Genomic DNA, 72089 nt, shown 5'->3' on the forward strand with positions numbered 1-72089 from the left:
CATCCATTTTATCTGAAAGATTCCAAGAAGCAAACAGCCGTGCCATCATTGTGTATTTTGAAATGGGGATCGTGCTCTTGATGACCCAGTGATGGAGTACATTTAGCCCCAAAAGGGTCATCCTACTATCTTTTGTTCCTGACCTCAAAGGAGAACATCAAAACACCCAAATGATGAGCACACAGAACACTGTCCTTTGTTGGAAGCATTGTTTCTCCAGTCACTCACCCAGAAAAGGTTTTCTCTACCTACTAGTCAGAGGGCTTGTGGTAGGCAAATGTGTGAGACAAAAAAAAAAAAAAAAGAAAAAAAAGAAAAAAAAAAGTCATAGGAAGGATTTAATTACCACCGTTGGTGGTATAATTCATAGTCTTCTTTACTTTGTTAACCACCATGTCCTGTTAACCACCATGACATAATGCCAGGCAGAAATGCCCTGTCTTTTGTAAGCAAACTGAGGGGGTTTTGTGTGCCTCTAAAGTTATGAATTGGTGGGTTCTCTTAGGACAGGACTTCTATGCCCCTTTGGGCAGGAGCGTAGCTGTGTCCTCCCTTTGCTCAGTAGGGGTTCCCTATGAGGTTAATGCCAGTAATCACCAAACAAGGTGATTACTAGCAGTTCCTAGACATATATCCCCCCCTTTGACCTTGCTTTTGGTATGGATTATGAGAAAGTAATGTTTTGGGGATGGGGAATAGGCAGAACACACTTCACAACTGAAATAGAGTCTGCACTAATTGCCCTAAATAATGCCAGATGGAAGGGAAATATTTCAGGTGGTAGTTAATTAATCATTTGTTCAGAGAAACAGAACACATAGAATCTTGTTTTTTTTTTTTTTTAAGAATCATGTTTGTATTGATTTTCCTTGTGAGTTGAATTAGTTATTCACCAATAGCACAAGATTCCATTTCTACCTGTTAGATCCAGTTTTTCTCCCAGAGAAATGTCTGCTTCTCTGTTCAGCAGGTCCTTCAACCTGGAAGCTCAGCCTCCTTCATATATTTCAGGCAAGACATTAACTTCAGCAAAATGGATTTCGAGAACCAACCAATCTCTGTGTTGATAACTGGCCTCTTGCCTTGATCTTGAGAATTGGTCATCACTTACCTTCCCAATTCCAGCTGCAAGTGTTTCCCCTGTGCTCCGGGCCAGGTCATCCATGTCTTGAATACTGGTAGCTATTCTAATCTTTCTTGACTAGGACCCACAATGCTCACCAGAGCTCTTCCTCCATGTGCAGTTCTGGCTGAGTCCTCATTGCCACATGTTGGCTCTGTCCCCCATCATAGTTTTTCCCCAGGCTGCCCATTTTTCTGAGTATTTTACTCCAGTACTCCTGATCTTGTGTGCATTCCACCTGTCAAACAATCCTGCCTTTGAGGACACCCCTTTTCCTCTAACAGGCTTGATAATATTGCTTGCAGCTGGGGCCAGCTTCTGGTATCCATTCAGGTGCTCCCCTCTGCCTGCACAGGACATTTCCTTCCTGTATCTGTGCTTTGGGTTCAGCTTTAAGACCCACCAGCCCTCACACAGAGTGATCACCTCTCTTGCCTGCCCTTTCCGTACTAGTTACCCAAGCTCCAGGCTAAGAGTCTTGTCTGCCTTACCTGTGTAATGATTATAGCCAGCTCCATGGGGGGTTGCATCGCCAAGACAGGAACAGCAACAGAAAACTTCAAGAGGGGCCTTCCCAGTGACGCAGCTGTTGAGCGCTGGGCTGCGAAGCTTCCCCCAGCCTCTGTGGTGCCAGTTCAATCCCTGGCCGCAGGCAAGGGTCCCACATGGCACGCAGACCCCTCCTGCCGTGTCCACTGCTTCCCTCAGCTGTGTACGTCCTTCAGTCTGCCTGTTCTGTTCCCCTCTCTGGTTCTGGTGAATTCTCTCACCCTCCTGCACTTCTGACTGTACCCAGTGCTTGTATAAATAAATAAATAAATAAATATTTTTTAAAGAGAAAACTTCAAGAGGGTGACATCCATGATGATTCAGAGACAGATAAGAGAGGCAGGAGAGAGCAGATCCACTCTCCCCAGCCAGGACCCCCAGTACTGAGAGAGGAAAATGGCAGAGTGCTCCCCTAAGAAGGAACCAGCAGGTGCCTCCATGTTAGCAGATCTCAGGGTGTCCTGAGCATGTGTTTATAAATACAGGTGAAGAGTCTCCTTTTCCCCAGGAGACTACGTACTCAACTCAAAAGACAAACTGAGCAAAGACATCAGAGAGAATGTTGAGTATTAGCCTATGAAATGATGCCCATTGCACATAAAATAAACTATTTCCAGCATCTTATTATTACTTAATGAATAATAAGTCCCTGAATAAATGAAAAGTCCCTGAATAAAATCACTTAAGTCAGACTTAAAAATAATTAGTAATTTCATATTTATTTTATGCTTTATCTATTTATTTAATTTCCATAAAACTCTTAAAGGTAGATATGGAGATGAAAATTAGAAACAAAACAACAAACCTCTTTCCCAGGGTCCCACTGCTGGGGGAGTGAAAATTTGGGAATTGACCTGAGGCCTATCTACTCAAATACCTTGCAAAATTGACACAGCAAGACATGATACTAGAACCTTTTGTTTTTCCTTCAAGATTTTATAACAAAATTTTAGCCTAGTATTTTTTTTTTTTTTTGAGATACTGATGGAAGTTGTCAAGCAAAATACTTTGGCAGATTTGCTTCTGGATGGATGACATATAAAGAAAGGAAGTGAGCACAGTCCCCTCCCTGGCCAGCATAAAGAGTATCAGAAATCATACATAGGAAAAGGAAAAAATAGTGGAAACAAACTTCTAAAGAGCTTTTAATTATCTATTACTGCCAAAAAGTAGGTGCAGGGTTAATTTTCTGCTAGAGCAAAAATAATATTTGCGTCATGTTTCCTGTATACAATTGTTCTAAATGTAGTGTTCTCAGCTTTTCTATACTGTCTTTTGTTCTTTTGACATTATTTTTGTATATAAATAAAACCCCTGTTTACATTACTGTTTGAGAGTCTTTGGGGTAGAAAAAGGAATAATTTTCTTAAATTGGTCCACCCTCAAATCATGCATAGTTAAAACAATACAATGGAGAGAGCAGGGTGGCCCACTCTATCCTGCACATTTTTGACAATAACTGAAATAAAAAGTATGTGGGTGGAAGTCAAGATTGTCACAAAAACCCTCATAGGAAAATTCTTGGTTTTAGTTAAAACAGCATCTGTGGGAGAAGAGATGTGTGGCTCCAGAGCACAGAGGTGGCAGCCGAGGTAAAGCTGTCATTTCTGGGACACAAGCAGCCATTTTAGCCCAACCAAAAGCCATAGTGAGAAGTCTGCTTTGGGCCCCGTGGGAAGTGTGAGCAGGGCCCTCAGGGAGGTCCTGATTAGCCCAGGGTCACAGAGTCAGAGAAAGAAAATGAAATAGCAACATGGAGTCAGACTGTGTAGACCAGGAAAAAGGGCAGGGGGTGGTTTTCTGGGAGGAAGAGCTCTGCCTGGGTCTGGGAGGTTGGGTGACAATGTGTCAGGAATTATCCAGCGAGTGCATGGCCCAGACTCCAGAAGTGTCTTGCTTGCCTCCCTTCCTATAAGAATCCAAGCTCCATGAGGGGAACACAAATTGTACCCATTTTAGAGATGAAAATAGAGGTTTTGAGAAAGAAACTTGCCAGAGATCATGAATTCAGTAAATCACAAAGGGACACATGTCACACTGAATTCTCACTTGCCGTTTTAGATGCTCTCTGGCACTTCCCTTTCAGAGAGATGGGGCAAAGGGGGATGGAAAGCACATACCTTCAGAAATATCACTGTGGACTGAATCTTACTATGACCCTACTATTCTCCTGGATCATTCTGTGTGGCTGTCTTTGTAGGTATTTTGTAGTATCTTTGTAGTATCTTTGTAGGTATTTTTTAAATTTCTGTATGCATGTATAAGTATGTTTTGCTATATATGTATATGTGTGTGTGTATATACACACACATCGAGGTATGTATATATATGTATGCATGTGTGTATGTGAATGTGTGTGTGTGTGTGTATATATATATACACATCAAGGTAGATTAGTTTACAACACCATGTGTGATTCAGAGCCATAGGACCACATCTCCTCAGATGCATGTGTACATCTTGCCCAGAGGTTAATTTCACAATGCCATCAAAGCACCCACAGTCCTCCACAGTAGTCCATTGTGCCTCTTCCCCACCTTGTTTTCCTCCCTCCTCTGCTTCCTCCTCATCTTGTAGCCTCAGTTTCAGTCATATTTTTACAGTTTGTTGTTGTTTTGATTTTTCTGACTTTTTTCCCTCTACATTCTTTACAAAGGGAAACCACTCAGTATTTTCTTTCTCATTCTTTCTTACTTTGCTTAGTATCATTCCTTTCAGTTCCATCTCATCTATGTTGTCACAAATGGCAAAATGTCATTTATTTTATAGCTGAATAGTATTTCACTGTGTATACATATCACATTTTCCCAATTCACTCATATGTCTTTGGCCACTTAGATTGTTTCCATAACTTTACTATTGTAAATATAACTGCCAAGCATGAGTGCTCATATTCCTTCAAATTAATGGTTTTGTGTTCTTCAGGTAGATATCAAGGAGGGGAATCACTGAATCAAATAGCAGATCTATTTTAAATATTTTTAGAAGCTTCCATCCTGTTTTCCACAGGGCCTGGACCAGTCCACATTCCCTCAGCAGAGTATGAGGGGTCCATCTTCTTCTCCACATCCCTGCTAGCTATTGTTGTTTCTGGTCTTTTGCAGTGTATTTGGAGAAAAGGTTTTTTCCTTCCTCTTCTTATCCTCCACTTCTTTCTTACCTCTGTTCTCTTTTAACATTTCATCTCTTCCTCTTACCTTGATTCTTCCTTGCTTCATTCCTTTGACGCATTTTGCTGAATTGATAGTCAGAGCCCAGCGCTCTGCTGTGTGAGGAAACTACAGTCATGAGAAAGCCCTTGGGAGCCCAGGAGCTCTGGAAGAAGTGTTCACTTAAGACTTCAAAGGGGGCCTCCCCGGTGGCGCAGCAGTAGAGCGCTGGGTTGCGAAGCTGCCCTCGGCCTCTGCGGTGCTGGTTTGCTCCCCAGCCACCAGACGAGAGTCCCAGAAGTCTGTGCACCCGCCGCTCCCCTCAGCAGTGTACTTCGGTCCTTCTGCCTGCTCTGCTCCCCGCTCTGGCTCTGGTGAATTCTCTCACCCTCCGGCGCTTCTGACTGTACCCAGTGCTTGTATAAACAAAACAAACAAACAAACAAACAAACAAATAAATAAAAAAATGCCTCTATTAAAAAAAAAAGACTTCAAAGGCTATTGATTTTTTCTTCTTCATGCCTACCTCATAAAATTAAGGACCTCATTGGGAAGAAGGGCTATGAGGGTAAATATTCAGCAGAAATCCAACAACAAGTTTTCCTGTTTAATCTCAAAAGGAACACACCATTTTCATGGCTCTCAGGGGAGGGCTTTTGTCCATCTGTTTAAGAGAGTGTAAAGGGTTTTGTTGGGAGTGGGCTCCAGACCTTGATTACAAAAACCCTGACCACTAGCCGCTGTTGTGTCCTTGATCAAACATGAAACCAGCCAGAAGGGCCCAGTTGGGTAAGAACACTTCCATTTGCAAGAGCCACTAGCAAGGTAAAATTGACACTAATATTTATTAATACACAACAAACTTATACTTGATACATGAGAACTAGCTTATTGTTCAAAATCCATCTTCCCATGGGTGTATCATCCTATTTTAAGCCACTGTGGAAGATTCTGCACTCAGAATGTTGCTCACTGGTGCTGTGTATGTCAGGAATTGAGCCCATGTCTGCATTGCCCTGACCCCCTCCCAAAATCAGGCCTGTTCTTAGCCAACATTTCTTATATAAGGACTTGACCTTGAAGTTAGGGATGAAAATCAGGTAGAGAAATACCTCATTCCTAGGATCTTAAGTTTGCCCTTTCTATAAAGACTGATCACTAATGGTTTCTATCTATTTCAAAGGAATTGAGGAAGTATAGATATTTAAAACAAGCATCTGTCTTTATATATTGTAATCAAATTGCTATCAAATGGAATTCTTCCTTTCGAGAAATCATTATTCTCCATTTATTCTTCCATTCCTGTTGTTTGTCTCATTTATGTGTGTGTGTGTGTACATTTTTAGAATTACACTCCCATGAACACTCACAATTACAATCTGCAAACTAACAGGATCCAGGAATTTCCCCTGGAAGCTCAGTCTAACGGACCTGCAGCATGGTTGGTCCATCTAAGGACTGGCATTCTGTTCAGGGATCCCAGGGGGACGTCAGCTCTGTTTTTGTGACTCTGACACAGTCTGTGCAGAATTTAACAGCTGATAAGCCAGAGCTTCTTTGCAGGCTCTGTCATCTAATTAGACTTTTCTTTCTGATAACACTGAAAATGATACAGTCCAATCACAAGAGTTCCAGATCTTAGGAGTCAGTGATATTGTGATGTGTGCTATTAAAAAGGGCTTAAGGGCTCTGGTGGGGATGGAAGCCAGAGCCTCAAAGGTCATGTCACAACCAATATCTTTAAGGTGAAGGGGGGGTGGGATGGGAGCAGGCTTCACCAGCTCCAGAGAGGGCTGCACTAGGTAATGATGCTGCTCCCCCAGAGTCCATGGTGTCCGCCTTCCTAATCATCAGACAGAGTAAAGTTAGTGACAATCCTTAGAGATTAAGGAGGCCTTGTTGTTATGTTTGAAATATAGATAAATAAATTCAAAATATAATTATGGAAAAAAATATTATTTGACTTTTAGGTGATTGATAGTATAGAAATTACTCCAGATTGATTCACTAAAATTCAACAGCTTATATTACTACTTGAGAGTTTAAAAATCCAAATACTGATCTTGAAAAGGAATTTGCATCCTAAAAAATGACAAAATAGTAGAAAATCAATATATTTAACTACATGAAATTAAAATATTTTGCATGACAAAAATACCCTTATATACAGTTAGACTGTAAATGCAAGCTGAGAAAAAATATTGGCAACAAATATGGCAAGAACTGAACTATCTAATACACAGAGATATTTTTAGTAAATGATATAAAAATCTACTAAAACTGAATAATGGATATGAACAAACAACATTCCAAACAAAAAATGCAAATGTTTTACAAACAGGCAGTAACATCAAGTCCATTATTAGTGACAAATGAAACAACATTGAGATTTCCCCCACAAAACTATTTAGACTAAAAAAAAAAGTACTTTTAATGCTAGCAAGAGGGTCTTGCAATCATCATTTTCATATCTAGTTGGTGGGAATTTAGTTCCTTACGAATTTTGGAGGGCATTTTGACAATATGAAATGTATAAATAAAAATTTAAAAAGATCTATCTTTTGACTCAGTTATTTCTTATATTCTTTCTCAGTAGCCTTTAAAATAAATAGCACAGGGCCTCCCCGGAGGCACAGCGGTTGAACGCTGGGTTGCGAAGCTGCCCGCAGCCTCTGCAAGGCTGGTTCTATCCCCGGCTGCTCCCCGGCCACCAGAGGAGGGTCCCACGTGGTGTGCTGACCTCTCCTGCCGCCTGCTGCTCCCCTCAGCAGTGTACCTCGGTCCTTCTGCCTGCTCTGCTCCCTGCTCTGGCTCCTGTGAATTCTCTCACCCTCCCGTGCTTCTGACTGTACCCAGTGCTTGTATAAATAAATAAAGCTTAAAAAATAAATAAATAAACAAAATAAATAGCACAGGTTAGTTTTACATGCAAAGGTATTCATTAAAAATTATTTATAATATTAAAATTTAAATCAACTTTAAAGTCAACATAAAGAAAATACTTAATTAAATAATGATGTATCTTAAGATGACAGATGAATCACCCATTACAGCTGGAATTTTTTTAAAGATTCATTTATGCATACAAGATCTGGGGTACAGGCTAGAGGTGCGGGGATGGGGGGGTGATAGGATTCACCAGAGACAGAGTGGGAAGCAGAGCAGGCAGAGCTACTAAAATACACTGCTAAGGGGAGCAGTGGGTGAGACAGGATAAGTCTGCTACACTATGTGGGTAGCTACCTGGCCGGCGGGGAATTGAACTCATGCTGCAGAAGTGGCAGATAGCTTCATAATGCTGTGTGTAGCCCCTTGCACTACCAGGGAGTCCCCTAAAGCTGGAATTTTTGAAGGACATTCATTAAGATCAAAATCAAACCTCACGATGTTAATAGATATACATATAATGTATTTCATTTTCTAAAAGATACACAGTCCAAATTTTATTAAAAATAACATTCTGTAAAGTAAAAGATGACAAGGATTACACAATATATTACTGCATTCATTACTCTGGATTTGGTAACCAACATTTCTTTAGTGACCCAACAGACTGAGGAAGAATGCAAATTATTGCACTAAGGTAACTGCTGTGACTAAATAAATAAATAAATAAACAAATAAATAAATAAAGGCTGCCAGATAGAATTTGTTCCTGCAGAATTTCCTAGGATAAATCTGAAGCCCTTAATAGTACGTATGTGTGTGTGTGCACACAACCGTGTGCACAGAGGGTGTGGGTCATGTAGTTGTAGGTGATTCTACCAACTGTCCATTTATAATTAGTATACATAGAGATAGCCTCATTCTTAATGTGCCTAGAGCAAAGTCAGTGGAAAAAATAGGGGCATCTCCTGGTCCCCTGTCTACATCCTCTCTAGCTTCATTCTGAAGAGAATGAGAGAAAATTAGTCACTCAGTATCTGTGTTGAATACCATTTTCAGGGTATTGCAGGACGTGTGAGCAAAGAAACTTAAGGGTTTCCCTCCTCCCCGTACAATACACAAATAATTCACACCATCCTTTTGCTTTTATCCAAAACATTTGACTACAAATCTATCTAATCCACAATGGAATATTATTCAGCAATCAAAAATGATAAACTCATGCCATCCGCAGCAACATGGATGGAGCTAGAAGGAATTATGCTCAGTGAAATAAGCCAGAAGGAAAAAGAAAGATAACGGATGGTTTCACTTATAGGAGGAATATAGGGGTACCAAATCGGACATCAGTGGAAAAACATAAAAAAATAATAACAGTACACAACACAACAAAGCAAAAAAACAGACAATTATAAATCAGAGACAACGTCCTGCAGGGGAGGAGGAGGGAGAGGGATCAGAGGGAGGGAGGGAGGGGCACAGGGGACTGAGGTGATGGTGCACAGGTGCACTGGTGAAGGAAATTCTATGGGGACTACACCTGAGGGGGTGGGGAAAGCAAATATTGTTTAAAAATGAACAATGATGTAAAAAAATAAAAAAAAAAGAATAGAAAAAAGAATCTTTAAATAAATAAATAAATGCTGAGAAATGGGGGAAAAATCTATCTAAATGTACAATTCCAATACAAATTGCCCTATAGTTGTCTTTTATGTCCAGAGGCAACTGCTCCCATTGTCTTCTACTGAAGAGTATAAAATGACAAGAAAAATAAATGTGTGATTGATTATTTGAGGTAGAACAATACACTTGTTAAGATTGTGGAAACTGGAGTCACATTCCATAGATGAATCTCAGGTCCACTGCTTATTTACCTTGGACAAGTTACTTAATTACTCAAAGCCTCAAATTTCTTATAAATGAAGATGGTAATCTACCTAATAGGGCTGTTGTGAAGATTTAATGTGGTGATGTACATAAATCATTTAACACATGGTTAGAATTCAGTAAATATTAGCTCTTATTGTTTTGAATGTTATAAAAATTGGATAATATAAAATATTTATTTGAGCACTTACTATTTTCTAGGAACTATGCCATGTCCCAGAGATACAAAGATACATCCGTTTATTCAACAGATGTTTATTGTGCACTTACTCTGTGCCAGACGCTGTTCTGTGCACTTGGAATATATCAATGAATGAAATAAAGACCCCTGTCCTTGCAAAGGAGAAAAACCATAAACACTAAACATAAGATATAATAAAATTATACAAGATTGTCTTGCCTAAGTATTATAAGGCAAGAAAGTGAAAGATGGGGCTGATTAAATGGTGGTTTCAGGTGAGGCTTCTAAAGCATGAAGTTTGACTTCATGCCCTAATAAACTGACAGAGAGCACAGAAATGAAATGGGGTATAGCAAAGGGTGGGAGGACTTGCATGGGGAAAGTGGAGGGAGATTTCAAGAGCTGGTATTGATGGCTGGATAGGAAGTACCAACTGGATAGATGAAACAAGGAAAGGGATTCCAAGAAGAGTGAGTAGCATAAGCAAAAGCACATTGATGAAAGATCACAAACAACTGGAACATTGCAAGCCATCAAGATGGTGAGATAAGAGGCTGTAAGTGCACGAGGAGTGAGTTGAGAGGGTATTTTGGTGGGTGAAGCTAAGAGTATAGAATGGGTTATGTGGCTAGTTGGGAGTTATTAAAGAAAGTCTTTAGTTTAAGTATAGTATCATCAGACATTGGTTTCAGAAAGTATGTTCTAGTCTGGGATCTAGGTTTTGTCAGTGAAATCTTTTAAGTGGTAATGAAATAAATAACAGCAGAGAGACCTAGCGAGAGACAATCAAGAGATATTTAGAAAGTAAACTTGACAATAGCAATTATCCATTGATTAATGATGACCGAGACAGAGGCAACAAGGATGACTTCCAGGCACTTGATTTTGATGACCAAATATACAATAAATTAGAATATGTGGACAAGAGCATGGATACTTAGGGAGTAGGGTAAGAAGGTAGAACAATAATGAGTCTTGTAAGTGACATTAGATTTAACAACACCTCTTGTAGAACAAAGCCACGGGTAACACAATTTCATAAATCAATTGAGACTATATAATCAATGTATTAACACAAAAAGAGAAGAGAGACACTGGATAGAACGTAGGGGGGAAAAAGCATGATTTTCATGTGCTCATGTTATACACATCTCAGAGAGACAACAGGAAATCATCAATTATTTAGATAATTTAAATATTTAAATCATCATTTAAATAAATACTCCCTAATGCAAAGTGTATTCAGCCTCCATGTGGGCAAATGGGAAAGCAACTCTCTCCAGAGGGCCCCAAACTCCATGACCAGTAACAAACCCCTGTGCCCAGGACTGCCAATGCTGAGAACACTTATCACTGCCACTAATGACTTCTGGTTAGTAACCCTGCTGTCACAGCTTCTTATTACTCCTTCTTACGTCAAGTAGGTCTTTAGTATTTTAAAGACCTCATTAAGGGAACTTGCAGTTCTTGAGTTCTGCTATCTTACACATTAAGACATGAAGGCCCAGAGAGACCACAGGAATCACTGAAGGCCATGATTATTTTGTGGCAGAATTTGGACAAGAATCCAAATGAATTGAAGGGCTTTGGATTGCAAATAAGTAAGACCTGGATGACAATGAACTGAAACAAAACCATTTGTCATCTCCCTGAAGGAAGAGTCCGGAAGTAGAGCTGACTCTTGTCCTGGTGCTTATCAGGCCTCCTACTTCACTTTACTGCCTCTCTCTTGCCCTGCTCTCCTTGAGTTAGCATCATGTTTAGGCTCATTTCTCTCCTGGTTATAAGTTGGCTGCTTGCAGTTGCAGCAACAAAATTCTTTCCTGTTCCTATATATCAAGGGAGAGGGAAAATTTTTACCTCAATCAAAAGTCAGTTATTTCTTCAGGATGATTGGGTTACAGATTTCTAACCACCACTGAACAAACAGTTATAAATAGGGAATCTTAAGCAGGAGTTGCCATTAGCCTGAGTCCTTCAGCTAGTCACTGGCAAAAAGGAATGTGGTTACTATCACAGGTTTATGCTACTATCATAGGTCAGCTTCCACAGATTAATGTGGGAAGTGAAAGAGAGGGGAGCTATTCAAGCAAGTCAGGCCTCCAAACTGCACTGTTCCATAGAAATTTTGGTGATGAAGGAAATTTTCTATATCCATGCAATCTAGCAAATTAGCCACTAGTCAGTTATAAATACTTGAACGTGGCTAGAGGATAGAATTTTTCCTTTCCTTTCATTTTATTCATTAAAATTGACATTTAAATTGGAGGGTAGAGAGATGAACTGGGTACTGGGAGATAACCATCAGTGCTCATACCCTGATATTCATGGCACTTGGGGCCTCCCTGGTGCTGCAAGGGGTTAAGTCTCAACACTAGGAAGCAATAGGGAGCCACTGCAGCATCAATTTGATCTCAGGCCAGGGAACTAACTCACATGGCACAGCAGACTTCTCCTGTTTTGTCCACTGTTCCCCTCAGCAGTGTATTTCAGTAAATAGGCCTATTCTGCTCCTCATTTTTTCTCTTGTATGTATAAATGAATAAATCTTTAAAAAGAAATCCATGGCACTTTACTTGAACCTGTTCTCTGGTGTCTACCCCACTGTTAGAACTACGTCTCACATTTACTTCTCCTTATGCTTTATTTTCATATTTACCACAATTATCCCTGTATTGTGATGTCCAAAGTAAAGCCTAGATGATGTAATCAGGGTGGGATGAGAATCACAGCCCTGTAAGTATGTCAAGCCAGAGGCATTGGAGTATGTTGAGACTTTCAGAAACCTCCTGCATACTGACAGCAAACACAAAATGTTTTTCCTTAACAACAACAGATTTCACCCAAATACAAAAGATCATTTAAAATTAAAAAATAAAGAAACTCAATGCTTAAATACTTGATAAATGACTGAAGTATCAATGATATCTATTAAACCCAGGGAGAAATGTGATTAATAACTGTAGAAACAGAATGTTTTCAAGAAAAAGGCCCAAGAAAGAAAAAGAAACAAGTCATTTTTTATTGATTTAATAAAATTTTATTCATTTACAATAATTACAACATTGATTTTCAGTATATAAATTTCTGGGATACATCTTCATCTCCATGTGTGTAAACCTCACCCCAACCCTCACCAAGTTCCTAGGGCCATTCCTGCTATCAAGTGGGGGCCTTCCACTGCTCTGTCCCATGCCCCTTCCTTGTACCCACTATATTTTTCACAAAATCTAAGAGATATTTTTGTTGTGATTTGTTACTTGATTTGGTTTGGTTATTTGTGTACACATATGAGAGAAATCTTTGGTAATTTTCTAACTTATTTTGCTTAGTATAATAACCTTAAATTTTGTCTGTGCTGTGACAAAAAGCAAGATTTCATTTTTTTAATAGTGGAGTATTATTTACTTGAAAGTGTGTGTATGTGTGTGTATATATATATATATATATACATACATATATACACACATACATACATACATACATGCATACATATACACATACACACACATATGCACACATACACCTTAAATCACCCATCAATGGGCATTTAGGTTAGCATTAGTATGATCAGATGCTATGGAAATAAACTAACTGCCCAAATACAGATGACTAGATCCGGAAGATGTAATATATACAATTTATACAGTGGAATACTACTTAGCTATCAAAAACACAAATGATAAATTCATGCCATTTGCAGCAATGTCGGTAGAGTTGGAAGGGATTATCCTAAGCAGAAATAAGTGAGAAGGAGAAAGACAAAGACTGGATGGTGTCACTTATAAATAGAATGTATAGATATCAAAATATCAGATGAAGTTGAACTAACAAAAAAACCCTTGAAAGCTGACTGTAGAACTGAGGTTACCAGTGGGGTGTGGGAGTGATAACAAATTTAGGAAGGAACACAACAGACTATGAAGGCGGACTGTGAGTGTTTTGGTGGTGGGTGTGATAGAACAACACCTTTAGGGAGAGATCCTACACCTCTAAAACACAAATTACAATATAAACCAATGTTACCTCAATAAAATAAATAAATAATAAAATATGATTTAAAGAAAGAAAGAAAAATGCCCTTGGGGTTGTGATAGGGATTGCACTGCAAATTGTTTTAGGTGTCATAGCTATTTTAACAAAGCTTATTCATCCACACCATCAACACAAAATATCTTCCCATTTCTTTGTTCCTTTCTTTGTTTCATTTCCTTTGTTCCATTGTTCCAAGTCTTCTATTTCTTTTAGCAATGTTTTATAGAAGTATATAAGTCTCACTTCTTTTGTTCAGTTTATTTTCAGATACTTTTACCTTTTTTATGTGATTATAAGTGGAAACATTCTCTTAATTTCTCTTTTCCTCTAATTCATTGTATGTGTATTGAAATGCAACAGATTTCTATATATTCATTTTGTATTCTTTCGCTTCCCTGCACTCATTTATTAATTCTATTAGTTGTTTGTTGGACTTTTTTAGGGTTTTCTATGAACAAAAATATGAATGTTCACATTGCACATGTAAGGCGCACAAATACCTGGGGTCCTGGCTGACTTTGACACCTATGGAAACAATCTAACGTGAAAAACAGTCATAGTCAAACTGTTATAGAACAGTTTGTTCTATAACACCTTTGGAATCCTTTACTTGTTATCATTGGACATCACAGCTCTATGACAGAGCTGTCTTTCAAAAACAATATGCAGTGGTTGAAGTTGAGGCAGGAGAGCAGTAGACGTGGGTATGGAGTGCAACCCTGCTACTCAGAATTATGAGACATTTTTTGAACATTTTGACCACTCTAACCCCTTGGCAGAGTGACCAAAACTGAAAAGTAATTAAAATGTTACCTCGTGTGTATTACCAAGAGACATCAGTTGGTATGCCTCTTTTGTATCATTTATTAATATAAGCACATGAACAAAATAAATGCAAGGTTTATATACTGAAATGTAGTTACTTTAATATGGCCACATTGAATTATCTCCATTAATAAATACCTTAGTTTCTCTATTTGTTAAAATTACTCTGAGGATTATTAATGAAATTTAATATGCATGCAAAGTATCCAGAAAATTCCTTGTGCATTAGTCTAGGAGTCTCTTATTTACCTGATAATGAAATGGAATAGGACTCTCATGCAGAAGCAGAAGCAGCTGTGCTTTTCCTGTGTCTCATGAAAATGTATACCTCAATAGTAAATAGCATTATTCTAAAATGTAAGAAAAATGAATGCATCATCAATACAATGAAAGAATTGTGTTATTTTTCTTTTCTTTTCTGACTAGCCCAGCTAGATATTGGCTAAAATTATTTTCACTACTTTCCTACAATTAAGCTTTCCTCTGCAGAAGGTGGTTGCCTTCTGTAGGTCTTTCACCTAGTATTTCACAACAAAGGTAGCATTTGTAAAGAATACTTACCCTGATATAAAAGTAACTTTTGTCAGCTACTCACAGCCTTGCAAAATTCTCCCTCTGAGGAAGAACTTGACCGAGGAAACTTAGCCTACCACAGGCTAAGGGAAGCCTTTGATGTCGCTTTCAGGGACTTTGTCACTGTACACTTGAATCTCTGGTGACATGGTGCTCTCTGACTTACATAGTCCCTTTTAATGTTGGTTAACTCTGGACTCACAAAAACTCTGGACCCACACATAAGAAATGTCTAGTCCTTTTCCCTATGGAAAACAATATGATTTTTTTCAGGAAATTATCTTTGCCCATTTACCATCTCCACCCTCAAGTGTTTCCTTCTCTATGTCTCATGCAACAGTTTAACTATTCTGTCATCCTACCTCACCCTATTCAAAATTATAGATCTGACCAGTGCTGACATCAATGGAAACATAATATCTGCAAATCTAATATAATCTGATCAGTGGAGTGAAAAATCGCTAAGAAATACCATCCATTGACTGTTTTCTTCCAAGGATTATTCAAGCAATTTAAAAGCCTGACACCAAATAATTAGAGGTGCCCAACTTTGTGAAAATTGAAATAACCATTTCCTTTAGTAATATATAAAAATAAGAAAAATGAAAACTCTATCCAAGAACCAACTTTTAAAATTCCAAAGAAATGGAATTATGTCCTATATAGAATTTTCACACATGGTATAATTCTATGGAAAAAAAAAAAAACATTGCAAATTCACTTTGACAAGGAGAGTACCCTATAAATGTTTTTGACTGCTTATTCAATTCATCCTTTATTTTATCCTGGTTGCTCTGTAGCTATTAAGAGAGAGGTAAACTTGGATCATAATCATTAGCTCTAGTTTCCAGCCTCCTGACTTATCTGAGGAAATCAGGCCAGTAGACTTGCACTGAGTCAAGGAAAATCAACTCATTTTTTAGGAAATGTAAAAAGAGCATTTGAGGAAAGATGTGTATTTTCTCAGAGACAGATGATTTTCAAGAAAGAAGAACAAAGTTGAGTGTGTGAGTGACATAAGCAGGATGAAATCTGGGCGGCTGAATCAAGTCCATATTTGTTGACAGGTCTGCTCCAGCACGAGGACTAGAGCAATTATAAGATGGAGTCTCTGAGAAACATTCCAGAACAGATATTTGGAATGCTGGGGGCATCTGGGTACTTTAAGCATTCTGTGATGTGACTGCCTGTGTATCAGGAATGAGTTCATGACTAAAGATATTTTGAGTAATTGCCAAGTTGATGAAATTGTCTGAGAGCCAGGAATTAGCACTCCTTCAATTGTAGAATGCAGATTTCAGGTAGTTGAGATCAGAAGACTATGCCTTCTATGATATGAAAAATGGCTTTTTCAAATGGTAAATGCAAAAGCTAGGACTATGGAAGAATGTATTTAAGAATCCTGTAGTTGGGGCCTCCCTAGTGGCTCAGGCGTTAAAGTCTCCCACTATTAAGCTATCAAAAGCCACTGCTATGGCCTGAGTTCTATCCCTAGCCAGGGAGCTAATCCACAAGGCACAGCAGACCTCTCCTTCTTTGCCTGCTGCTCCCCTTAGCAAGGTAGTTCAGTACTTCCATCTGTTCTGTTCCCCACTCTGTCTCATCCCCTGTACCTCTGGCCTGCACCCCAGTTCTTATATGCCTAAATAAATAAAAATAAACCTTTATTATTTTTAAAATCACCTTTTTATTTTTTTTTTTTATATTTTTAAAGATTTATTTATTTATTTATTTACACAGTCAGAAGCGCGGGAGGGTGAGAGAATTCACCAGAGCCAGAGAGGGGAACAGAACAGGCAGACTGACTGAAATACACTGCTGAGGGGAGCAGCGGGCCTGGCAGTAGAGGTCTGTCGTGCCATGCGGGACCCTTGCCAGTGGCTGGGGATTCCTGCGCCACCAAGGGATGCCCCAAAAATTAAACCTTTAAAAAATAATACTGTAGTCATTGTATAATAACTAAAAAGGTGAATTAATTAGGTATCTTAGAACTAGGATGCCTTGAGAAAACATGAGTTCTACCGAGGATATGGCATTAACCAATAAATATTTATTAATGATCCATAATTGTCTCAGTCAGCACTAAATTGAGAATTAGGAGTGATATTTAAATAGTAGGCATGACCTCTAAACTCAAACACCATAAACTCCAGGAAGGGAGCACATTTGAGTTGATAATGATCAGACTGATAAAATAAAACCACATTTAAACCTTATATTGTACAGTATAAATTGTCAGTTATGGACATGCAAAAAAAGGGAGTGATCAATGAATAGGTCCTAAGGCAAGGCCTCCAGGATAGGTGTTCTTCAGTTTCCAGAAACAGGAAATTGTTCCAAGTGGAGGCAAGGCACAATGAAGGGAGGATGAGAGAATGGGAATGTCCTAAGTAAGTAGAAATGAGATAAGTCTGGGCTTTTGGTTTTTAAGTAATTTAGATCTTAAAAGGAAAATTAAACAAGAGCATGTGTGGTCAGGAGATCAGAATCTGCCTTGGACAGTTCTTTGAGATGTCATTACAGAGTGTGTGCTGTTGTAATAGAGAATCTCTAGGAGCTTGGTAAGAAACTTATCAGGTAGTTCAGAGCAAACTAACAGGTTCTTAAAACACATAAGCAAGGCTTAGTAATAAGCATTTAGGGATGGTTAATCTGTGAAATCCTGTGAAGTTTGTACCCAGGGAAAGGAAGTTGGGTAATGAAAGTGTCTAGAAATCAGTATGAGTTGCCTAGTTAGGCCATGATTACAATGTGGAGGGAATAGGAGAAAAATTGAAGGACATGAGGCTTTGTGAAAAAGCAGAATGCAATCACTTACAGGTCCTAGGGTTATCAATGACAAAGTCAAGGGTAATGTAGAGTTTTAAAGACTGAGGAGAGGTATTTCTGTGAATAGGAAGGAACATAACAGGGATAGTAAAATATGTGGCACCATGAGTTTAAAGAAATACAATTGGAAAGAGACAGTAAGTCATTGGAGATGTGGAATTATTGGAATGGGTAGCAGTTCAAAGAGGTTCAGATTTTCCATTACCTCTTAGCAAATGCAGACTAAAAAAATGGAATATTCTTTTGAAATTAAAATCCCTTTATTTTATATAATGCTATTTATTTGCTTACTTATTCTTTCTTTCTTTCTTTCTTTCTTTCTTTCTTTCTTTCTTTCTTTCTTTCTTTCTTTCTTTCTTTCTTTCTCTCTTTCTCTCTTTCTCTCTTTCTCTCTTTCTCTCTTTCTTTCTCTCTTTCTTTCTCTCTTTCTTTCTCTCTTTCTTTCTCTCTTTCTTTCTCTCTTTCTTTCTCTCTTTCTTTCTCTCTTTCTTTCTCTCTTTCTTTCTCTCTTTCTTTCTCTCTTTCTCTCTTTCTTTCTTTCTTTCTTTCTTTCTTTCTTTCTTTTTTTCTTTCTTTCTTTCTTTCTTTTTAAATGATTTATTTATTTATACAAGAACTGGGATACAGACCAGAGGTGCGGGAGGGTGAGAGAATTCACCAGAGACAGAGCGGGGAGCAGAACAGGCAGACGGACCAAAGACACTGCTAAGAGGAGCAGCAGGCGAGGCAGGAGAGGTCTGCCACGCTGTGTAGGTTACTCCCTGGCCAGCCGGGAACCCAACCCGCATTGCAGAGGCTGCAGACAGCTTCATAGTGCGGCACTCAACCTGCTGCACCACTGGGGAGACCCTATTTTTTTATTTTTTAATGGCAATAATATCAGGATACCCTCATCAGATACTAACGCCGCAGTGTGCATACCACCAACTCAGCTGTATTCCACCACCATGGACCATTGCACCTTCTTCCCTCTTTGTTTTTACCCCTCTCCCACCTCACTCCCCGCTTGCTGCATCAGTTCTGTAGACACCTATCAAGGGTTAGTTTTTCAGCTTGTCTTAAACCTAAGTAGTTTGAATCTTAAATTTGGCAAATTTATATTTCACTTATTAGTGGAATCAATTGCTATTTATCTTTCTCCTTCCTACTTATTTCACTTAGCAGCATTATCCTTTCAATCTCTACCCATGTAGATAAACTCATGGCATGAGTTTATCTTTTCTGACTACTGAGTAGTATCACATTGTGTACATAGACCACATGTCCTTGATCCACTCATCTGCTCTGGGGCACTTCGGTTGTTTCCATAATTTAGCTACAGTAAATAGTGCTGCAATAAACATGGGAGTGCAAGCTTCCTTTGAATTAGTGTGTTTGAATTTTTAGGGTAGATGCCTAGGAGTGGAATTACTGGGTGGAATGGCAGATCCATGTTTAATGTTTTGAGACAACTCCATACTGCTTTCCACGAGGGCTGCACCAGTTTGCGTTCCCACAGCAGTGTAGGCCGGTTCTCTTTTCTCCACATCTTTGCCAGCACATGTTGTTTCTGGTCTTCTCGATATGAGCCATTGTAACATGTGTGAGGTGGCATCGCACTGTGGTCTTGATTTACATTTCTCTAATAATAAGTGATTGTGAACATTTTTTTCATGTGCCTGTTGACTGCGTGAATGTTTTCTTGGAAGTGTCTGTTTAGTTCCCTTGCCCATTTTTTAATTGGGTTATGTTTTCTTTTTGTTGAATTTTATGAGTTCATTGTATAACTTTAATATCAGTCCTTTGTCAGATGTATAGAGTGCATTTTTTTTCTTCCATTCAGTTAGGTGTCTTTTTATTTCAGTTATGGTTTCTTCCATTGTACAGGAGCTGTTTCATTTGATGTCATCCCAGCTGGTTATGTTCTTTTTGGTTTTCCTTGCTGTTGGGGACGAATGTCTGAAGACGTCACCAAAGCTTATGCCAGGAAATGTTTTGCCTATGTTTTCTTCTTTGTATTTTATGGTTTCAGGTTTTACATGCAAGTCTTTGATCCATTTTGAGTTGATTGTGGCATATGGTGTGAGATAGAAGTTTAGCATCATTCTTTAGCATGCAGTTCTCTAGTTTTGCCAACCTTATTTATTGAACAGGCTATTTTTGTTCCAGAGTATGTTTTTGGCTCCCTTGTCATAGATTAACTGTCCATATCCATATATGGGTTTATTTATGGGCTCTCAATTTTGTTCCTTTGGTCTGTTTGTCCATTTTTGTTCCATAACCAGTTGTTTATAAATTATTATGGTTTTATAACATTAATTGAGGTCTGAAAGTGTGATACTTCCATTCTCCTTCTTCTTTGTCAAGATTGCTTTTGCTATTCAGGTTATGTTGTGATTCCTTATCAATTTCAGTAATATTTGCTCCAGTTCTTTGAAAAATGCTATTGATACTTTTACTGGGATTGCATTGAATCCATGTATTTCTTTGGGGAGGATGGCCATGTTGACAATGTTGATTCTTCCAATCCATGATCAGGGAATATTTTTCCATTTCTTTGTGTCTTCTATTTCTTTCAGCATAATAATGTTCTTTTTATATTTTTATGTTTGTTTCTAACACATACAGACATGAGTATATTCACTTTTTTGGAGCTGAGCTTTAAAAAACATATTAGAGTTCAGAGAAGTAGAGAAGACAAGGAAAGGTATTCCAAGAACTGTAGTTGGTCTCAACAAAGATCTGAATGTCATGAAATAAAGATATGTGAAGCAAGTCTAGAAATATAGTTTAACATTATGACCTTCTGTGATGTATTTCCTGACCATCCCATTCCAGGAAGATAACTCATTTCTATGAGCTATACTGTTCAGATGGCATTTATGATTCATCCCCTAACCTTTTGTGTAAGCACTCAATTTCCATCTCTAGATAACGTTTTGGTAGTAAGAGTAAGTCTAGCCCATCTTTGTGTTTTACAGAAATATAAGCAAGCTCAATAAAATATTTCTTAGAAAATCTAAATAAGGGACCTGGAAACAGACTAATTATAATAAAGTAAAAATCAAAATCAACAAGCAACTATAAACCAGAGACACACTTTGGGGGTGGGGGGGGAGGAGAAGGGATTAGGGTCAAAATAAGGAGGGTGGGAATTGTATGGGGAATATAACCAAGATGAAAATGCATGCATTGTGCAAAAATGAAAAATAATGTAAATATATATATACATATATATATATAACTGAATCCACAGTAAAAAAAAATATTTCTTCATTTAATGGTTTGGTTTTCTTGTTTTTATGATGTGAGTTAACAATAAAAACATAAGCAAGAGTATATAATTCTGTATCCCTCTTTAAGCCAATGACATATGAGAACAGGCTTGGGTTGGGTAGTAAGAATGTATCATTATTTTAGTTCTCAATCTTGTATTTAAGAGACTACCTGTTTCATGAACTCACTTCCTACCATAAAATCTACCAAGGCAACATGGCCCTTTCTTGCTTCACCTTGTCATGAGGATATGTGTATACAAATCTAACACACCTGCAGTTTTGTGTCTGGAGTCACTGAGACAATGAGGAAGCATCAGTGACAAAATTGTTCTGGACAACAGCCTCTTCTAATTTCTAGGAGCAGATGCCAGGGCTGAGAAATGTGCATGCTTCCGCTTTCATGGTTAGACCCTGGATGGCACAGTGCTTTGATTTGTAAAGTTTTTTGGGGTAAGGGCTCTTGTTTTTCTAGTATTTCCTGGAAGTACATTATAGAAGTTCAGTAAAATTTTCTCTTAAACTTTCCAGAGTCAGTTTCCCATGAAGCTTCAAATCAGAAATTCCTCATCTACCCTATATTCTCTGGTATTTTAAATGGGCAAGATATATTCTCAATATCTATTTGGTATCAATTTGATGACACTATTCCTAGCAAGAATTAAGCTGAACTTGTGATCTAAAGATGTATTTACACAGGTCAAAACATTGATCTTCAGCAACTTCCCTTTAAGAAGGTATCAGTCAGTTTCCACCTTCAACCTTTAGGGATGGAGCAAGTGGCTATGCTGCTGGTGTCATGTGTCAAGTTGGTCATGCCACCCCAGCTTTGCTCACTGCAGGCATCCAGAGCCAAAGCCATCACAACAGAGGATCACTAAGGAACACCCACTGTGTGATACAGAAATGAGAACCATGTGCAGGAAGAGCAGAGGATAGCTATCTGCCCCCAATGAACATCTGTTTATTCTCTTGTTTTTTTCTCAATAAATATTTATTGGATACTTGTCTACTAGGTAAAAATACACATTCCTAGACTTAATGAGTATGTATCCTCACTAGGAATATTTGAAGGCAGTCAAATGATAATTTTGTAGTCCCTGTTACTTACAAGGAGGGGTGACTGATGTACTGAAGCTAGGAGCAAGGTGAAGTTCAAAGGAAAAGGACCAACATTCACCTGAAGATTCAATTTATGCTCTAAAATAAGGAAACATTGCTTTGTCTTGTAGGATGATCAAAAATTGGTGGTGGAAGAGTCCAGATATTGGGGAAAATATGTGCAAAAACCCAGAGATGTGAAGTGAGTACATAATTTCCATGCTTCACTTCAGTCTTCCCCTCTTGGAGGGGGAGATAGGAGATGAGAATTTTACTTTTGTCCTGGAAAACAATGGGGACCCATTTAAGGATTCTAGCAGTCACCTCTGAGTACTTTCTTTCTCAGATATTACATTTTTTATTTCAAGAGTACTGAAATGTCCAAGAAAACTATGGTGAGTGTGATGCTGAAGGCTACTTGCCACATCAGCACACACCATAGTCAACAGCTCTGAAGTTATTTAAAATAAGTGCAGGTAAGGGGCAGAAATTATCTAGGTTCCACCTTTTCTAGAAAGGCCACAGCTTCCTCCTGGTGTTTGTTCTGGCTCTAAGCCAAGCCTGCAGTCTCTCACCCACCATGCAGGCCTCCCTTGGGTTTGTCTCATGGGTAGTTGATGGGAATATCAGCTCCCAAGTTGTTGCTGGCATCTCTCACAGCCTCTCCTTTCATGGGGGACATTAAAGCCTTGTAAATAACTGATTTTCTGTCTGGATTTTGGAATCATTCCTTTCAAGTGTTGGGTGGATGGTTGAAGAGCTACGTGGTAGGGATGGTGTGGGCAAGAGACAATGAGAAGGTTGGCAGATTCGAGGAAGACACACAGTCATTTGCTAATGTTGTGGATATTGTGCAAGTGAACAAAATATTTTAAAAGGGCATCCTTTTATGACAATGCAGGAAAAAAATCTCTAAAGTTTATTTGGAAAATGTGAAACAGATAAATGTACTTGCAAACCTAATACATCTTCCAGCTAAGATGGTCTGTGATGGCAGGAAGTATGAAGAAAGAGAGGAAAGGAAGGGAATGCTGAAACTCAAAGATAACACAAGGAGTAGGAGAAGAGGTATGAGTTTACTGAATTATCAATATTTTTAGAACTACTCTACATGAATCACTCTAACTGACCATCTTGTCAGTTAGTCTTAGCCACAGTCAGACTTCAAAGAACCCAGAGCTCAGAAAAACTATTTCTACCTATGAGGACAAAAATAATAAAATCTTTAAGGAAAATTAAAACTACTTTTAATAAATAAAACTATTACACATAGATGTGTGTATATATATATATATATGCATATATATACACTCAACCACTCTATCAAATAAATTAAAAGATGTTGTAGACCTTAAAATATCACATTCAAAATAACAAAGTAACAAGGAGATGATCTGACTATGGAAGGTAGGGAACTTTCAGAAGCCCTTCACAGCTGAAGCACAAGCTAGAGAGTGGTTGTGACTGGCATATTATCTCAAGTCTACTTCTGAAGGAAGATCCTGTTATCCTGGAGGAAGATCAGGGTTCACCTAAAGGATCTAAACAACTTGGTCACTTGATATGATTTGTACTTTTTTTGAAGATTTATTTATTTATTTGTTTATTTATTTATTTATTTTTAATTTAGCTTTGTAGCAGTATAATTTATTGTGTTCTTTCTTTTTCTTTTTTTTTAAATAATAAATTTTATTTGGTGGGAGTGCAAACTGGTCCAACCACTATGAAGATTTATTTATTTATGCATGCAAGAACTGGGGTACAGGCCAGAGGTCTGGGGAGTGAGAGGATTCACCAGACAAAGTGGGGAACAGAACAGGCAGACTGATGAAATACGCTGCTGAGGGGAGCAGCAAACAAGTCAGGAGAGGTCCACTGTGCCATGTGGGTAGCTCCCTGTCCGGGGATCAAACTCGTGTTGCAGTGGCTATGGACAGCTTCATAGGTTGCATCTTAACCCCTTGTGCCACCAGGGAGGCCCAATACGATTTGTACTTTTTGATGATCATCCTCTCAAAGGAGCTGGGCATGATTGGAGGGAGTTGATCATGGAGACAGGGAGTGTTGTTGCATGAGTCAGCAATAGATAATTTGATCTTAACTTACGTGGCCACAGCAGAGAAGATTTAGATCAAGTGACTAAATGAAGGCAGATAAGGAGATTAAGTGTGATGGGAGGATATTGACTGAGACAGCAAGAGTTGCCCAGGTTACCTCCCAGGAAAACTAGGCCAACTATACCAACAGTTATCAAAAATATATAGGGAAGTGCAGATTTGGCAAGAGGAGGAATGCTACCTTCTTTTATGAAAAGGGATTTGTTTAGTACCCTCTGTCTTTTAAGAAGCATACATTTGGAAACCAACATTTGAAATTTCATTAAGTCATCCAGAGAGAATTTATGAGGATTTGGGACTGAAGACCCTGGAAAGAAGAACCTATGTATAGAACTCTAAAAAGAAGAAGTCACCAGAAGTATCAAGGGAACCCAAGGATAGAAAAAGATGTCCCGGACACAAAATAAGGAAACATCTCGCTTTGGAGAGAGATCAAGTAAGATAAGGAACCAGGAAAAAAAAAAAAAAAAGCCCTCAGATGTCACATAAGTTCTTTAATAATAATTGATTTTTTTTTTTTTTTTACGAAAGACAGAAATGAATGAAGAAGGGGGTATTAATGGGAAGATAAAAGGGAAATAGTAGGGACAATCTGTTCTTTGAAGGAAAAGAGAAAGTGCCTGCAAAAGGGAGAAAGTGAAATTTCCACTTTTGGGAAAGATGAGCCCAAACTTAAGCTGATGGGAAAAGACTGACACCTGATGTAAATGAGGGAAAGGTGATCAAATAATCCATAGGTTAAGGTAGCAGTGGAGTTGGGAATTCCAAAGCACAGATAGAGGGAAGAATTTTGGTTGCTGTATGAGGGTAATACCTTCCTTTTGGCAGTAAGAAAATGTTAATTGGGAATATTGATTTGTCTCGAATTTGTGGAAGGAAAACATCAAGGGGATCCAGTCTGGGGCCTCCCCTGGTGGCGCAGGTGGTTGAGTGCAGTGCTGTGAAGCTGTCCACAACCTCTGCAGTGCCAGTTCAATCCCACCCAGTGAGGGTCCCACAAGGTGTGGCAGACCTCTCCTGCTGCGCCCACTGCTCCCCTCAGCAGTGTATTTCATCTGTCTGCCTGGTCTGTTCCCTGCTCTGTCTTTGGTGAATCCTCTCACCCTCCTATGCACCTGGCCTGTACCCCCATTCTTGTATAAATAAATAAATATTTTTTTTAAAAAGAAAGGGAATACAGTCTGTGTCTGAGATGCATTTTTGGATGTTTGAGGACTGTGTTGGACACTTGGAAAGAGTAATGTGGTAATGACCCAGCAGCTATAGTGACTTCAATTTGCGTGGAGTTGTGAATTCTTAAGGTAACACTTAGCTACTTCTCTGTGAAAGCAAGGAAGGCAGAAATTTATACTAGTCCAGGAATTCATATTTCTCTGTGAAAGCAAGGAAAGCAAGGGGAAAATCTTTCTATATCCAGGAATTCTGAAATTGGTGTACCAGACATCATGACTTAAACAAACATGATGAGTTTTCACCATTTGTGGAAAACATAGGTTTAAATACATAGAGACAGGGCCTCCCTGGTGGCACAGGGGTTGAGCGCTGGACTGTGAAGCTGCCCGCAGCCTCTGCAGTGCCGTTTTGATCCCTGGCCACCAGGCGAGTGTCCTACATGGCGCACAGACCTCTTTGTCACACCCGCTGCTCCCCGCAGCAGTGTGTTTCGGTCAGTCTGCCTGTTCTGCTCCCGGCTCGGTCTCTGGTGAATTCTGTCACCCTCCTGTGCTACTGACTGTACCCGGTGCTTGTATAAATAAATCTTTAAAAATAAGTAAATACATAGTGACAACATTAGGTACACGTATTTAAACTGGAAGTAGATGTTGATGTAGTGTTTAAAATGTCTTCATCCAGTATAAGTTCCCGCAACCAAATTTACAAAGAGAGCGAGAGATTCAGAGAGAGGGGAGAGAACAGCTTCCCATAGCAACTTGCTAAATAACTTTAGTGGAGGGTCTTGCTTTTCCATTTCATTGCACTTGTTAAAATAAGCATCATTTTGAAGAGGGACTAGAGAGATACTAAGGAGGTGACCGACACAATGGCCCTGAGGGACAGGGGTTTGGAAAACTAATGATTCATACTTGGTTTACTATATCAGTGTTCTCGGGAGCCTGGTTGAAAAGTCTCAGGGCAATGATGTGTCTGTCTCTGCATGCATGCACATACATGTAAAACATCCAAAATTCCAACAAGTAAGTTTCTCTGAGACATATCCCTTTCATCGGCTTAAGAGATTCTGCAGGAATCAATTAAGCTCTGCATGCTTTCTGCCAGAGATGAAAATAAGGCAAGTAAGACCTTATAGCCTTCTTTAAGAAAAAAAAAAAAAAAAAAAAAAAACACCCAGATCTAGGATTCCACTTGCTGGTTTTCATTAACATCAGGCTTTTCTTTTGAAGTAAATACCCGCGGTGATGATACTGGGCATCATGAGCTTTAAAAAAAAAAAAAAAGTTATTTTGTCACTTGTATTGGACCCACTAAGCTTGAAGAAGATGCTAGAATGAAATAGTTCCTGGTCATGAATTCCCTCAAGAATGTAGTGTCAACTAAATAGTCAGTGGCGGCTGTTTTCTTTTCTTGAGGACAGTCTCCTATAGGATTCAAACATATAGGGCACACGGCTAAGTTTCTTGAACTTAGTTTAAAGGTACCCTGCTTATTAATCATGGGTTATACACCTTTGCATTAAACTTTCTCATCATTTACCTTAAATCTAAAAGCAAAATGTAATTATGTGGTATTTGAATTTGAGAGAGAGAGAAAATTTTCTGTGGTGCCTCAGATTTATGATCATAAAATGAAGAGTGTGAAAGGAACTTTGTGATCTCCCAGACTACGGGTTCTCCATCATGGTGACAAGGTTCACTGTTGAGTCATGACTGAAAGGGCAAACCAAGAATTCCAAAATAAAGATAAACAGAGCTTAATATAAATAAATTTAAAAGGATGCAAAAGAAACTGTAAACAAAGTTAAAATACAAGCTATAAACTGAGAAAAATATTTTCAACACATATGGCAGATAAAGGACTCATGCCTATAATATACGAAGAAACTTTTATAAACAACCCCAGAATGGGCAAAAAATATGAATAACCTCTTTACAAATGGAAAACCCAAAGGCCAATAAACATATTGGAAAGATCTTCCACTTCATTGCAGGTTAGAAAAGCGGAGAATTAGAGTAACAATAAAATATCATTCCTCAGCTATTTAAGTGGCAAACATGAGGACAACTAGGAACCCATTTTACAGACTAAGAGGTGGAAAAATGAGTTAGTTGCTGGTGTTTAGGAGATAATCTGAAAATGTCTATTAACAGTAAAAGCATACGCATTCTTTGACCCAGTTATAATTCCAATCTTGGTAAACTATTCCATTAAAAAAGTAGATATTAAAAACATCAATGCAAAGATGGTCATTGCAGTGTGAGAGTTAGTACCAAAAATTGCAAAGTGAGTGTTCAAAAATGAGAATAATTAGGAATAATTAGGAAGATATTCATACCATAGGATATTTTCAAGACATTAAGTAGATCAATACCTGTTGATTTGGCCGCTTTCCACACATTGAGGGGGAAAAATGATGCCAAGAATTGTGCATAATACAATCCCATTTTTAAAACTCAAAGTCATTATTTAGTCACATATATGTAATATATGTCATTTTGCATATAAGCCCATGAACATGTAGATATGTTTATAAAAGAGGGTTGATAATATTGTTTACAGTTAGAATGGGAGAAATAGTTGAAAATACCCACACATATTATTATCAGTGATAGTGAAACCACTTCCCTGGTATGATTTAATTTATGGGAAACTATTGACAACTAAGCTATACACTTGTAGAGATATACAAAAGGATGACAACTGGATGTTGATGAGGTTTAGGCCATTTTAAGTTCCTTAACTTCCTTTTTCATGTTTTCCATGTTTAACTTTATCTTGCAATTCTCATGTGGGAAATGTGTATTCCTTGACGATTATGTGGAAAAGGCAGATTCCCTTGCCCACCAACCCAATGAGACCTATCTCTGAAAGGGAGACCTGGTTATTCATGATTTGTGATGGATTCTTAGGTACCTTAAACTAATGTGTTGCCAATGATCCAACACAAACTCTCAGCCTCTGCAGACACCTTTCAATGACATCCCAGATAGCTGGTTTTCCAGGCTCTGTGTAAATCCCTTCAGGGGTGAGATGCTTACTGCTTGTCAGGGTAGCCTTTTTGTTTTGGGATCAGATGGTATAGATAGGACACATTTTTTCCCTTCCAATGAACTGGAATCTATTTCTCATAACTCTCTAAAGTGCTACTGTAGTTTGAACAGCTGTCTTGTAAGCATGCACTGTCTTCCTCTTGTGATAACCTCTAGAACACGGAGACTTAACATCTGTGAGAATATCCATGTGAGACTGGCTTTTTTATCATTACTAGGATCCACTAGGATACTTTTGAAAAAAGGGCTCCAGTAGGATGAAACATTGGGGTAACAGATTAAAACTGGAACTAATCCAGGTAATAGAGATGTCTAGTCACCATGTGATAAGCCGGGACTGCTGTGTATGGGAGGGACAGGTTACTGTCTGCTCATGAGTCAAGCATGCTCTGTTTCTTGTAACTGCATGTAGGTGTCTACAAAAAGCCAATACAAATACGTTAAAACATGCAGCAACCAAAAAGGGAGAAATTAACTAAGGGCAACCCTTGAATGTCGCATAAATTTATTAGCAATAAGTTGCCCTTCTTGGTTGCTCTTACAGGACCTATTAGTTTCTAGGATGCTGCAGCTAAAAGCTGTTTCCATTATTGTAATCTATTTTATTTTTTTTTTTTTTTTTTTTTTTTTTTTTTTTTTTATAGAGGCATGTTTTATTTATTTGTTTGTTTGTTTGTTTTTGTTTATACATGCACTGGGTACAGTCAGAAGTGCGGGAGGGTGAGAGAATTCACCAGAGCCAGAACGGGGAGCAGAGCAGGCAGAAGGACCGAAGTACACTGCTGAGGGGAGCAGTGGGCGGCAGGAGAGGTCTGCGCGCCATGTGGGACCCTCCTCCGGTGGCCGGGGAGCAGCCGGGGATCGAACCGGCACCGCAGAGGCTGCGTGCAGCTTCTCAACCCAGCGCTCAACCACTGCGCCACCAGGGAGGCCCCATATTGTAATCTATTTTATGTCTGTGTGTGTCAAGGATGGATTTTCCATCTTCTTTCTAATGGTTTATGAGATATAACCAAAACTTGAAACTTCTGTAACATCGACTCCACTGTCAGTGATAAGCCCAGGGGAGGACCTTGGAAGTAAACCCCAGGTTAATGGCCTTAAGCTTTAGAGTATACTGGTAGCTCTGGAGGACCTTTGTGAGATCAGGAACATGAAGTAAGTAGTACTTATGCAGTCTCCAGCCAAGTGTGGGCTCTGCAGCATAGTTGTGAGTTGAGACACACACATGCACCAAATATTTAATCCATTCTTTATCAATTAAGACACAAATGCCTTTGAGTTCTGTCTCCCTTATTTTCTCGGGAATCAAGCTATACTCCATTATATAGATAGAGCCAAGTGATGGGTGGAAATAAGGTTAGAAGAAATGTTTAGACCCCATGGAGACACTGACATCACTGCTTGATTGTTTCCATTCTAAAACTTGGTGAGACTCTGAAAAACAGCCAGTCACCAGCAACAACCAGGGATTTTGTTTACACTTGCAAGAAGCTTTTGAGCAGAGCAGTGCCACTTCTTTCATTCTCCGGCTGTCCGTTTTATGGTATAAATTAATAGCCGTCTTGGTTTGGCCGAGAGCAGTGAATTCCTCTACACAAAGTCACTTTTCTGTAGCGAGACAGTCATTTTCAACACATCTTCTGTCCTAGGCTGGCAAGAAATAAAGCAAAGGACATGAAAGCTCAGAGGCTTAGAGAAGAATCTTGTTCAGAGCCTCCGCCCAACCGCTCATGGTGAGGAGATGTGGTGAATCTGGCAAGAGCGAAAGCAGCATTACTCTTGAAGACGTGCTCTTCTGAGAGTGATTAATGCCATGAGTGAATGGGACAACTTGAGCTTCAGGCTGCCAGCTTCTCTCCTTTTCCTTTTCATGTCTCTGGAGTCTCTTTACATTTGGTTTATTTTGACGGCCCATTTTGCCTGCCATGGAAAAGTCCCCAAAGTCAGCATTTGGACAGTCACATTACACTATAGTTATCCTCCCATTTCAGTTTCACCCACTGGCATCATGTTCTGCCAACACCAGGCTCACCTTGCTGTCCACACAGGCCCCTGCCAGTGTCCTTCTCCCACCACCACAGCATTCATCATTGAAATATCTTAAGAGAACATTCGACAGACACAAGCTACACTTCTTTATCATGCCAATAGTCTGCATGCTGGGTCATACGCCACTGTTCTTTGTCGTCCATCAGTCCTTCCTTCTACCCTCACCACGCCTGAACTGTCACTTTCTTAATGTCAATAACAACTTATAAAAAATGCTTCTTTTGGGCCTCCCTGTTGGAGCAGCAGGTTGAGCTCCATGTGGTGAAGCTGTCCGCAGCCTCTGCAATACGGGTTCGAGTCCAGGCTGGCCAGGGCAAAACCCACATGGCATGGCAGACCTCTCCTGCCTTGCCCACTGCTCCACTCGGCAGTGTCTTTGGTCCATCTGCCTGTTCTGCTCCCCACTCTGTCTCTGGCGAATTCTCTCACCCTCTTGCGCCTCTGACCTGTACCCCAGTTCTTGTATAAATAAATAAATAAAAAATAAAAAAATGCTTCTTTTTGGAGAAAGGAATCCAAACTCTGACTTATTTTAGTTCAGATGTTTGACAGCAGTTTGTTACAGAAAATTGGATACTGAGAGAAAATGTGAGCTGAATTACTTAAACTTTCGGAATGATTTAGTTTGAGATGTTGCAACACATATTTCAAAAGGTGTATTTACTTCCAGTTTGGCTTCTTTCTGACACCCAATATTCTCTTGGTGGGTCAGAAATATAGACTATTTCAACATGGAAGCAAATCAGTGGAATAATCAGCAATGTGTTCTAAATCAAAATAAAAGTGATTTTAAAAAATAAATCACTAATTTAAATATTTGTACCGTTAGTATTTTCTGTTGCCTAAAAAATCCAGGATTGATTCTGCTTGCTAAATCTTTAGCCACTATAATAAATATTTTCACCTTGTTTAATTGGAAGCCAAACTGATGGGACTAAACATAAGCAGTCGTGGCTCGGGGGCATTCAATAACATGGCTGGATGTCAGCTGTGTGTTTAGTGTGGACAAGGGATCTCTCTTTGCAAAGTCTAAGTCTGTATGCTGGAAATATCTGCTTAAATTTTTAGGTGCTTATTTCCAACTCCCCATTTACTTTTTTTTTTTTTTTTTAGCAATACCTGGTCAAATTTTCAGTTTTTCAAAGTCAGAAAGATCCTGGGAGTTGCCAGAAAAGAAGCAAAATACCTCTTCATTTAACCATTCATTTCTTTCCTCCCTCCCTCCCTTCTTTTCTTTCTTTTTTATTGTATATTTTTTATTCATTTGAGATAAATTTATTGATCAATTAATATTTCAGAATGCTAGATGATCAAGACATGGCCCTTGCCCTGAAGAAGGTCATCATTAAGGGTTCTGTATGGTCAAATTCTCTCTTAGGACCCAAGCCAGGGAAAGCCCAGATCTTTTCATAGTTCTTTCCTCCTTTGTTAAGAGTAGGACTTAGTCTCTTGCTTTATCTAGAAGGTCAGAGTGAGAGAATTAAAGCTTTGTAATAACAAGCCCAGTTAAAAATGAAGCAGAGGGCCTCCCCAGGTGGTGCAGCGTTGAGCGCTGGGTTGCGAGGCTGCCCGCAGCCTCTGCAGCACCAGTTCGATCCCCGGCCACTGGCAAGGGTCCCACAAAAAAAAAAAAAAAAAAAAAAAAAAAAGCAGAGCCCTTAGAAAGAGGTTCATCTGCTCTGTGAATCTACAGCTTCTCCATCCTTCCATCCTCCTGTTCTCTCACTTTCCTATATGAATATTTCAAATCTCTTGGCTCTGATAGAGTTCCTTTAACGTGTTCCCCTAACTAAAATCCACTGAGGTCTGCTCCAGACTTCATATTTCCCCTTTATTATGTTAGATGGGGTTAACCTTTTTCTCAAACAATTCCACTTACTCTACTTGAATATTATGATTAATTTCTCCTCTGTCATATACATCCACTGCCCTTCTTAACAATATCTATCGGTAAGGCTATTCTATGTCATATATTCCCCATGCTAATTAGTTAATTAACCCTCCATTCTCTATAATTGTGTGTTTCATCTGCTTACTTCCCACTTGCTGTTCAAGTCAGTCTAACCTGGCTTTAGCCCCAAAACTAGTGGAACTACTCTTGCTAATGACATCTATGCTGTCCATGTTCATATGAACAATAAAACTATATATTTTTCTATTTATTTATCTAAAAATAATGTGCTAAAGACTTTTCTTGCTTTCACATTAAAGTCAAATTGTGCATTTCTTTAGAATTTATAAGACATGGATAGAATGCCTTCTGGTTCAATGCTGCAACTGGCATTAATTTGATGCTGACCCTTTGTGTATAACCTGTTTTTCTTTTGTTTTACTGACATATTTCATTACCCCTTCCTCCCTGGAAACTTTAATTTTTTAATTGTTGGTGTATTGAACTTTTATAATAGATTTTAGTGAGGTGGTATTTTCATTCATTTTTGAGGGGATACTTTCTTGTTCTTTAAATTTAGATATCCAGGGCCTCCCCTGGTGGCGCAGCAGTTGAGTGCTGGGCTGTGAGGCTGCCTGCAGCCTCTGCAGCGCTGGTTCATTCCCTGGCCACTGGCGAGGGTCCCACAAAAAATAAATAAATAAATAAATAAATAAATAAATAAATAAATAAATAAATTTAGATATCCACAGATTTTCTCTAGGAGACTTACTTCAGTATATTATTTTGTATTCAGTAATGTGTGCAGTTCCCCCACACCCCCGGAAGTATGTGCATCTTGAAGGCAGGGGTCATGCTTGCAATTATATCTCTAAACTTATTAAGTGAATGACTAGGTCTCAGAGATGCTCTTAGTTCTTCCTTGATATATCTTACTCCTTTTTCTGTTGTTAGACAGAATTCATTTTTCTTGGATTGGCAATGTTCCCAGATAAACTGTCACTTCCCTGAGTCTATTCCAGCTAGAGTGCCCACGTAACATACATTTGACCAATAAGACATATGCTAAGCACTGAAAGAGGATCTGGAAAGCTTTTGGTTTCTTGAAAAAGGTTTCCATTCCCTCTTTATTTTCTTGGCTTGTTCCTACCTGGAGTGCAGATATAAAATTGGACATGGGACAGTTATGTTCTAAACATGGGACAACGAGTATGAGGATGATAGCTGCAAGCTGAAGAAGAGGTAGCAGAATGATAAAAAGGGATGAGGACACTGACATACCACAAAAGTCATTGTACCAGCCCCTAAAGTTTAACTTTCAGACTTCTTATTAGGTAAAGAAAGCTGGACCTGTTAGGTCAAATCACTCTCATTAACTTTCTTTTTAAATATATATATTTTTTAATTTATTTACACTAAGGTGTAGGCCAGAGGTGTGGAGGGTGAGAGGATGCACAAGAGAGAGTGGGGAGAAGATCTACTGGCAGATCTACTGAAATACACTGCTGAGCAGTGGGCAAGACAGGAGAGGTTTGGTGCACCATGTGGGTTAACTCCCTGGTCAGGGATCGAACTCATGCCTCAGAGGCTGGTGATAGCTTGATAGCACTGAGATTTTCACCCCATACCACCAGGGAGGTCCCACTCTCATTAACTTTCTGTGCTCAGTCTCTATCTGGTAAAAGATAAGAGGCTATTCTAGGTCATGTTCATATTTAAATTCATTTATGAATGTTCTTTTTTTTTAATTTTTTTTTTAATAGAGGCATGTTTTATTTGTTTGTTTGTTTGTTTTGTTTATACATGCACTGGGTACAGTCAGAAGCACGGGAGGGTGAGAGAATTCACCAGAGCCAGAGCGGGGAGCAGAGCAGGCAGAAGGACCGAAGTACACTGCTGAGGGGAGCAGCGGGCGGCAGGAGAGGTCTGCGCGCCATGTGGGACCCTCCTCCGGTGGCCGGGGAGCAGCCGGGGATCGAACCGGCGCCGCAGAGGCCGCGGGCAGCTTCGCAACCCAGCGCTCAACCGCTGCACCACCGGGGAGGCCCTGAATGTTCTTTTTTTTAATGCAAGTTTTATTACCATGTTGGTATCTCCCCCCTAACTTTTTTTTTTTTTAAGATTTATTTATTTAACTATTTATACAAGCACTGGGCAAAGTCAGAAGCGCGGGAGGGTGAGAGAATTCACCAGAGCCAGAGCGGGGAGCAGAGCAGGCAGAGAGACCGAAGTACACTGCTGAGGGGAGCAGCGGGCGGCAGGAGAGGTCTGTGCCGCCATCTGTGCGCCATGTGGGACCCTCGCCCGACGGCTGGGGATCGAACGAGCGCTGCAGAGGCTGTGGGCAGCTTCGCAACCCAGCGCTCAACTGCTGCACCACCGGGGAGGCCCCCACTTATGAATGTTCTTAAGAAACTTCTTTATGAGGCTGTTTAACATTTTACTTATATGACCAAATTAGAGTGAGTACCTGGATTGTCTGGGAGTTAGCCAAAGAGTAAGAGAGAATTTTAGTGAAAAGGATGTGACTTAGCTGCCATCTTTCATGCTGGCCCTGCTGCCAAGTGCACTTTGACTTCTACTGCAATTAGTCTAATGGTTTGGACCAACCCTGACTGGCATTTGAGGTCCCATTTCCTTTAATCCTGATCTAATTATTTCATCAAAACCTTTGTTTAAATGATCATTCATACTTCTTTCAAGGGATCAAAACTAGGTAAGAATTAAGTGTCAGACTCTACTAGAGTTACAGTGATGATCATATCTCTGTTCTTCAGATTCTTTGCAGCATTCTTGTTCATCAAGAGTTTTTTCATCTTTATTAAAATTAGTTTATCAGGCTCTTGGCAAGTAAGTTAATAGTACCAAAAACTGCAAAACTGTACAAAAAGACTCTTAAAAGTGTAATAAAGACCACAACTATATGAGGCAGGGTTTTGAATGAAATCTTCCATAAGAGACTTATATTATGTTAAAGGCATTCTAATAAAAATAATGCCATGATAAGTAGATTTCCTTTTCTCTGTGTTCTCTTACACATCTTATTTGAATATTTGTGTAATTTTATAGTATGGTGACAATGCAATATTGTTATAAGCATTTCCTTTGTTAAAGAACTTCAATCATAATTTCCATCTGTTGGTGAATGTTAAAAAAAAAGGGACAGTAATCAGGATAGAGGACAGGTCACCGCCAGTGGGTCCTTACATGTATGGACAATTGCAAGATCACTCAGCTTCAGGGTTCAACAACAGCAAGGTTCATTTGAAAAACAAAAGATAGGGAAAAGGAAAGAAAGAGTTTTTGAGGATGTAAGTAGCCAGCTATATCACCTCATAGTGTCTGCAGTGTCCAGAAGTCCCAAACAAAGGGTGCTCATGGAAGATGAGTGACACAGCAGTAGCCCACAGGCACAGTCTGAAGTTTGGGCCAGTTATTGAACCCGGCAGCAATGGACTCAATAGCATGAGGAAGTGGACCAGAGAACCAGAGGCTGTGATCAGTTCTTTGGGACACTGGGCCACGCCTGATGGTGCTCATTGCAGGTGATGTCAGAGGCAGGGCCAGAAGCAGGTGCAGCAACTGAGACTCTGCAAAGTTGTATGGAGGTGTGGAGGTCTAGAAGTCTATGAAGGTCTGGTGAATCCCACAGATGTCCACTGCTCTCTTCAGATTTTGGGAACAGAATGCTTCTTCTTTGAAGGTGGTCTGATGAATTCCTCCTCTTCGAAGGCTGGCTGCTGGTTCTTCTTTGAAGAAGGTCCAACGACTCCTTCTTACTAAGGAGACCGGCTGCAAGCGGACTCAAGCTGGCTCTTGCTCTGCCTTATGTCCACCTTCAGTGCCCCTCACCCCAGAAGCCTGACAGGACCGTTTTCAATCCTAAGCATTTGATTGGAACATTTATCACCAATCAGCTCATTTTCCATTTTTCAATCTGAATAATTTAATTATAAAGTGAGCTTGAGCCTGATTGGTCCATTTAGCTTGCATCCGTTTGGCCCATTTTACCATCTTAGAGCCAGAAATAAAAAAGAGAAAAGCTCAGCCTGGCCTGCTGTAAGGTCAGGGAAGGCTCTTGAGCCTATTGGCTCCAGGGAGCCATGGCTAGATCCAGCCTTGCTAGGGCTGGGGGAGGGGAAATATCCAGAGATGGTGGGCTAAAGCCAGCATGCCTCACCACCAACAAAGCCACTTTGCCCTGGAGTTTCTGCATGGCACAGGGATAGGTTAGTATTAAAACTGTTATTAAAACGTAATCTGTCTTATTTTTCATAGAACTTCCCCATCAAAGAATATGGGGCTAGACTCTAATGGGGCTAGATTCCTCACATGAGTCAGCATAAAATAACTGCCAAAATAAATTGACAATTTCAAATATCAATGTCTACCCCAATAAAAGGTTTATTTTCTGCTCAGATCACAGTCTAATTGTGTAACTGAAGTGTGGCCTGTCATGTGATCACTTAAGAGGCCTAAAGAGCTTCCATATCCATATCACTGTGGCATGGTTGCAGGGCACCCTAAAATTCTCATTGGGATCTTCTGCATCTGATGAATAAATGATAAGGGAAGAGAGAATATGGAAGTTCACTCAGTATAGCCTATGATGTTTGCGGTACATCACTTTTGCTAAAAGAGAATAAGAACATTTATCTACTTAGAATTTAAAGACTTGGTTTCCACATCTACTGCCAGTGGTCTTAAGCAAAGATAACTGCCTCCCCAAAAATGTCATATTTCAATGGATGAATGACCGAGTGAATTCTGCTTGATAACAAATATAGTATGTTTAAATATAAGTATAAAGTTTTTTAATAGTTATTCACAAATTTTGAGTCAATATATTTAGTATTTTGAAAACTACTGAAGGGACAAAGATAAATAAGGCATAGAGCCTCACTCAAAGGCCTAATTGTCCTCCAATTCTTCTTCCATTTTTCCTTCTCTTCTTGATTATTTCTTTTTTTTTTTTTAAAGATTTATTTATTCATTTATACAAGCACTGGGTACAGTCAGAAGCACGGGAGGGTGAGAGGATTCACCAGAGCCAGAGCAGGGAGCAGAACAGGCAGTTTGACGAAGTACACTGCTGAGGGGAGCAGCGGGCAGCAGGAGAGGTCTGCGCGCCATGTGGGACCCTCCTCCGGTGGCCGGGGAGCAGCCGGGGATCGAACCGGTGCTGCAGAGGCCGCGGGCAGCTTCGCAACCCAGCGCTCAACCGCTGCGCCACCGAGGAGGCCCTCTTCTTGATTATTTCTCTCCAAATTTCTTTCCTCAAAGAAGACCTAGTTTTTATTTATTTATTTATTCACTTTTTGTGTAGAAGAACTGGGGTGTAGGCCAACGGTGTGGTAGGCGGTAAGAGGATTCGTTAGAGACAGAGTGGGGAGCAGAACAGGCATATTTACTTAAATACACAGCTAAGGGAAGCAGTGGGTGAGACAAAAGAGGTCTGCTGCACCTTATGTGGGTTAGCTCCCTGGTTGGAGGTCAAACAGGCCATAGCAAGGGTAACCCTGAGATTTAACCCCCAGGCCAACATGGATGCCCAATACATAGCTTTTTGGCACAGTGATTTATCATTAAGTTACGAATAGCTTTCTATTCTGAGAATTTGTAAAGATGTATTTACATCTCAATTCATGTCAACATACCTTGAAGCAATCTGTGAAGGTATGAAGATGAATCTATTTCAAATCTCTCTCCTTACTTATGTTTCTATTGTATTTGTTTAGTCATAAGCATTTAATAAAGATTCTGTAGTACACATAAACTTTGCCAGATTGTGGTGATATAAAAACAAATGGCATAGATTGTGTTCTCAAGGAAAGCAGGTGTTGGTATATTTCAAAGAAGAAAGATGCAGAGAAAAACACTACTGAGCAGGGAAGGGAGACACAATAGGTGAAGCTCTCCAGAGAAAATCATCATTGACTTAATACATGATTCATCACTAGTGTTTGAATTCTTGTTCTACCATGGCTAATTGTGTGATTGTAGGCAAATTTATTAGCTTCTTTGTGCTAAATTTCCTTTCAATTAAATCAGGATAATAATTTTAATTCATATAACATGAATGATGAAATAAAGTGCATATAAAACAGTGATTTTCACCCACTAACCATAATAACTTATTTTTATTATTATCATTATTGGCTAGGAGAGACCCTGAGGAAAAAAATTATAGAGAATGCCATTCTACTTAGAGGAAACAGTGTAAGAAACAGGGAAGCATTATAGTGCTGAAAGGGAACTTCGAGTTTGAAGGTTTGGTATGCATGATGAGTTTGGGAGAATGGTGAACTAGGACAATTTAAAAGTGCCCCAGGAGCCTAAGGAATGCCAATATCAACCCACAGGAGCCTCTGTTTTAGCAACAGTATAATGTGATCAGATTTCTATTTGAAAAAATAATATGATCTCATTTACAAAAACATCAAAAATAATAAAACACATAAGAATAAATTTAACTAAGAAAGTAAAAGATGTATATTCTGAAATCTTCAAGACATCAATAAAAGAAATCAAAGAAGATGCAAATAAGTACAAAGTATCACCTGTTTAGGATTGGAAGAATTGATTTGTTAAACTGCCCATACTACCAAAAGCCATCTTTAGATTCTGAAATGCAATCAAATTTCCAATGACATTCTATTATAGAAATAGAGAATAGGTCTGAAAATTTATATGGGCCCACACAATATTCTAAATAGCCAAGAGAATCCCGCTAGATAATGAAGCAAGAGGTGGTACACTTCCAAATTTCAAGAACTATTATAAGCTAGTAGAGTCAAAACAAGGTGGTACTGACATATAGACAGATATACTAAAGGAAGGGAATTAAGAGCCCAGAAATAAACCCAAGCATATATGGTCAGGCAAAATTTGAAAAAAAAAAAAAGTCAAGAATACTCAATATAGGAAAGACGGTGTCTTTAAATATGCTGTTGGGATAATTGGCCAGGCACAGGTAAAAAAATAAAATTTACTCCTATTTTATACCAATCCCAAAATTGAATTAAAGCCTTAAATGTAGAGCTAACAACACATTAACAAAGAGAAATATAAAAACCATATGATAATATCAATAGATGCTGAGAAAGTTTTCGACAAAGTGCAACACCCATTCATGATAAAAGCCCTTGAAATTCTTGGGATACAAGGAACATACCTCAACATCATAAAGGCCATCTATGACAAGCCAACAGCCAGTATCATCCTCAATGGTGAAAAGCTGAAAGCAATTCCATTAAGATCTGGAACAAGACAAGGATGTCCACTCTCACCACTGCTTTTCAATATAATACTGGAAGTCCTAGCCAGAGCAATAAGACAAGAGAAAGACATACAAGGAATCCAAATAGGAAAAGAAGAAGTCAAACTATCACTATTTGCAGATGATATGATAATATACTTAGAGAACCCCAAAAACTCCACCGAAAAACTAATCCAACTTATCAATCAGTTCAGTAAAGTGGCAGGATACAAAATCAACATGCAAAAGTCAGTAGCCTTCCTATACACAAACAATAAATCTGAAGAAGAAGAAATAAAAAAAAAATCCCTTTTATTATCAAAACAAAAAAATCAAATATTTGGGAATAAATCTAACAAAAGAGGTAAAGGACCTATACAAAGAAAATTATAAAACACTGTTAAAAGAAATAGAAGAAGACACAAAGAAATGGAAAGACATCCCCTGCTCATGGATTGGAAGAATAAACATTATTAAAATGGCCATCCTACCAAAAGCAATATACCAATTCAATGCTATTCCAATCAAAATTTCAATGTCATTCTTCAAAGAAATAGAACAATTATTGATGAAATTCATATGGAATCACCAAAAACCCCGAATAGCCAAAGCTCTACTGAAAAAAAAAGAAGGAAATGGAGGCATCACACTCCCAGACTTCAAACTATACTACAAAGCCATAATCATCAAAACTGCATGGTATTGGAACAAGAACAGACATACAGACCAATGGAATCGAATAGAAAATCCAGAAATAAACCCACAGATTTATGGTCAACTAATCTTTGACAAAGGAGCAAAGACTATGCATTGGAGCAAAGAAAGTTTGTTCAATAAATGGTGCTGGGAAAACTGGGTCGCTACATGCAAAAGAATGAAGCTTAACCACTACCTCACACCATACACAAAAATCAACTCAAAATGGATTAAAGAACTAGACATAAGACCTGAAACCATAAAATACATAGAAGGAAATATAGGTGAAACACTACGTGATTTGCATATCAAAGACATCTTTACAGACACATCACCCAAAGCAGTGATAGTGAAGGCAAAGATAAACAGCTGGGACTACATCAAATTAAAGAGCTTCTGCACAGCAAAAGAGACAATAACAAAAACAAAGAGAAACCCCACCAAAGGGGAGAACATTTTTGCACCCAACACTAATGATAAAGGACTGATCACAAAAATCTGCAAAGAGCTGATGAGACTCAACAACAACAAAGAAAATAACCCAGTCAAAAAATGGGCAGAAGAGCTAAAAAGAAACTTCTCTGAAGAGGAAATGCAAATGGCCAACAGACATATGAAAAAATGTTCAACATCACTTGTAATCAGGGAAATGCAAATCAAAACTACCATGAGATACCATCTTACACCAGTGAGAATGGCACATATTAAAAAAACTAGCAACAACAAATGTTGGCGAGGGTATGGAGAAAAAGGAACTCTCCTGCACTGTTGGTGGGAATGCAAACTGGTCCAACCACTATGTAGAGCTGTGTGGAGATTTCTGGACCTACTAAACATAGAGCTTCCATATGATCCAGCAATTCCACTCCTAGGTATTTACCCAAAGGACACAGAAACATCAATTCCAAAGAACACCTGCACCCCTATGTTTATAGCAGCACTATTTATAATAGCTAAGCTTTGGAAACAGCCCAAATGCCCAAAAATAGATGACTGGATCAAGAAGATGTGGTACATATATACCATGGAATATTACTCAGCATTCAAAAAAGATAAACACATGCAATTTGCAGCAACATGGATGGCGCTGGAAGGGATCATGCTCAGCGAAATAAGCCAAAAAGAAAAAGAAAAATACCGGATGGTCTCACTCATAGCAGGAATCTAGAAAACTTAAATACGGGATCAGGAAAAAGAATAACTATAAGAAAGTGAAAATCAAAATCAACAAAAACTATGAACCAGAGACACATTTTGGGGGGTGGGGGCCGGGAGGGGAGGGATTGGGGTCAGAATGGGGCATGTGCAGTTGTATGGGGGAATATAAAAATAAAATTTATTATTTAATAAAAAAAACCCCACAAATAACTGGGTAAAATAAAAGGGCAAAGAAACTTAATAGATATTTTTCTAAAGAAGATACATGAGATGTTCAATGCCACTAGTCATTAGGGGAATGCAAATTAAAACGATAAGGCAACATCCCTTGAGGTCTGTTAAAATGGTCATCATCTGAATGTTAACTAGATTGATTGTGATAATCATTTGGAATATGTACCAATATGTAATCATGATGTACACCTGAAGTGATTGTTATATGTCAATTATATTTCAGTAAAAATAGACAATTTATGTGAACCATGAATAGACATCATGAAGATGAGAAATAACAAATGCTGTGTGCATGTGGGGAATAAAGGAACCCTTATGCACTGTCAGTGGGATAGAAAATTGGTACAACTACAGTGAAAAAAATTAAGAAATATAACTACCATAAGACCCGGCAGGCAATTCCTCTTCTGATAATATAGCTAATGGGACCAAGAACACTAACACTATAGAATATATTCGTCACCATGTTTATAGCAGCATTATTGGCTATTATTATATAGGGAATATGTGGAAGTAACAATGAATAAAGAAGTTGTATATTAATAAAAAACAAGAATATATAAGCCATTAAAAAATTAAGAAAATCCTACCATTTGTAACAACATGGATGGACCTTGAAGAAGTTTTGCTCAGTGAAATAAGGCAGACAGAGTAAGACCAAGTACTGGATATGGACTCTACATAAGAAAAAAAAGAAAAGAAATCTCATAGAAGGGTGTGTTTGCAGGAGTTACCCCCAGGAGAACTATGGCTCAGACATGAGACTTGAGGAGCATCAGTTTTCAGAGTCCATCAAAGTGTTATCCTCAGGTCCCTAGCATCACGTGATAGTCAACTGGAGTGCTCATTTAAAAATTCTAGTCCTAGGTAAACCCCCAAATACACGGGGCGGGGGTTGTTTATTTTTTCCAAATAAACATCGAATTGTATACATCATGCTTAGGTCCAGCTCCACCACTAAGAAGATGAGGGAAGTGTCAGGCATCTGCCTGTTTTTATATATACCCAGGTGAGTCTTAAGTGTATCAGTGACTCAGGTTTCCTATGAAATGGACTCAGATCCAAAGGATATTTGGAAAAGATGAGGAGAAAACTGAGTGAAAGTGATGGCAGAAGTGACAAAATAAAACATTTTTCAAGGAAAGGATCACAAAACCCAAAGATTAAAACTTTCCTTGGTTTTAGCAAGTTGGAGCTTTCTGTAGATGATGACAAAGCAGAATCAGCTAAGTAGAAAGACTATGGGGGCCTAGGAGCAGAGAAAGCATTTAGTGTCCTGACCATTTCAAGAAGCTTGACTAAAAGAAAAGACAGAGGAAAGTAAAATCAAAAAGAGCTAGAAAGAAATGAAGGGCTTGTTGCACTTAAGGATTTTTGTCTCTTACCAGTGAAAGGAAACAAGGAGTGAGGAGTGCAAGCAATGCCCCTAAGAAGTATTAACCTCTTATGTAATGGTCACAGGGTTGGAGGTTTAAGTTGCACAGAAAGGACAATTATTTCATAAAGATAAGGAAAGAGGCAGAAGGATGAATGTCTGCAAGATGGTGGGGAGAGGAAATGGGGCAAGTAAAGGAGCAATTTCCTCCAGTTCTCTTCTGCAACCTTTACAGAAAGGGTCTGGTGTCAGAGATTCAAAGGAGAAGAGAAAATAAAGACATGCAGCAATTATTGCTAATTATTGCTATTTAAAGAGTGCTCCTTTTTTCCCCTAGAGTGTAGCTAGAAGGCCTGAGTTCTGCCTGTGGAGGAAAGGAAGATGGCTGCACCGGACTCATTCCTTGAGTCAGATGTGCTTGTACCGAAAACACTCCATTTTTATTATTGACTCTGTGGCAAAGGAAAGGGGAAACCACAGGGCCCTGTCTTAAAAGAGTCCATTGGTGGTAGCCACTAGAATGCCAGGGATCTAGCTAATTTGTTCATTCATCTCTGGGCCCTGAAGTGGTTAACAGTCTCCAAAAGTCCCTTGCTTCTAACTAGGGAATAGTTTTTAGGCTAGGAGATTCTGACGCAAGGCTAAGTTCATGGAACATGTTGATTTTCATACCACTTCAAATGGAGCCTAAATCAACTGTCAAATATTTACAGGCAATTTTCCTCATTACAAGAACTTTCTGTGATTATTATACTTGGGCAATGCTTGCATTTATTTGCACATAAGCATGTCAAGGTAGGGGAGAAGTCTCCCTGAGCTATGCCAGGAAAATGTCAAGGCATTCCAGTATTACTCAAGATTGGATTGGATAAAATGTTGGGCTCTTTCCCCAGATCTTGTCATCACCCTTGCTCAGGTACCTCAGCTTACCATTTTCCCCTACAGACTTCCTTTTATATACCCCACACTGAAAAGGCAGTATTTCCTCAGTGCTATTTAATAATCTCCATGAGGTCCTAAGAGTTACTGATGGGGCATTTTTAAGGGACTCAGGACAGTTCTGTATTCAGGTGCTAGGAATGCAAAATTAAATGAACCAGAAAAGACGCCTCCCAACACAAACATGGGTGACCAGGGACAGCAGACAGATAACCACTAACAGCCTCAGAAAGAACAGGACCTTAAAAAGGTTTTGAATGCCCATCTTGAGACCTTGGTAAAATAGTTAAATGAAAACAAAAAAAAAATATGAAAATATTTGCAAAGCCCATCTTTATTTTGTCAATTGTGAAATAGGCTACCAAAAGGGAGGTTGTGATTACCAACACATTCTCGCTTGAATTCATGTCTTTAAAGACCAAAATTAGTGCATTTTAGGTAATTTAAGTATAGGATGCAGCAAGTAATGTCATGGGAAAAATTCCCCAGGTTTTTAATCAGACAGATGAGGGTTAAAATCTTGACCATGCCATTCACTAACATCTTGACTTTGAAAAAGTTTCTTAACTTTTGAATCTCAATCTCTTCATCCATTGGAGATTAACATACTCAATTCACAGATGATTATGAAGGTGATGATAAAATATAATTATCCTGAGTAAAAATCGACCAGTGTCGTGGCTAACTTAATTCAGTCAACTCATTCAGCGGCATGAGGACATCATTACACATATGATGTTGGATAAGAGAATAAGCTCTGGGTTCACATGGCCCAAATGTCAGCATGGCTAGTCATAGGGGTAGAAATCCTATTTTTATAAGGATTTGATGAGATGATTCTTCAAAGTACTTAGTGCAATAAATGACAGATGGTTAGTATCTAAGAGCTATCAGCTATTATCATGGCCAGAACACACCACCCTTTATTATTTGCCTTTACACGTGATTATCCACAATCCTGATCATTGCACTAGCCCTGGCACCCTGGGTCCTTTCATATATTCCTTTCTCTGTTTTTACCATTTTATCTACTGTGCTTACTACACTGGGATTTAATGGGTCCTTCATAAGGCCTTTTTGAATATTGAAAAAATAAATATATAAAGTGCTTGTCACTTAGGAGATAGTAACTTAAGTGCTTTTTCCATTCTGATATCAGCTTCCCTTTCACTGATTTGAATGGCAGAAAATACCATCTCAACTTGTCATAATGTGTATTTTTGGAGAAAGGAAAAATGAACCACTTCCATGAACAGTAAAAGGGTGCAGTGGAAGAGAATTTAAAACCAACAATCTGGTTGATTCTGAGGGTATAAATTAAGCTAGTTAAGCAGTCTTAAACCAGGATGTTGGCAAGATAACTATCAGACTCTGGCAGTTTTGTTTCTTCTTTAAGGTTAGGGCAAAAAAAAAAAAATCAAGGATCAGAGGATATTTTAAAAATTTCCTGCGATCACAATAAAATAATTTGAACTAGTTCAGTGTGGACTGACACTCAAGAAGAGGGCAATGACTCTTAGCAAAACTGAGGTTCTGTATTGCAAACAGATGGGCAACATTTTCAGGAACTTGGGACAAGTTTAGGTCAGTGTGAAAATCTCCTCCCCGAGGCTGCAGAAGCTCTAATTAGTAGATAAGACATTAGGCCATGTTAAAATTCCAGGCTGTAATATTATTTGTTAGTTTTAGGTTGAGCTCATGTTTTAGGGTGCTGAATTTGCTTATTGAAGCACACATATGTGCACGCATATACTGAAAGAGTAACTAACTTTCTGTTCTATGGGACTCAAAATAAAGATTTTCAAAGCCCTCTAGAAAAGGGCTCCAAAGATTTGTTGGATATCAAATAGCTCCTTCAAGACAATATTTTGATGAGTTAAGTGTAAATGAATCAGAAACATATGGATTAAGTTTCCCTTGAAATACACAGGGGCTTAAAAATCAAAGAGGAAACAGTGCCTGGCCCAGGGTCTGGTAGGTTGTGCCAAACCCAACACATTCGAGCAGCAGTTCAAGATATTTGAGGGATCCAAGGACCAGGCTGGCCTGACCCACGCCTAGTTCCTACCGTATTGAAATAGAGAACATAAGTCAGGCCATTTATATTGCATTATTACTAAAAATTCCTCTTTCCTTGTGGTTTGAAAATTAACTAAACTGGGACTTACAAAATAAAGCACTATAAATGGCCTATAGCACAGAAACCTCTCCAAAGACTGAAAGAGAAAGTTCAAAATGTTCTAGACAGTGTAGCTATTATTGTCTGACAACACAATAAAAGATGGGCATCAGCGGAGCATCAAAATCTGTTTACTGGTGTGTAACTCTAGATTTGCTTTTCAGAAGTTCTACGCAATACTGCCAGAAAGGATACATTGGAATAAAGACTAGTTATTTCTGAAGATAAATCATACATTAATCAGCATTTCCAATCACTTCTCTTATTTACTATAGATAGTGGATTTTAAAAACTTCTAATTGGTTAATCAGTAAATTGCTGATGTAGGAAACTTACATTTGAATCTCATCACAGGAGACACATGCTCCAAATAGATTTGATCAGTTAAACACATAAATGCTAGGTCTAATTTTAATTTAGGTATCACTTAAAATTAGCCTGCTTTTATCACTTGAGACAAATAATTAAATCTTAGCATAACCCACTTTAAGAATTAACCAATAGGGTATTGACCAACCACATAACTAAATCCAGAAGCAAGCAAAGTGAAATAGATGTATGGATTGCCCGAAAAATGGAAGGAAAGCTATTCAGATAATCATATGCATAATTTGTTTTAAACATGGTTTTCTCAATTATAAGTAATACACAGGTTCACAGAAAAGTTAGAAAATGCATAAAAATCAAATTGTTAGGAAAAAGAATCACCAGGAATCTGATAATTAAGAAATAACTTTCAACATCATGGTGCCTTTGTCTGTAGAGTGGAAAAATGTTTATATTATAAATAATGTTTTGTGCTCTTAATTTTTCAGTTAATAGGCTATAAATATATTTCAAAATCATTAGGCAAGTACCTGATTTTAGCACAAACTTTTACTATATGTTTTATTTTTTTAAAGATTAATTTATTTATGTATACAAGAGCTGGGATACAGGCCAGAGGTAGGGGGTGCAGTGAGAGGATTCACCAGAGACAGAGCAGGGGATAGAACAGGCAGACTGACTGAAAACACATTGCTGAGGAGAGCAGCGGGCAAGCCAGGAGAGGTCTGCTGTGCCATGTGGGCTTCTCCCTGGCCAGCCCAGAATGGAACTCATGCTGCAGATGCTGTGGACAGCTTCACAGGATGTGTCTTAACCCTTTGCACCACCAGGGAGGCCCCTATATGTTTTAATGTAATTTATTTGACTAGGTACTTCTCAGATGGTTTCCAAATATTTAGTTACCAAAACTGACATGAGATAAACATGTTTTATGACTAGTTCTGACATTTGTCTCAAGATAAGCTCCTAGAAGTGGAATTTCTGGGTAAAAGTAGTTACATGTTATAAAATTTCTTGACATCTATATCTGTATCTCTATGACAAGATAGTTTTTATATAATGTATACATAAACACAATGATAAATTGTCCCTAAGTGATAGGCTAAAACAGAGTTGATAACTGTTAACTACTTGGTAAATGATTAAGTTATACCCAGTAAGGTAATAATAATGAGCTCTTTTTTGATAGAAGATATGAGTCAAAATGATATATTAACCTTTTCAATCTTTTCTCATCATAAGGTCAAAAAAATATATCTACTTGATTCAATTTGGCTCTTCTGACTCTAGTGAAATTGAATGGGATTCCTGCTAATTAGGTGCTACTATTTCTTGCTTCATGATTTACTTGGGCATGGCTTGTGTTTGTGTTTTATTGGTATGTTTTTGTACTTGGTATGCAACAGTAAATAACTCTAAAGCATACTAGGTGTGGCAGACAAATGTTAAATTGATCCCTGTGACCAGCATCTCCTAAGGGTTATGCCTTTGTGTGATCCTGTCCCCTCCAGTTTCATCTAACCAATAGATTATAGTGAAGATGATAGGATGTCTCTTATGATAAGCTTACATTACATAAGGCTATGACATGCTTTCTGAATCACTCTAGAGACTTTGTTGGCTTGATGGAGTAAGCAGCCATACTAAAAATGCTTCATGACAGAGAACTGTGGGTGAACTCTAGTTGCTATTAGGGAACTCCAGGGCATAGATAGCACAAAGTTCAGTCCCTCAGTATCACGTCTGAAGGAGATAAGTTCTGCTAGCAACTTGCGTGAACTTGCATGAGGACTCTTTCATATCCAGTGCAGACTCCAGGTGAGAACACAACTCAAACCAAACCTTAACAACAACTTTGTGAAACATGGACAGGTCACTCAGCTACCAGCTCACCTTTGTCCAGACTATTGATCCGTGGACATTGGAAGGTAATAAATATGTTTTATTTGAAGCTGTTAAGCTTTTGATGATTTTCTGTGAACAATTATTTTTTTAAAGATTAATTAATTAATATAAGCACTGGGTACAGTCAGAAGCTCTGGAGGGTGAGAGAATTCATTAGAGCCAGAGCGGGGAGCAGAACAGGCAGACCGACGAAAGACACTGCTCGGGGAGCAGGGGGCGGCAGGAGAGGTCTGCGCACCATGTGGGACACTTGCCCTTGGCCCGAGATTGAACAGGCGCTGCAGAGGCTGAGGGCAGCTTCACAGCCCAGCGTTCAACCGCTGCGCCACTGGGGAGGCCCTCAACAGTTAAATATTAATAAGCTGACCAGTACAGACTGAAAATGTGTTATTACTCTCTCAATTTTAATTACCATTTTGGCATGAATAAAATATATAACTTGAGAAATAATCTATCTGTTTCTATAAATCCTGAAATGTCCAAACAGCCAAATTGTTTTGTAATGATTATATAGTAATTATTGATTTAAAGATGTTTCTACTTTAATATTTGAAGAATATTGCATGTGTGGTGATAACATGATCTACTAAACTCAGACGAGCAGTAGTGACCATGGTGGCAAATCAGCAAACATAGTCAAGGAGACCCCATTCAGATGTGGGCTTATTTCAAACTGAAAACAAATCTAAAAGCTGAAGGACAAAGATCATTAAAAACAAAGGAAGAGATATTCCAAAATTCTAGTTAAAAACAAACAAGTTGAAATAAAATACAGACAGATTAAGCACTTATTGCTAGTTTTCTATCAAAAGAGTTTGTGACCTCTTTTTTGGTTTTTATTCAGAAATATTTCTGAATAAATAAAAAATGTATGTAATTTTGCTGTTTTCATTATTTTAATAATCTTTAGTTATTCCTCTAAAATTTTTGTGGTGACTTTTTTTATTTATTTAGCTAACATTGTTTTATAATACTGTACGTGATTCAGAGGCACAGAATTACAACTCTTCAGATATATGTCACCATCCATACCCAACACCAAATACCAAGGCACCCATAGTCCTACATCATAGTCCCCTCCCTACCCCTTCTGGTAGCCTTAACTCTACAGACAAATTTCTAGGTCTGGCTACTGGTTTTTGTTTTTTTCTGAACCTTTTCTCTATATATTCCACATATAAATGAAACCAAAGAGTATGTCTATCTCCTAACATTTTTCTTCATGTAACTCCTTCCAGTTCTATCTGTATTGTTGCAAATGGTAAAATACATCATTTTTTGTTGCTGAATAGTATTCCATTGTGCATATATTTCACCTATTTTTAATCCACACTTCTGTTCTTGGGCACTTGGGTTGTTTAAATGATTTGAGTGTTGTAAATAGAAATTCAAACAATTTATGAATGTATATTTCCTTTTATTTAGTGTTTTTTCATTCTTTGGGTAGATACCTAGGAGTAGAATTGCTATATTGTATGGTAGCTCTATTTTTTTTAATGATTTATTTATTTATTTATTTCATACAAGAACTGGGCCAGATTTGTGGGAGGGTGAGAGGATTCACCAGAGACAGAGTGGGGAACAGAACAGGCAGACTGACGGAACTCACTGCTGAGGGGAGCAGCTGGCGTGACAGGAGAGGTCTGCCACACCATGTGGGACACTCGCAGGCCGGCCAGGATCAAACGGGCGCTATAGAGGCTGCGGACAGCTTCACAGCGTGGCCCTCAACTGCCTGTGCCACCAGGGGAGGCCCGGTAGCTCTATAAATAAACTATATTTTTTAAGAGCAATTTTAGGTTCACAGAAAAATTGAGTGAAAGGTACAAAGATTTCCCATGTCCCCCTAGCCTCATGCGTTCATAGCCTCCATCTTATCAAAATTCCCTACCAGAGTGGGTTCATGCTAATGTGTAATCACATGTACCCACCCTGTTAGTGAAGAATAGATTCATTTCTCTAAAAATCCTATTTGTTCTGACTATTCATAATTCCTCTGTGCTAACCCCTGGATAACATGTTTGTTTGTTTTGTTTTCGTTTTTGTTTTTGGCTGTCACCATAGATTTTTCTTTCCCAAGATATCATATAACTAGATTAGTGCAGTTATACGCCTTTGAAGCTCCTTTATATGTCTTTTAGATTTTACTGTGGCATATTACTCCACTGTCCAGATATATCTCAGTTTGCCCATTTACTTACTGAGAGATATTTTGGGTGCTTTCCAGTTTTGATAATTATGAATAATATTGTTCTAAAAGCCTTGTGTTTGTTTTGTGTGGACAGTAATTTTCAACTTACTTTGGTAAATGCCAAGGGGTGTGATTGCTGGATTGTATGATAACACTATGCTTCGTTTTATAAGAAACAACCAAACTTACTTCCAAAAGGGTTGGAACATGTTTTTCCCAACACCAGGGAATAAGATTTCACGTTGCTCCACATCCTCTCTAGCATTTAGTATTGTCAGTGTTTTGGATTTTGGCCATTCTGTTAGATGGGTTTGGTATCTCATGGCTTCACTTGCAATTCCATAATGACAGGTGATGCTGAACACCTCTTCATGTGCCAATTTGACATCTGTGTAGTTTCTTTAGTGACATGTTATTCCAGTTCTCTGGACCATTACTTGATCAGGTGGTTTGATTTCTTCTTTTTTTTTTTTTTCAATATTTATTTATTTATTTATTTATTTGTACAAGCACTGGGTACAGACAGAAGCACGGGAGGGTGAGAAGATTCACTAGAGCCAGAGCGGGGAACAGAACAGGCAGACCGACGAAAAAAAAGACACTGCTCAGGGAGCTGTGGGCACGGCAGGAGAGGTCTGCGCACCATGTGGGACCCTCACTGGTGGCTGGGGATCGAACCGGCACTGCAGAGGCTGCGGGCAGCTTCACAGCCCAGCGCTCAACCGCTGCGCCACTGGGGAGGCCCTGGTTTGATTTCTTATTGTTGAAAATGATACCGCTTGTTATTAAATTTTAGTAGGTATCTGTATATTTTAAATTATAGTCCTTTATCAGATAATGTCTTTTGAAATATTTTTGCCCAGTTTGTAGTTTGTCTTCTCATTTCCTGACTGTGTGTTTAGCAAAGTTTTAAATTTTTATGAGAACCCCTTATCAATTACTTGTCTCATGGATTGTGCTTTAGTATTATATCTGAAAAGTCATTGGAAAATTCAAGCTATCAGATTATCTTCTCTTCTAGAAGTTTTGTGGTTTTGCATTCTACATCCAAGTCTAAAGTCCAGTTTGTGTTAATTTTTGTGAAAGGTGTAAGTGCTATGTCTAGACTCATCATTTTGCATGTGGGTGACATTTGTTCCAGAAACATTTGTTAAAAAGATATCTCTGCTTCAATATTTTTTTTCCTTTGTCAAATATCAATTAACTACATTTATGGGAGGTTGATTTCTTGGCTTTCTGTTCTGTTCCATTGACCTACTTGTCACTTTTTTTTTATCATTCCACATTGTCTTTTTCAGTTTTATTTTTGCTTCTTGTATGTGTTTGTCAGTGCTTTATTAGAATATATATACCAGTGCCTCCCCGGTGGTGCAGCAGGTTGAGCGCAGCACTGAGAGGCTGTCCACAGCCTCCTCAGTGCTGGTTTGATTCCCGGGAGGCCAGGGAGATTCCCACATGGTGTGGCAGACCTCTCCTATCTCACCCGCTGCTCCCCTCTGCAGTGTATTTCTGTCCTTCTGCCTGTTCTACTCCCTGCTTTGTCTCTGGTAGATTCTCTCACCCTCCCGTACCTCTGGCTTGTACCCCATAAATAAATATATAAATATTTATTTATTGTATAAATAAATATTAAAAAAATTCTTCGTTAGTATATATATATACCAGACATACCACATCATTTCGGGACTCTTGTTCAGACAGAAGCAATGATATTTAAAATTATGAAACAGTTTGTGTGGGTGCCATATTTCTCTTTACATTTAATTCATTCAGGCATTCATAGCTAATAATGCTGTATCTAAAGTCAAACTACCGATTTCAGTAAAATAGGCACTCAAGACAAGGTCTTTAGACTTTAAGTTCAAGGCTCTTTTATGTTAGGGCATTTCCTATTTTTGCCCCAAAATTTGAGCCAATCTCTTCATGGCATTGTTTACCTCCATTTTTCCCAGGGTGTGGATCAGAGACTGGAAAGCAGGCAGGAGACCCTAGTAGATGAAGTGCAAGGGACAACAAGCAGGTTCACCACTTGATGTGAGAAGCATCAGCTGTAAATAAGGCCTTGCATCTTTGCTTTGGTTAGTGGATCTTGAGGGAAAGCAAGACATCAGTGTTATAACCTACAAAAATGACAAAACTGTTTAGTGAATTCACGTCACTGTTTGCCACCACGGTGAGTTCACAGCTTTAATAAAGTGTGGACAACATAGAATTAATGATCAATTAGTTGATGCCACAGAAAGGCATTGTAGGGTAAGGAAAATGTCAGGCTTTTCTGCCCTTCCGCCATCAGGATAGATGATGGATCCTTGTCCTGAATGCATGCCTGATGGCGGGCACCTGGAATAGGGTGTGGGCATAGGTAGATGGGATTCAGCTGAGCTAAGACTGTGCTTTTAAGGGCAGCGTCACGGGGGGACGCGAGCAGCCCCAGCCAGCAGCAGCAGAACCTGAAGGAGAAGCCGAAGCAGAAGCAGAGAACGCCAGAGAGCCCAGATAGAGTAAAGACTTGCTGGGGGCTGGGAGGCCTGCCAGCCTCCCAGCCAGCACCCCTGCCTGCCATATTCCTGGTGAACCCCAATAAAAGACCTGCAAAACCACTGAGGACTCTGACTCCTCCTTTACCCGGTCTGCATGGGATCAGAAAACCTGCACCTGTGCCCAGTCCGGCCCTTACAGGCATTTATACAGTGATGATGGTCTGGCTAAAAAAATGTAAAATCCCTCCCAACCAATTGATAGGTCTTTACCCTTGTGAACAAACCTTCCAGTCTATTATGATTGTGTAGTTTAGAGGTTTCTAGACAGCCACATGCCTGTCATAGGCCAACACTGTGAAGATTTAGCTCTCCATGCAGCCAACTACATCAAAGCAAAAGAGCTGGACAACAGAAGGGATGCTTTTGACCTTGATTTGGAAATCAGTAACCAGGTGTAGGGTAAATGATTGTCAGGGTTTTCTGCCCTCCTACCATTAAGATTAATGATGAATCCTGCAGTCTTGAATGCATGCCTGATGAAGGACACCTGGATTGGGGTGTGGGCATACTTAAGTGGATTCACCTGGACTGAGACCGGGGCTCATAAGGGCGGTGTCACAGTGGAGCAGAACACCAGAAGAGGAAAACAAGCGAGAGAGCCCAGGAAGAGTGAAGATTTGATGCGGGCTGGGAGGCCTGCTAGCATCCCGGGCCCCTGAACCTCTGCCTGCCGTGTACCTGGTATAAACTCAATAAAAACCTGCAAAAGTCAGTGAGGGCTCCAGGACTCTCCTCCTTCACCCATCTGTTGAAATTATAGAGACCCTGCTCTGCGCCCTTCCTGCCGCTACACCAAGTTGGGGCTTATAAAAAGGAAAAAAAAAGGGGGTGCATTTTTTAAAAGATTTATTTATTTATTTATACAAGCACTGGGTACAGTCAGAAGTTCAGGAGGGTGAGAGAATTCACTAGAGCCAGAGCGGGGAGCAGAACAGGCAGAAGGACCGAGGAACACTGCTGAGGGAAGCAGCGGGTGGCAGGAGAGGTCTGAGCGCCATATGGGATCCTCGCCTAGGCGGCCGGGGATCGAACTAGCGCTGCAGAGTCTGCGGGCAGCTTCCCAGCCCAGCGCTCAACCGCTGCTCCACCAGGGGAGGCCCCTGGGATGCATTTCTTCTTAATTTGTGTTATTTAGAATATATTTTTTTCTTAATCTCCAAGAATTTGGTATTTTTTCACTGCTCTTTCTGCTATTGATTTCTAGTTTAATTCATTTGTGGTTGAAGAGTAGACAGCATATTACTTCTATTGTTTTAAGTTTATTAAGGTGTATTTTATAGTGCAGAATGTGTGTTGGTGAATAGCAAGTTTGAGCTTGAAAAGACTGTGTACCCTGCTATTTTGGGATGAAGCAGTTAGTAGGTGTCAATTATACCCAGCTGATTGCTGGTGCTATTAATTTCAACTATGATTTTCTGTCTCCTCATCTGACCACTTCTGATAAAGGGATGTTGAAGTCTCCACCTTTGTTTTTGGATTCACTTGTTTTCCCTCAGTGTTACCAGTTTTTGGCTCATGTGTTTTGGTGTTTTCTTGTCAGGTAATATGCATGGTAGATTGCTCTGTCTGTTTTGATAATTAACACCTTATAATTATGTTAAGTCCTATTTTATCTCTCATAACATTCCTTCCCTGGAGTCTTCTCACTTGAAAAAAATAAGTTCTGCTTTCTTTTCTTTAGTGTTATTGTGGTGTGTATATATATTACCCTTTTAATTGTAATCTATGTGTACCTGTAGATTTCAAATGGCTTTCTTGTATATAAAATATAATTGAACCCTATTTCTAATAATTTCTGATAATTTGGGCATTTTAATTGGTGCATTTTGGCCATTGATATGTAAAGTGAATATTGATGTACTTGGATTAATATCTACAATGTTTATTACTATTTTCTATTTCTTACCTTTGTTCTTTATTCTTATATTAGTCTTCCACTTTTTTCTAGCTTTTTGTGTGAATTGAGCATTTGTGTGATTCTACTTTCTCTTTCTCTATTCTCAGTATATCTGCTATAATATTTTTTTTTACCTTTTAAAGTGATTGCTATAGAAGATGTAAAATAAATTCTGAACTAATGCAGTTACACTTTCCAATGATGCTGTGTCACTTCACAGGTATATCAAAATAATCCTAATTTCTCTCTCCTATCCCTTACTCACTGTTTTGTCTATACATAAACCTACATAAGTGCACACACACACACTGAATCATTGTTATATAATGCATTATTATTTTAAGCAAAATGTAGCCTGCTAAATAAAGAATAAGAAAAATAAGTTTTGACTTTACTTTCTCCTTTTTTTGATTCTCAATCTTCTTCCTTCCTCATGCAGTTATTAATTTCTGACATGTAAAATTTTCTCTCTAAATTATTTTTTTAACATTTCTTGCACAGCAGGACTTTTGGCAAAAAAAACCAAACAAACAAAAAAAAAAACCTCTCTTTTTTTTTTTTTGTCTGAGAGAGACTTTCTCCTTACTAATTTGATATTTTTTGTCAGTACTTCAACTATGATATTCCATTGTCTATTTACATGGCCTTTGAGAAATTAGATGTAATTCTCATTATTGCTCTTCTATAGTGAGGTGTACTTTTAATCTGGTTCTTTTCAAAACTTTTCATTTTTTTTTCAGATTTAACAAAATATTGTAGAAGTAGTTTATTTGGCCTCATCCTATCTGCGTTTGTTCTCATACTGCTGTGGGCCTATGTGTTGGTGGTTGACATTGATTTGAGGAATTTCTCAAGCATTGCTTCAACCATTACTTCTGTTACTTTTCCTCTCTTCTTCTAATATCATCGTTTTGCATGTATTCACAGTTTTATACTGTCTCACAGAAGTTCTGCTATTATTTAGTTTTTTTTTTTCTTTTTGCAGTCCCATTTCAGAAATTTCTACTGACTTATCTTTAAACTCAAAGATTCTTTCTTCAGCCATATCCACTCTCTTAATAGGTTTTCAAAAGGCACTCTTCATTTCATTTATGATGTTTCTGATCTTCAGAATTTCCCATTTATTCCTATAGTTTCCATGACTCTGCTTACATTGTCCATTGGTATTACATTCTGTTTACTTTGTGCATTGTAGCCTTTAGCATATTGATCATAATTCTTTTAAAATCCCAGACTGAGGTTTCCATTGTCCTTGCCATGTCTCAGTCTACTTCTGATGCTTTCACTGTCTCTTCAAACCGTGTATTTTGTCTTTTAGTGTGCCTTGTAATTTTTTTTTTTTCTTGACTCTGGACACGATATGCTGGGTACAACGAATTAGAGTAAAAACAACTTAGATAAAGTGTTGGGAAGTTGTGAAGGAAGAGAAGTATTGTACAGTAATAGGCTGCAGTCTTTTAGTGAGTCTGGGTTTCTGAACTGTGTACTCAATTCTTCTCAGTCCTCCCATGTCCTTCAGTAGGACAGGATGATTAGAGTTAGCTAGATTTGGATATTTTCCTTCTACTAGGTCAGGTGGATTCAGATTAAATCCTAATAATTTAAGCTCTGGTGAAATAGTTTCTCCTGAGGCAAGTATCAGTAAGAAGACCACATTGCTAAGGACATATTTAAATAGTTTCTTTTTTCTTACCATAAATCTGAGAGGATTTTTCTCTGATATTCAGTATAAAAACCTGGCTGAATTTCCAAAGACAAAACTCAGTAAATTGACTGGGGACCCATTGGAGTTCTTATTTATTTATTTATTTTTTTCTCTTTCTCGGTCTTCCACACTGAACCTTTGGTAATTCATTAGTTGTGATTGGATTTCATTACTTTGGCTTTCCATGGATATCTGTTAATAGGTTTCTTCTCTAGTAAATTCCAATTATCTGTGTATACACTCCCTTGCTATTTGTCAAATTTTGGGAAAACAACTTACACTGTGACCTCACTTTTCTGATAGTTCTAAGAAGAATGGTTGATTTTTAATTTGTTCAGTTGTTAACTTGTAGTTAGGATGGAGTGACAACTCCCAAACTCCTCTGATGTTAGACCAGAGACTGAGGTCCTGTCTTATTACATTTTTGTGAACAATAACACATTGCAAATGCAGCAAGATAATTGATATTCTGTAAGAATATTAAGAAAAAATGTTGTAAAATGCTATGTCACTAACTGTTGAAGATTTTACATAATTTAATATTTAGGATTAATGCAAAATATTAACTGTTTTTTAATTTTTTTATTATTCCATCATTCTTCCTTTTTGTAAAATGCATGCTTTCTCCTCTCAGGTGTAGTCCCTATAAAATTCCCTACAAAATTCCCTATAAAATTCCCACCACTAATTTGCCCATGTACCATCACCATAGTCCCTTGTGTTCTTCCCTCCCCTGTTTTGATACCTCTCCCTCCCCCCCCCACCACAGAGTACTCTTTGCTCCTTTGTCAAATATTTGTTGTTCATAAATGTGTGGGTTTATTACTGGGTTTTCTATTTCATCTTTGTTCCACTACCATACAGTTTTTTAAAATATATTTTTTATTTTATATATTTCACATCATTTTTCATTTTTGCACAATGCATGCATTTTCATCTTGGTTATAGCCCCCATACAATTCCCACCACCCTTGTTTTTATCCTACTCCCTTCTCCAGTTTTAATTATTATAGCTTGGTAGTATAGTTTGAAGTCTGGGTGTGTGATACCTCCATTCTCCATTTTTTTGGTCAGGAGAGCTTTGACTATTTGAGGTGTTATGTGGTTCCATATGAATTTCATCAATATTTTTTCTATCTCTTTGAAGAATTTCATTGAAATTTTTATTGGAATAGTGTTGAATCTGTAAATTGATTTCAGTGCGATGGCCATTTTGATGTGTTAATTCTTCTGATCCATGAACATGGGATGTCTTTTCATATCTTTGTGTTCTCTTCTATATTTTTTAACAATGTTTTATAAGCATTGCATAGGTGATGCATCTTTTTTGTTAGGTTTATTCCCAGTATTTGATCTTTTTGTTTGTTTCATTTATAAAAGGGATGGTTTTCTTTATTTCTTCTTCTTCAGATTGATTGTTTGCATGTAGAAAGGCTATTGATTTTTTTTAATTTTTTAAAAAATTTTTTATAGAGGCATGTTTTATTTATTTATTTATTTGTTTGTTTGCTTGTTTATACATGCACTGGGTACAGTCAGAAGCGCGGGAGGGTGAGAGAATTCACCAGAGCCAGAGCGAGGTGCAGAGCAGGCAGAAGCGAAGTACACTGCTGAGGGGAGCAGCGGGCGGCAGGAGAGGTCTGCGCCATGTGGGACCCTCCTCTGGTGGCTGGGGAGCAGCCGGGGATTGAACCGGCGCTGCAGAGGCCGCGGGCAGCTTCGCAACCCAGCGCTCAACCACTGCGCCACTGGGGAGGCCCAGAAAGGCTATTGATTTTTGTGTGTTGATTTTGTATCCTGCCACTTTACTAAATTGGTTGTTTTTTTTAAAGATTTATTTATTTATGCATACAAGAACTGGGGTACAAGCCAGAGGTGTGGGGGATAAGAGAAGTCACCAGAGACAGAGTGGGGAACAGAACAGGCAGATTGACTGAAATACACTACTGAGGGGAGCAGCAGGCAAGTCAGGAGTGGTCTGCCGTACCATGTGTATAGCTCTCTGGCTGGAGATCAAACTTGTGCTGCAGCAGTTGTGCATAGCTTCATAGGTTGCACCTTAACCCCTGAGATACCCTGATTGATTATTTTGATTAGTTTTTTCTCTAATGTTTTCAGGGGTTCTCTATGTATATGTCATATTGTCTGCAAATAGTTATACTTTTATTTCCTCTTTCCCTGTTTGGATTCCTTGTATGTCTTGCTCTTGTCTTATTGCACTGACTAGGAATTTCAGTATTATATTGAAGCAGTGGTGAGAGTTGGCATCCTTGTCTTGTTTCAGATCTTAAGGGAAAAGCTTTCTGCTTTTCACCATTGAGAATGATATTGGCAATGGGTTTGTTGTATATATCCTTTATTATGTTATGTTCCTTCTATCCCAAGAATTTTGAGAGCCTTCATCATAAATAGATGTTGGACTTTGTTGAATACCTTCTCAGCATCCATTGATATGAGCATATGTTTTTTGTTTTTCTTTTTGTTGATGTGGTGAATTACATTAATTGACTTTCAGATGTTGAACCACTATTCACTAAACATTTTAAGCAAGTCTTTTTTAACTCATTGGTTTCTGATGCTTAGGTGGGTTAAATGATTGAAAAATCACCTCTGTCATTGTGGCTCCTTTCTAATATGTTACCTGTCATTTCCTTAGTGATGAGAAGCAGTCACACTTTTTTTTTTAAAGATTTACTTATTTATGCATACAAGAACTGGGGTACAGTCCAGAGGTGTGTGAGGGGGTGAGAAGATTCACCAGGGATAGAATGGGGAACAGAACAGGAGAATTTACTGAAAGACACTGCTGAGGGGAGCAGCGGATAAGTCCGGAGAGGTCTGTTGCACTATGTGGGTACCTCCTGGCCAGGGATCGAACTTGTCCTGCAGTGGCTGCTGATAGTTTCATAGGTTGCAAGGGGTCTTAACCCCTTGCACCATCAGGGATGCCCTAGAAGTCACACTTTTACAAAGGGATGAAACCAGTAGTAGAACCCCACATCTTAAAGGAGACTCCATTGGATAATAATAATCTAATAATACTATTTTTGTCTGCTATTCCTCATATATTTTCCTCAGTTGAGGTTCTATGAATGTGTATGCTCATGATTTGTGAGAAGTGAGTGACACATGTAAAATTTTTACTTTCATTGTTGTTTTCCCCCAGTTCAATTTTACTTTATTTATTTTTAAAGATTTATTTATTTATGCATACAAGAGCTGGGGTACAGGCCAGAGATGTGGGGGGTGAGAGGATTCACCAGAGACAGAGTAGAGAACAGAAAAGGCAGATTGACCAAAGTACACTGCTGAGGGGAGCAGCGGGTGAGTCAGGAAAAGTCTGCTGCACCATGTGGGTTGCTCCCTGGCGGGCCGGGAATCGAACTCGTGCTGTAGAGGCTGCGGATTGCTTCATAGTGCAGTGCTTAATCCCTTGCACCACAATTTTACTTTAATAGAGTAACGTTTCAAATACATTTTATGCTTTGTTATATTTTATAGATTGTTGGGCTTTGTTCTGTCTTTTAATCTTCTCAAATTTCTTTGTTTATGGGTCACTCTTGAGCGCATCATAGCACATATCTGTTTCTCTTTTTTTCATGCAATAGAGATCTCATGGGAAAATTACAATTTAAAACAGGGCAATACAAAACAGAAAGACTGAAACACCACTCTTTTTTCCTACAACAGGACTTGAATTGAGGATTTAGTGACCTCACTAGTTATCAGTAAAAGCATGAACACAGACCAATGCCTAAAAATTCAAATAAAAAATCTTCAACTACTACTACCATTACAGCTATACAAATATATAGATATAGATATAGATATAGATATAGATATAGATATAGATATAGATCTGATCCCAATACTAGACCCTGGTCTTTAAACTAAATTATATTCCTGGAGTTCAGAATCCCCTCTGCTTCTTTCATATAAAGCCAAATTGTTTTTTTGGCTTTGTCAAGAGGTGCTTTATATCAACAATGGGTGTCCTTTGAAAACCTGATCCCATCTGTAAGACATTTAGTAGAAATTCTTGGAGTTTTCTATCATTTGGGAGGTGCTCATCCCTAATTCATAACAGTGAGGAAAGGTTGATGAAAATGAGGATGATGATAATTTTACTTTTCCCTCATTATAAAAGTTCTTTGGGAAAATTTCTTTTGAAATGGGGATGGGAAGGGTCAAATATGTCCTCTCCAGTTAACCAAATTTGCAGAAATTTCTTTGATCTTTGTGCAATATTTTATTTTAACTCCTCTAATGTTCTAAAGAAAGTGTCACAACCAAAACACCTAAAACGAGGATAGTTTGTAGTTTGCTTTTCTTGAAATATCTTTCTAAAGCAAATTGGCACAGATCATCCCCCACTTGTAAAGAATTATTCCATGATGACAACTGGCCATTGGTTACTTGACTCAAGTTTTGCCAATGCTAAGCTCTGGACAACATACTGTGCTTAAAAAATAAGGATCACTTGTTTTTCTCTGACCCATTTTGATGGTAGAATTCAAGTATTCCTAAGGTGGCAATAGCAGTTTAACTTTACACATTGTTTCTGGCCACTTTAAACAACTGCAAACTTTAGCTTTCTTCTTCTTCTCCTTCTTCTTCTTCTTTTTTTTTTTTTCTTTAGTGATACCATTGTGGTTAGTGGACTATAGTTAGGAATTAAAAACAAAACTTGACTTTAAGTTCAAACTGAAATTCTGATAGCAAAAGTCCACTGGACTACCAGATCTCTTAAAAATTGTGTGCATTCTTGTTAAAATCCAGATTCCAAAAGGTCAAAAAAAATCTGACCTTCAAATGGGAAAATATTTTCTGAAGATATTTTATATATAAAAATTAAGCTATAGCTTAAAGGGAAATATATAAAAACAGAGTTTCATCTGTTACTACATGATTGAGTATCTAAGGTTATTCAGTTACAGAAAATTCACTACACAAAGGGTCCAAAACCTAGTGTGAGCCTCATATTCATAAATTCTTACATATATGAAATTATACAAAATATCACTATGTCTCAGCTTATTCATTTGAACAACGAAATAGTTGTTTCTGTTCTGTCACCGGTTTGTTTTGAGAATCATATGTAATAATACAAATTAGGTTTCTTTATGAATTTTTAAAAATACTACAAAATTACTTCTAAAAAATACTACAGAAAAGAAGCTTTTTTGCCTTCTTTTACTATCCTTGCATCCTCCCAAGATTTATATTGTGACCTATAGCAAATTTCAGTCTTGGACTTGGAACTCAATTCTACAATATCTTGAAATGTCAGTTTATTCCAAAAACTTGCTTTGAGCTCAGAAATTTAAAAAAAAATGCTTAAGAAGAAGTCCTAAGGTTAGTTAAGAAATGATAGAATCAGTCAGTCATGCAACAAAAATCACTGAAATCTAATAATCGAGCCAGATTTTAGAAGTGAGTCAGCCAATGATTTAAACATTTTAGCTGTGCAAAAGTTTATACAAATGAAATTACTGAGAGCCTTTCCATGAAACCATTTCAGAAACCCCACTCCAGCCAGAGGACCAGAGCAGCCCTGTTTGTTGGAGGCCTCAGTTCAGAGACCACCAATTTTCAAATGGATTAATCTAGCGTGTGTCCTTGCTTAAACTACACCTTGTGTGGGAGAAGGACATGAGCGTTACGTAAAGGAGCCATGGCACTGTGGAAGCAGGTGGTTGTCCTGGCGTCCTTTTCATCTGTGGCACCAGGTTTGAGTGACCCTGAGAGGAGGGGGGTCTGTGGAGCACATTTTGGAAACCTGTGACCCTGTTAGCTCTGTCATCCAGTGTGGGAATCGTTTCTACAGCATCTTTGACTTGCTATCATCTATTGCTTGATTTTCTCGCACTCTTCAAAGAGGTCATGTGCCCTGATGTCCAATAGTTCTGGTTCTTTGAAAATGAGTCCTTGGGTGGGGCTGAAAACTCAGGCTTTCCCTAGAGACAAACTGTTTCTAATTCCATCATTTTGGGCAACTCAGACTCTCCTAAGTGTGGACAGCAGTCATGTCTCCTCTGTGTCTTCTCTCCTATATAAGCATTGCTAGTTTACTTGAATTTTCCAATTTTTCATTGTTAGCCAACTTCCTTGGAATTATCAGTCATGTGTTAATAGTCTTCTTAAAATCTGGTATTAGACTAGAACCCAGCATTCCAGATTTGGCTTCCCAGCACATATTCAGTAGAGACATTGTTACTCCTGAGCTAGTCCTACTACTTCATCTACTGAGGCGACTGCTAGTTAAGATTCAACTGCTAACCTGAGTGATTCAACAAATAACACACTGGGCCATGATTTGTTGTATAGTAAGTGTGAGAAGCCTAATACATTTTTAGGGTTTATGCTGGGCACTTCCATACTTACCCTTTTTGCTGTACTCTTTTTTTTTTTAATTCTTACTTTCTATTTTATTTGCGAATGAGCCTATTTGCTGTCTAGTGATTATCAAGATGACCCATTTGCCTTACTAGATCCTGGAAATATTTTACATATTTTTCATCATTTTTCATTTTTGTACAATGTATGCATTTTGATCTTGGTTATAGTCCCCATATAAAATCTTCATCCAATAGTAATCAGATGTGGGTGACATTTATTTATAACTATTTTTTTTCACTGACAAGTGGGGTTTGTCTGGGCCCAAACAGCTGATAGACAAGCTAGAATTTCAAGCCTTGAACATGTTTAAAGAATTTGTATCTTCTTCATAGTTATAAGCACCATCACAAATAAGTAAATCAGCCTTATATTATGAAAATCCCCCTTCATAATATAACCATTCAGTACCCTTTTGGTACCTCCAAATCAAGGTGTTTTGAATTAATCAAACCCTGGAATTACATTAAGTGGTTTACAAGAGACTGTGAGTGTAGTAGCAGCTGAACAAGGTATTATTGCATTTACCCCAAAGCTCCACATGTGTAAAAACATTTACCCTAATTTTAAGCATTCTCTCTTGAGTCTCTGTGGAATTTGTGAGCTTTGAGACACAAAGGAAGGAGAAAAAAGAAGTGAACAATTTCTACAGCATGTCAGAATCTGGCTATTTTGAAGCCATCTTTCTCTCTAGGAGGAAAATTGCCCTTTCTTTCTTCCTTCCTTCTTTCCTTCCTTCCTTCCTTCCTTCCTTCCTTCCTTCCTTCCTTCCTTCCTTCCTTCCTTCCTTCCTTCCTTCCTTCCTTCCTTCCTTCCTTTCTTTCTTTCCTTTTCTTTCCTTTTCTTTCCTTTCCTTTTCTTTTCTTTCTTTTCTTTCCTTTCTTCTTTCCTGAGAACCTGTAATGGGTGGAAGAGCAGTTAAACCATCACTCTTTCACAATTGTCTCTTATTTCCTGATCACACCATGCGGTAATTCTACAGCCTCTGAATGGAGGTTGCTGTCATTATTTGATTTCCTTTTGCAATCCATTCAAGTTACCAGTAGCACCTCCAGCTTCCCGTCTTCCATAAATGTAAACCAACAACCTCATTGATGGTAAAGGTAGGCAAAATGTCCAAAATAATAAATTATGCCCTTTCACATGCTTGGGTAATGCCAGATTTGATCCAGACATTTGGCTCTCTCAGGGACTATCTCACTGAAGCAGGAATTATTTTATCACAAAGACACACACCATTGTATCTCTACAGAATAGCATCATGTGAACATATCCAGTGGTCATCTAGTATCCTCTATGTCAAAATCAATCTAGAACTTTTCACCCTAATATTATAAAAAATCAAAAGGCATAAAACCAGGAAAAAGCAAATTTTGAAGACAGAAATATTGAAAATGTTCTGAAGTTATGTTGAAACATTTTTTACTTGATCAGTTATCAACAGACGGCTGCATGTGTTGAGTAAGTTACCAAAGCTAAACTGCACTGGTATAAACACCATTTCCTGTTTTTGTGTCTAGAATAGAGGAGCCCAAATTTTGCTGTCTACTTTTGCTTTTCATAAAATTAATTCTCACATCTCATCCTCAGTCAACACAGGCAACCCACCACAAATGCTCCGGCAAAAAGGGTTCTTGTGCAACACACTTTGGGAACACTTCCACAGATGGGGAACTCAGACTTTGAAGCTGGAAGGAGTTGTGGAGAGTAGGGTATCACCTTGTCTCTACTCACACCCCTCCCTTGTCTTTCCTTAATAACCATGAAGTAAGTCATCCAGCTACTTCAATCCTAAGAGATACCTGAAACCACACAGCCTCCAAGACTTGGAATTAGCTACTGGGTTAAATAAACATACACAGTACCACAATGGTTAAAAGATGATAATGTTGCAGGATCTGGTTTAAGTTTTTACATCTTTTAACATTTTTAATATTTGCCAAAATCCATGAAGCACATGGTGTTATTACTGAAAGATAACATAGCGCAGTAGACAAGCCCACAAATTCTAGAGCAGGGCGGTCTCTAATGAGCTGTGTGACCTTGAGGGTATTACTTCACTCCTCAATGACACAGATTCCTTGTCTGTGAAAGTTTCAGCCCTTACATTATCTACATTTTACGTACAAAGTAGCAGAGGTCAAAGACTTCACTCACAGTACATGATGATGAGAGTTGAACCCAGAAATTTGAAATCTGTACACCTTCCTTACTCCACCCTGCTTCTGCAAGTTACAATTATAAAATATTGTTTTCTCCTTTAAATTTTCTCTTCCTGAAATAGTGTCTATAGTTGTGCTTCTACTGTGAGGATATAATCAGATGATTCAAATAAAAAGAGCAGCTGATCATATATTTGAGTCAGTGATTACTTGTCACAGATTCACTAGATGTGAAATATATGAAAGGTATCTTGCTTAGGCTTGAGAAGTTGTCCTTGTTAGTCAATATAAAACAATAAAATGATCTAAAATGATAGTAAGTGTTATAACTCTCCAAGTGATCAGATTGCTTTTTTAAAAAGATTTATTTATGTATACAAGAACTGGGGGTAGGGTAGGTCAGAGATGCGAGGGGTGAAAGGATCCACCAGAGACAGAGTAGGGAACAGAACAGGTGGATTGATGGAAAAACACTGCTGAGGGGAGCAGCAGTAAGACAGGAGAGGCCTGTTGCGCCATATGGGTCAGCTCCCTGGCCAGGCATTGAACTCATGAGTCAGTGGCTGCCGATAGCTTCATAGTGCTGAGACTTAACCCACTGGGCCACCAGAGAGACCCCATAATTGATTTCTCTCAGAGAAAGTGATGAAAGAAAGAGACAGACGGAGACAGAGCAAAGCAACAACCTCAATATCACACAGTGATACCTCTGCCATATTCTCTTGGTCCCACAGACCAAACCTGATCTCATGATGAATTGGTTGGGGGACATACACAGGAATTGGGCATTAATAGGGAACATCATAGAAGCTGGTTGCCACAGCCACTGTCTTTTCCTTTAAAACTAGTTACATATTTTAGAAAGACTGTTATGCTTGCATTAGTTCCTTATCACATAACACTAATGTGTAAGCTTGAGAATAAAGAGAACTATTGGAAAAATGTAATCCAGCATCCAGTCATGAAGGGTTTTGTATGCCAAGCAATAAGATTTTGTCTTGTATCCAATGGCAGTTGGGAGGATTTCAAGTAAATTATTGACACTACAGCACTTATGTTATGAGAATATCCCTCTGGCCATGGTGGAAGATGGATCGAGGAAGTAAAGGCCAGAGGATAAGACCAGTTAGGTCACTGCCACAGAGTAGGCAGATGTGGGGTTTCCAACAAGAGTAGAACTAGAAGTAATGACATGGAAGGGATGGATTCATGACATGATTATCAGGAAGAACAAATTGCTTGGTGACTGGGTAGGTCATGAGTAGGGAAGAGATCATGAGAAGGAAGAAAATCTCAAGTTTATGATTTTTGTCATTTGTCATCTATTTCAATGGTCTTATGTAAATGAGAGGGTATGTGTGAGGGTCCTAACACTCTGTGTGGCACGGGAGTGATACAAAGAATTGTAGCTAAATGTAAATATAAAGAAAGCAAATCATGAATATGAATTAATAAAAAGAAACTCCAGTGCATGTGTATGCATATCAATGAAAGCATGAATAAAGAATTCAGAACAAAAACTACCTATTTATTTTAAAAATACTGATTTCACCTCTTCATCATATAGACTTTTTATTTTCAGAAAAGCACCATGTTTCACAAAGTCACTAATGTCAGGATTGGAGTCTAATAGAAAGTAGAAAGTTAGAATAAAAAAATAATAATGGCATTGGACCTATAATATGTTCATAATTTGGAAAAATAGATGAATAAACATAATACAAAGAAATATTTAATTTGTAGGTAAAAGTGGTTCCAGACTTTAAAGAAATGTGTGTGTGTCATGTGTTTGTGTGTGTGTATACACACATGTACTTATATATACACAAACATTTTGAAAACATACATATAAATAACACATTTGACAAAAGTTGCATAAGGAATTGATTCAAAATAATATGTTAGTGAAATGTTGACCCAATATACAATCCTTAAAGGCCAGCTCTTCAATTTTTAGTAAACTCTACTGCACTGTCACCAATGTTGACTGGAAATTATTCCCCTTCATGTTACCTTTGTTAAGTAAATACCTCATTTTATATTTTTGACTTGTCCCTAAATGCCTGAAATGTAATGTGTTTTGGACTTTTATTTTCCCTATTTCATTTTTGCCTGTTTTGGAAGAATGGTTGTGCATAAAGTGAATTATGTCCCTTTTTAAAAAATTATTATTTTACTTAAGGGCTGTTTTGCTGTCTTTAGTCATCCCTGCATGAGCTGAGAGTGTGGAAACTGCCCTGTTTTCTTCTCCCAGTTCTAAAGCCCTCCTCTTGTCCACATGGAGCCGTAAGTGGGGACAGTACTGAGTGCTCCTTTTGGTTAAGGGTAAAGGACTGCATCATTCCCAAGGACACACAAGTAAAACTGCTGAACTGTAGTCTGCAGGGAAAACCACAGTCGGTGGAAGATTGCCATAGTACAATTTCAAAAGAAGTGGTTCATGCCCCTTGCTATCTAGGGTGTTTATAAGGTGGGATCTCTAGAACATAATTTTGGCAGATGCTATAAGTAGCTATAATGCACCATTGTGTAAGTAGGGCTACTTGAACTTATCAACCTGGAGTTGTAAACCTTCACCTCTTAATAATCCTGCTTCTTATCCCCCCTTCAAAATGAGTCATTAAGAGTATAAAATATAACCAGCTGTTGGAATGTAAGAACATGGGTTATTACATTATAATGAACTCCAAAATGCAGTGAGGCAAATTGTAGGTATGTAGTTTCATTTCAGATATGGGTCTTTCAGGCCTTTCTTTCCTTCTTCCTGTCTCTAGTTTCTTCTCCTAATACTAACTCAATTATTGCTCAGGCCCAAACTAAATTACTTTCTTTCTTAGCCTCTTTTTACATCCATGGAAGCTTGTTTTCTTAGACTGTGGACCTCGTTTCCCTTCTAAATTTATTCTTAGAAGCTTCTGGACACCTTTGCCAGCAAGACTCCATGGTATTCCTGGACCAGACATTTTCTTGACTGCCTCTGTGAGGAGGGTGACTTGTTCTCCTAGACAATTCTAGACGATGTGGGTTGTCTTGATGTGCTTATTAATAGTGATCCCTTTTAGTCTCAAAAACAGTCTAGTTTGGATAATAAATTGTATGATCACTTCATTCATGACATCTTTCTTATCAGAGTTTGAACATTACTGGGAAGGGATCAGAGGGAGCCACTCATGGAGATCACCCTTCTGTCAGAAAGAATAGAATTTTCTAGGCAACACTCATGCACAATTTGTATCGGTCATTGCTTTGCGATTCCTATAATCCTCATTTTTCCAATGTAGAAGTAAAGGCTCAGAGAGATGAAGCAACTGGCCTATGGACACAACGGTGGGGCTGTTAACTGGAACCAAGTTCTCCTCATTTCACAGACTGTTCTTTCCATAAGACTTCAACCTTTTTGTCTTTTGGGTGGTGATATGTCCACAGCCAGACCCTCTGGGTGAGGACATCCTACTTGATACTTTTCTTACTCTCACTTGCCATTTCTCCAACTCCTAGAAACCTTGGTAATATTCCATTTCTTCTATATTCAGTAACCTGTAGTATGCAGGATACAGTGACACCTAGAGAATTCTGTCTGTCTATAAATATCTAGAGAAAATACTCAGATAAATTCTTCTTGGAAACAAGGTTACTGCCATCTCCTCTGTTGTCTGTATAACTAAGATCTATAAAGATTCCTTTAGCAATTAGATCAATCAATTTGAAACAGAGGTGAGTGAAGACTTGTAACAGGTGAGACACCATTGTACAGTGGAGAAGTAACAAATAAGTTTTTTTTTTTTTCTAGTTTACTCATCTGTTAACCAGAAGGAAGGATTACACTGGCTGCTAGTTACTGATAAAATTTATATAATGTGCCTAACCTAGGGGCTGGTACATTAGAAGGGATTGTGAAATGCTAAATGTTGGGCCTCCCTGGTGATACAAGGGGTTGAGATGCAACCTATGAAGCTGTCTGCAGCCACTGCAGCACGAGTTTGATCCCCGACCAGGGAGGTAACCATATGGCACAGCATATCTCTCCTGACTCACCCACTGCTCCCCTCAGCAGTGTATTTCAGTCAGTCTTCCTGTTCTGTTCCTCAGTCTGTTTCTGGTGAATCCTCTCACCAACCCACCCCCATCCTACCCACCCCACATACACCTCTGGTCTGAACTCAGTTCTTGTATGCATAAATAAAAAAAAATCTTTTTAAAAAAGAAATTCTAATTGTCTTTCTACCCTCCTCTCTAAATGGTTGATGCTGCATTTCCATCTGCCTTAAGAGATTGTGGTAAAAAGAGAGAAATAAATATGAGCTCTGGAATTTACAAACAAAATTAGGGAAAAATTAGTTAAAGAAAACAGTCCTCAGCTTCATGCAGAAAATATGTGCCCAAGTCCCGTAGTTACCACTTTCAGTGCTAGAAAGGTCAGGGCTGATCAAGTGAGAGGCAGCTTCCTTGTGGAATGCAGCCTGGGGCTTCCTTTGTGCCTCCTATCAGATGAGGCTTCCGACACTTCATGCAGAGTAAGAGATCTATAATATTTCTGTTATAGCAACCATGCACCAGGCTCTAGGTGGGGTAGTTCAACCTGGTCTAACCACATGACATTGTCCTTGTCCCCAGAGGAAGCACTTTCCCTAGAGACTGCAGAGATGATGGAAAGGACAAGGGACTATGGTGATGGTGCATGGGTGAATTGGTGGTGGGACTTTCAAGGGGAAATCATACATTGTACAAAAATGAAAGATGATGTAATAAATATATTAAAAAAATTATTGAACTTATAAAAACAATAAAACAAGAAAGTGAAGCCAGAGTAGCCAAGCCTCACGAGCCAGGGTTTATGAGGAGTCACCACCTTTTCTCAAGGCTGCAGTGATGTGGGAGGAAGTGTGCCTAGGTTGAATCTCTGCTCATTAAGTTGGGTTAGTGGCAGGGCAGAAGCAAAGAACAGAACCCGCATAGAAGTCCAAAGCAGGGCCTCCCCTGGTGTCACAGCGGTTGAGCGCTGGGCTACGAAGCTGCCCACAGCCTCTACAGTGCTGGTTCAATCCCCGACCACCGGGTGAGGGTCCCACATAGCACACAGACCTCTCCTGCCTCTCGCTGCTCCCCTCAGCAGTGTACTTCGGTCCTTCTGCCTTCTCTGTTCCCCACTCTGGCTCTGGTGAAGTCTCTCACCCTCCCGCCCTTCTGACTGTACCCAGTGCTTGTATAAATAAATAAATCTTTAAAAAAAAAAAAAAAGAAGTCCGAAGCAGGAGAGCAACATCCTCAGACAAAAGAGGAAGGGCCTGCTCTTGTCCTGTCAGCCCTTCTCATCCTGGGACCACACCAGGGCCTTAAAGACTCGCAGAGCTTCCAAACAGTAGATGGGCCTCAGGGATAGAGACCATTTTATTTGGCAAAATTCTCTAAGGAGGTACTATCCTACTAAGAGGAAGTTCTTTGATGAGAGTTCATGATAATAGACTGTATCTGCATCTAGGTATGTATGTGTTAGAAAGAATAAATTTTTGTGAAGATTGTATGAAAGCACATGCTAGTTATATTGTTGATATTATTATCACCCAGACTGGTGTGCCCAGTTTTCTAAGTTTCTTCTTTTAACTTTTCTATTGATAATATAAAGATGATTTCTCCATTTCTGTTCTATTTTCTTTTTTTCATAGGTTTATTGAAATGTAATTGACATATAACATTGTGTAAGTTTAAGGTATACAGTGTGATGGTCTGATACACATATGCATTGTGAAATGATTAACACCCTCAGCCCCTCACACAGTTACCTTTGTTCTGTTTGTAAGTTGTGAAAACATACAAAGACCTACTGTCTTAACAACTTTCAAGTACATAAACAGTGTTGTTAATTAGCTTTATCATGCTGTGTATTAGATTCCAGAACTCTTTAACATAATAACTGGATAGTTATATCCAGGTTCTGTTCTCAATCTCTTTTTTGATAGATGATAGATAGATAGATAGATAGATAGATAGATAGATAGATAGATAGATAGATAGATAAATGATAGATAGAAATATGTATCTATATTTAATATGATATAATTATGATATACTAACATATGTTCATATTTATGTACATACCTATGTAGACTCATAGGAAATGTAGTTCTGGTACTTGAATATATGTATTTTTAATAAAACTTAAATATTGAGCTTTCATTCTGTAGCCTCCCTTTTTACACAGCAATAAATGTGGAGGATGTTTCCAGAGTCATAGAAATGCATCCACTTCATTCTTTTAAACTGCCCTGGAGCAAGCCAGTGAATGGATATAATGCATCCAAATTAGACACACCCATGGGGCCTCCCCTGGTGGCGCAGTGGTTGAGTGCTGGGCTACGAAGCTGCCCACAGCCTCTGCAGGGTCAGTTCGATCCCCGGCCGCCGGCAAGGGTCTCACATGGTGCGCAGGCCTCTCCTGCCATGCCCACTGC

The sequence above is a fragment of the Talpa europaea genome, assembly GCF_964194135.1.
Source record: "Talpa europaea genome assembly, chromosome: 3".
Lineage (NCBI taxonomy): Eukaryota > Metazoa > Chordata > Mammalia > Eulipotyphla > Talpidae > Talpa > Talpa europaea.